The sequence below is a fragment of the Loa loa genome, assembly GCF_000183805.2.
Source record: "Loa loa unplaced genomic scaffold supercont3.9, whole genome shotgun sequence".
NCBI lineage: Eukaryota > Metazoa > Nematoda > Chromadorea > Rhabditida > Onchocercidae > Loa > Loa loa.
Window position 1 is genome coordinate 286,187 of NW_018108189.1, and position 68,771 is coordinate 354,957.

The window sequence follows — 68,771 nt, forward strand, 5'->3', positions numbered from 1 at the left end:
ATTGTTTGCATCAAATAGAGTGAAAGAAAGGAAGTAAAATTTTTGAAATGATTTCCTAAAGTTTTGTTTTCATTACTATTTCATATGATAGATCTTTTTCCTTCTCAAAATTTCTGTCTTTCTTTTTTAATTTTCATTCCTTCACTTATTATTATTATTATTATTATTATTATTATTATTAATTATTATTATTATATCATTATTATTATTATTAATTATTATCATTATTAATTATTATTATTATAGCTTTCTCACTGAGGTAAACCATGCAAAGGGAAAGTTTGATAAAAGCACTTACCCAAATTCAGGTCCTTTCATTGCAGTAATATCGAATACCTGGCGTGGATTCAGAAGCCAGCAAAATGTGTGTAACAACTTGGAACCTTTGTTACCACCTGATTTCGGATTTACAAATACAAGCAATGGCTGACTTGGAAGCCATGTGCCATCATCCAAAGGTACTGGTCGTATCCTAAACAGCCTGCGCTGAAATAATGAAACTTTAGACAACAGCGATTCATTTCAGTGATTCATAAGAACATAACAGACCGTGCTTTTCTGCCTGAATTTCGAAAATTTTTCTCCGAAAAATTCTGAAAAATCCTGGATTCAAAACAAATAAAAGCAAAAAACAACAAAAATATTTGTAAGACATGTTTATGAAGCTAGGCAAAAATTTATTATTACGTGGTAGTATCAGAAACTGATTTTCCTCCTATAAAACCACTAATACATTAAGTTTGAATCCGAAACATAAATAGCTATAATCAGGACGAGTCATACCTTCCTTCTTTTCGCGACTTTCTTTCTTTTCCTTGTTTGAATTTGATTTGAACACTGAATCCACGTCGGTGGCATAATCACTTCTTTCAAATCACCGCGATCGCATGATTTCTCAAAACACTGTGATGAGAAACATTCCACTTTGTTATGATATGATCGTTTGCACCACGAACAAGTGATTGCGATTACCTCCTGTAATTATATTTATTCTTTGATTACCTTCTTATTAATTGCCGAGTTACTTTTTCCTTTCCCGAGGGGTTTCCTATGGCCCATTCTTCCGAGAATTATCCTACTTTGTTGTTTTTCCTTTATATTATCTTTTTCTATTTCCTTCCATATTCTTAACAGTCTATATCACGGTAAAAGAAATTACCTGCTTTTGAAATTAATTTTGTCTTTCCCTATAAAAACTCAAAAGCAAATCTTGTAATAGCAAATATGCATTCATCATTAAAACAAATTATGGAATGAAACATGAAGACTAAACAATTTTGTAACTTAACATAGAGAAATTGCCTAACACATAAGAAATTTCATTGGAAGATTTTCTACTGCGGTTGCCAATCAAGTAACCATAACCCTCGTTTAGTGTCCTGAATTTAATTTAATTTAATTTCTCGGAAAAACTTGTTAGTTTTAAAGAATTTGTTAGTAGAAAAAGTTAGCATTAATATTAAATCGAACTACTAAGCAAATAGCGAAAAAATAAATTTCTTCTATCCATCCTCGAGATAATATTAATCTTTGTACGGAGATGCTACTAAGATTAGTCCGCCATATCATGCATATTAATTGTTTACTTACCGAGCACTATAATTTTTTTCATCAGGCTCACAACTTAAGAATCCATACCATTCATTAAATCTATTCAGGCCTTCTTTTATATGAAAAATAGCTAAAACAAATGGTGTGCGCAGCCTAAATTCACCTTATCATGGAAAATTTTTTGCTGAAACGATTTGCCGCAACGTAGGCAGCGTCCTTCCTGCTTCCATTTATGCAGCCAGTGATGTCCACTTAGCGATTCCTCCATGACACCGCTACTTGAAGCAATTTGTTTCTTCACTGCACTTTCTTCGTAATATGTTATCTTGCATTTCACATATAACTAAAGTGGAAAGAATACTGTCTTGGTAGATCTTTCACATTGCAGTTTCATGCATAAATTTGACTGTGTAGATTTTTGACGGCTTTTTCATAAATAGCCAGCTTTGCAGGCTGCTTGTGATGAAAGACTTAGTGGATTCCGAACGATAAGAGAATTTTGCGAAATTCTGTAAAGAAATTATTTTGCAAATTATAGATGAACTCCTAAGTAATGAATACCGGAAACCGACCTGTCGTAAAATTGGTAAGCATGCTGTATGCACCACGATATGACATGCAGCACAACTTCGTTTTTCACCAATTTTCCGGCAATCTCGTTCACCTGCAAACATTTTATGGTTATTTTTGATATATTACTTCGGTTCAGTATAACCATCGGTTTGAAACAGATCTTAACAGCACAATTATTTTAGGACAAATTTTTTATTAAAATAGGTTCTGACCAACTGAAAGCAGACTCAGATGGGATTTTCATCCATAACAATGTCATTTTATATAGCATATGCAATGATCCAACACTGACATCACAAGTTTCCTTCAGAAATTCATCATTTTGGTGAAAAAGAAGAAATCGACCTTTTAGTCGTCTCAGACTTCTAGAGAAATGAAATTTCACTGACCAACATAACATTCAGTATCACGTGAACTGCTTGCCATAGTGCTTGGTCCTGATGAAGGTATCCAAATATGCTCGTCGGCATGGATCTGGAATCTTCATGGCTTTCATGCGAAACTTTTTTCTCAATCAATGTTAAAAATCAAAAAATAATATCTTCTGATGCATTGTACAACGTATTATTTCCGGATATCTTCTATTATTTTCACTCTAATATCACTCATAATACTTCCTTTCAATCAGCTTCGATCATAACTAAAAGATGTATTCAGTCCTTTCAAATAATCTGAATCGAAAAATGCTACATCTGCCTGAAATATCAGCAGTGATCAGCTAGCTAATCTCGCACCATACCTGTACCAGAACTGCTAACCTTGAGATCGAACCAATAATTCTTCGTACGATGCTTGCATAATGTTGATGGGATACCATACAATTGGGATGAGTGTACATCCACTAATCGTTTAGCCACCGTTGATTTAGCTAATGCTCGCCTATATCAAATTGAGCAGATCAGCATAATTATTCTTTTCCATAAAATGAAGGAAATTTTCATTACATTTAAATTTTTAGAAGAATATAAGTACTTTCTGTGGCAGAGAAAAAATCTTTCTGAAGGATGTTAATTTATTTAAATTTTCAAGCGAACTTCAACTTTGCAGCGTCACCATTTTTAATGACATAGACTTGTTCGGTCCGGTTCATCCGACAGTCAAGAAATTATCCCGTGTTACTTCTAGAGTAAATTGTATTCATAGCCATAAGCAAGTAGCATATATATGTAGTCGCGAATAATTAATTAATCCTTGGCCGTTGGCCAGAAATCTGATGCTGCTGGAATGGATAATGATACCCTCAAAATGTTGTTCTTGGGAAACTTTTTAAAAAGATGCAATCTGTGTGGTTAGCGCAATTAACAACTTTGTCGCTTTTTGCTAAACCACTTCCTCCGTGGAGTTTCACGCCGAAAAATACGAGAAAAGTGACCACCGGAGACGATGGATGTTATCAGTCCGTTGCTTAAATGACTGTTACAGACAAGTAAAAACTGATTTTAGCATGCAAAAGATATTTGGAACCAATTCTAACGAATTCAAAAATGTTACCATAGCTATCATGGATAGAGAATTGAGCATTAGTTAAAAAGTTAATATGGAGACGACATATTTTATCAATTAAGCTGATATGTTAACTAGAAGTTTCATAAAAGGCCTGCTGGAATGATCTTACACAGTCTAGAATAAAAACGGGAATTAAATCTTCATAAAAAGTTTTTTTTATGATTTTTCGCATCCGTCAGATTTTTATGAAAAGTTAGTGATGCGATCTTTTGTTTTTTCTTGAACATCACTTGAAATTAAGGAAAACGTTTAATCAAGCCGAAACATTTTCATCCATTTTTAGCTAGTAGTTGAAATTAAACCGAGATATACCAAATAAATACAAATAGAACTTCTCATCCGCTTCTTTCCTTCATCTCACACATTTAAATTTATAATTATTTGTCAATATTCCTGACCAAGTGAACGAAAACATATTCCTCTCTTTTTCTGGGAAATTTCAAAGGGTTAGAGGTAGTGGAAGTTGCATAAATCTTGAAGCTACCACAAGTACATACATCACTCATCTGCTCAGCAAAATAAAAACGACAGTAATTTGAGTGAAAATGCTAAGATAGGAAAAACAACGAATAAATTCCAATTGCTCCAATCGATCAGGTTGGTAAATCTGAGAAGCTGGAGAGACTTAGGCATATTATTCTTAAAGTGCTTTGACAATCGATTTTAATCATTTCGTTAACAAAATATATTACGAAAAGTGACATAAAAATCATGCGTTCAAAATTTACATCAGCGACATATCCTTGTATGTAAGAGAAGTTTGCGGAAAAATTCGCGTTATCATTAAAATTATTAAAAGTGCTAGCTTTAATGCTACTGGACCATCCTCGTATGTTCGGTACAAACTTGGCTCATTCAAAAGATGAGTTAAAAAATGTACGCATCCTAAACATAATCCTTGATTAAAAACAAGCTGTCATGTGTAAGTGTATGAGTCAAAACAATAGCCAAAGAAGAGTTGTTATCTCTATTATTTAAAACTAATGCGATTTCAAATGTCACATGTTAATCGTTATTAATCGTGTCATCTTAATAAATAAAGATGATAGAAATGCTTCCAATTATCACTTTTGGTTCATATTCAAGAGAATAATGGAAATGCTTGACGAAATGTGTCAAAATATTTACGGAATGAGTTGGAGTGTCCAAGCAGTTATTATTCAAATGTTGTCTTTTTGAAATTAGCAGTTTTTAATGAGATTTCCCATCTTTTTCAAGATTAACATGGTCACTGTCATAATTTTCCTTTTATGTTTTACCATATGTATACTTTTGTTTTTATCTTACTGCTCCTTAATTTTCATCTTAATTTTCCCCCTCTGTTCAGTTCACTTATCATGAATCTAATATCTGTTTATCCTATTCTGATTATCATTGTCATTTTAACAAATGCTTCCTTTTATGACATCAATAACCCCAATTTTTGGACCGACACATTCACAGATTTTGTTTCTTTCAATTCCTTTTTCTCTATTTTCCACTTGTCAGCAAAGTAATTCGCCTGACACCTATATTTTGAAATTCACACCATCTTTGTTTCTCTTCCTTTATTCTCATTCTCTTAATGATAAAATCACGACACTCAACGACCTGCTGCCTTTTCCTTTTCGTATTCTTTCACTGAAAAAATTCTTTCAAAAAAGCTCCACACCTGTACAAAGCACAAAATTGTATGCGTTGGTTTTTGATTCAAATTTAAAATATTGATGAGACCTGTTGAATCAACCCTCGGACATAATCAGTCGTTCGGAGTAATTAGTAATTAGTAGAATGGAAATTAGCATCAAAGTCTTGAATGAATTAAAGAGAATTTTGATAGGAAAAGAGAGATGGCTACTTCTTTGACATAGAAAAATCCTGAATGAACGAGTAAAAGACTGAAATAAAATAGTTTATATTAGAACAGAATGATAACTGAATTGAAAAAAATGAAAAAGGGAACAGAATGAAATGTTCATGTGAGGGGAAAGTAGAATATTACGTTACACTAAGATCAATGAAAGTAACTGCAAACCTTGAAATGATTAAAATAAAATTGGCAGTGATGAATCACACCTCGAAAATCTTCCTTTCCCTTTTGCTCTAAACAATCAACTGCCAGCAATGAAAGTGCTAATAAAATTAAGGGTATTTTTGAAAAGAAAAAACCGAAGTATGACAGATTTTCCAGCGGTGTCTCAAAGACTTCTAGGAACTAGGTGATAGCAAAATCGATGATTTATGGAAATAAGAATGATTCTTGTATCTTTTGTTGATAAGTCTGATCTGAATCTGGTCTTGCTACTTGGTAAAAAATGACAGGTTGCTGAACTGTCAGCCTTCGCCCGACATAACCGGGAAATTTTGAATTAAGGTGGAAGCCACCCGCAAGGATTAATGATGGGGTATCAGTGAGGGCATTAATTAATTAAGTATTGACCAAGATAATTCCAAGGATGAGGAAATTATAAATATAAATTAGCGAAGACATGGCGAGAAAATACAAATAACAGAAGAGTTGTTTTACGACTTGTTTTTAACCCACAGTCCTTCCAAAAATATCTCTGACCCTGTTTACAAGATTCACATCAAGACCATGGAAAAGCAAATTTCATGGGCCCCTTTTTTCCTGAATATATTTGTGAGATGCTTATTGCTAACTAATTTCAAAAAAAGAAAATAACTCTCTTGTGAACTGCAAAAGCAGCTCAAGTATGATCACCGCAACATGCAACATAACAATACCGATATCCGGTATTAATTCGCAAAGTAAAATATCATAAGTTTATTTGCAGTTTCAGTGGGAACACAATGTTGTCATACATCAAAATTAAATTAAAAAAGTAAATTCCTCAAGTTCGGTGAGTAAAATCAAAACCGAAGACCTTAATTTTGATTATTATAGGCCTTGGTGATTGCCGAAAAATATCACCACTTTTCGGTCAGTAGAATAAGGTTAAAAAAAACGAGATATCTAAGAGTGCGAAAAATTTTCCGCTTTTATCCTTTTTCTATTTTCTCACATTTTTTGAACAGATTTGTCCAGATTCCTTTTCTAGATTTAATTCCGGAAACTCCCTATTAAAGAGATCTATCCACATTTCTTTCTTGGATAATGCTTAACCTTGACAGAAAGTCTTAAGTAATTTAGAGTAACAGTAAACAAAAAATTGGAAGAATCAAAATTCACTTATTGATGACGCGAGTGCTGTCGTGAAGCGATGGTTTGCAGTTGGTATTCAACTTCTGAGAATTATTCTGCTTGGAATCGGTACAATCTATGCTAGAAATATTAGAATTGGACCATAATCGGATCTCATTCTCCAGCCTGTTAAATTTACGCTCACGTAACGATGCGTCAATAAGACAATGGAAGCAGTTCAAACCAGTCTGCAACGAGTTGGGATATCTCACATTAGCAGGTAGTGAGAGAATGCTGATGTCCTTAGAATCACGTGCACGTTGTAAAACTTGCATCCTCTGACGTTCATCCAGGTCAAAGGACAATGATGAACCTAACGGCCTTTTCGTCATCCTTTTGTGCATTTTTTCGAAGTGTCTTGTAAAAAATGAAACTAGCAGATGGGGTCGCACGTCATGTTTAATCCTTGAATTTGTATTGGTACTGTAGTTATGTGAACTAGTATTATTGTTGTTGGGAGAGATACCTGACAGATCAATTGCTTCGGTGCGAATTAGCAGCGGTTTCTTTTCTGTTCTCAATGGCGGCAAATTATTAGTATTGTCGGTGGAGTAGTAAGTCCGAGAAAGACTCGTTTTGGAGGATGAATCTGTTAAGGATTTTGATTTCTCGATAACCTGCAAACTGTTTGTCGGGGAACGGTCTGTGGCTGAGTGACTATCAACTTCTCTTCCTTCAGCTTCAAAAGTTCCTCCTGAAGGTCTTCTGGAAATGTGACCCGAAATGACGTAAGATGTAGGGTATCGATGTTCTTCCATTTTCGATCACGCTGTTCCCGATATGTCTGACCACACTGCACAGGTTTAATAAATGTAAAGAGGATGCCAGGAATCCGTCTTCATCAAGAATGCATTCACTGCACACATATCAAAGCTATAATACCCAGTTAGACAATACCGATAAAAGGTCATTTTCCAATGAAATAGTTTTGCCATCGCAATCAGATGGAAAAAATAAGGAAAACGCTGTTGACGATGGAGTTCCCTTTTGTTCGAAATCACTGAGATGGTATGAGTGATGTTCTAACAGGAATGATAGCAACTGTTAAGAACATGACGAAAGACTACCACCGGGATGAAGCTTAGGTATCGCAACTGCACTGCACGATCTGCCTGTCGAATGTATAGCTATTCTTAGAGGAAGCGAAAACGGATCAAAGGCGGGGATAGTACTGAGCAGGACAGTCCGGGTGGTATACCGGGTAGGCGTAAAGGTGTTGGAGCGTTGCTGACGAGCAATACCAACGATGAGATGGCATAGCGTGGTGTAGCGCAGCGATAGAATAACATAGGATTGGAATAGTGCAGATTAGAACAGGATAGAAGAAGCTGTTGTATGAAAAGACACAACCAAGGATGGATGTGAGTGGTATTGAGCAGTGAAGGAGACGAAGGAGAGTTAGGTGATAGTGATGGGTGGCGTAGGCGACAGAGAAGAGCGAAATGGAATGTGAACTGGTTGACAACTCTACTCTCTTCGTCTTACCCTCTCTCTTGTCCTTCCTAATCATACCATTTCGTTTCGATGCTTACCTGCATATTCAACGCAATTTTGTATTTGCTGAATTACACTCTCTATGTATTTAATGAGATAATTTCATTTTGATTATTTATCAAATACATTTACATACTTGTTACTGATATGCTCCGTTATCTAGCGGTGATCCTCCACACCTCAATATAATTAACGGCATAATATCGTATTGGCAAGAGCAGTAAAAAGCAAAAACATAGTGGTAATATTTGCTACGTACGGCTGAGAACGTAAATGAAAGGGAAATATATGTGCTAAATTAATTTATATAAAGGATTTGTTTGAAGCACTTAATGCAGAAGTACATCTGTGGGGAATTGTGAACCATTAATTCAAGCCAACAGTAATTTCGTCTTTCATTTCATGGAAGTTTAAAAATTTATATCCTTGACATTTTGTTGTCCATTATCGTCCTTTTACCTTGACTAAGTACCATTTTTAACACTGTTACTTAAATTTATAAAGCAATCAAATGCAAATGGAAATTTAAAACTTTAAATTGATTTTTAACATTTGATGCAGTTTCTTTCCTTTCTTCCCGAAAGATATCCTAAAACATATTTGGGACATGGAAAAGACTGGTCGCAAACCGGAAGAAAACTTCAATTTCATTCTTCTTTCTCTTTATGTACTGCCCATTCATTCATTTTACGGAATGAGAAATGGAGTGTCGCATCAGTGAATTTCTCTCGGAATACACGAAATAAAAAAATTGAGGAATGAGTGATTTCTTCTAAATGATAGTGTTCATCCGGTCATTGCGATCATTGGTAGTTAGAATGAATTCAAAAATAATTTCCACCTATTTTCGTAATTACTTGTAGTGTTACAAAGCAATCCAAACTTTTAAGTAAATTTGCATTTCATTAATGGTACATGATTATGTAAAGTTGCGATGGAATCTTAGATTTGTCCGGAAATGTGTTACCACTTCCTGTTTAACTAGGATCGGTCTCTTTGAAATGCTTATTATTTTCATTTAATTTTGGTGTTTTGGGTAAGCTTTCAAGCAGGTAGATGATTGTTGCCTTGTAATGTGAAGAGCGAATAAGAAAAGGAATAGAAAATGGTGTTAAATGAAGAGTTAAAGACGGGAATAAAATGTTATTTCGCTTTTTGATGGAATAAGTGATATCTTCTGCTATGAATCGAAATAAAGACTTCATAAAGGTAAGGATCGGTTAATCATTGAGGAGTTAATCATCTCTAACTATAAGGCATTGCATAGAAGATTGTTATCAGTCGGTATGCTTTGAGAAATCCCCGAAAAAGTAAACTTCTGAACAGTTATTATTTTCTTGATTACTACTGTTTATTCCTCCCAGGCTAATTTGATGGACTGATATTATTTTAAATCATAAGATTATACATATTTAAGAGGATTGTCGTTTTATAAAATATTGTGAATAAATAACTTCTAACAGTGGTATAACTAATCACTTTATCTCTGCTAAACTTGATCTGATACAGTTGCATTCACTCTTGTATATATTTATATAACCGAAATTTTTTATATAACCGAAATTTTTCCTTTTTTGATGGAAAATATGAAACTGAAGAAAAAAGAGTGAAATTTAAAAACACCTCCAATGTTCCGACAACCCGGGAAATATTTCCTTCAGCTGTGAACTTCGAAGTTCCAGATTTGAAATGGATATTCGCGGGTGATAATTGAATAATTTTTCATCCAAACTTTCATCACTGGATTGGTTCCCACTCAGTGCTGCAATACAATTTTTGAGTTATTTTTGTCACCAATTATTTTGAGTGAAATGATTGGAAATTAGGAAACACCGAAATTTTTAATCCCTTCCTAATCCCTAAATATGATTTCGAAAGATGCATGTTTCGGCATACAATCATCGCTGATACAACTGATGAATGAATCGGTGGAATAGCTGTTGCTCCTTGAGCTAGATGATTTGGATGATGCTTCGATCATTTTTTCCGATGGTGTACCATCACTTGAAAGGCCAAGTTTCATCAAGCTTGCATGAATACTATGCCAAGTTGCTACTGCACTGATTAGTTGGTTGGAAGTCGTACTCAACCCCTGCAACAGTCAGTTTCTGAACAATCCTAATTTCAACTCTTCACAAATCGTTTTCCTATAAATGCGATTTCCAGCATTATTGGTACTTGAAGTACTTAAAGGATTAACTTCTTGTGGTACTTGAAGGATCGGGTTTGCCTGGTTGCAAACATTTCAGTTTGATGCTAATAATGATGTCAGAGATGAGAAGGACTTGCATAATATTTGATCGTTTTAGAAGATCTGGGATACGTATTTGACTTATCGTATCACAATTGTCGTTACCTGTTTACTGAGAATATCGGTTTTACCAGTTATTTTTGGTATTATTTTCCACTTTTTTTTCTCTACTCCATCAGAGTTAAAATTGAATCAAACAAAAGCATTTCATCGCAAAAAAATTTAATAAGTTTTTAATTTTTGTTCAAAAAGTCAAAATTTAAAAAGACTGATTTTAATGGAACAATATAACTTAGAGAATGTGAAAGTGACATGGAGACATCACGAGCATGTATTCCGTTGCCAATAATGCATATGAAGTGCGTATTCGCTGGAGTTAATCATGCGTTGAATGAGAAAACCGCTTTTTGCAATCAAGAAAAAGGAAAAAAATAAGTGATTTGACTGGAAAGTAAACTCACCAAATCAGAACAATTTCTTTCAGCGGTATTTTCCTGGAAATCCATTGGAGGCACTGCAAATTTCAAAATATTTCGAGATTTAAATTTTGAGTTGGCATAAGGTAAAACTTTGGACTGATTGTTTATTGCAAGATTTAGTGTAATAAATGCATACCTTTTCTATACCATTTCCTTCGAGTTGGTACGCTCAGTGACAGTGCTCCGTGTCGCAAGAAATATTCACGTTTTTTCTGTGCATTTGACGTCATTTGGTTAAGTTATCGAAAGAGAAAGACTATCGTTTATTGTTGCCGCATTTTTTGCTGCGTTGATGCCTTGACAGTTATCAGAATGTTAACTGAAATTTCAATTCCAGTGACACAGCCATAAGTGGCAGGTCATTCTGTCATACCAAAAAAAAAAGTGGAAAAGAATAAAAAAATATAGCTTAACCAAATATAGTTTGACCATTTGAAAAATGCTAATAATAGTAAATGCTAATAATAATAATGATAGAGAAAAACAAAACTTGTAAACATTAAAAAGAAAATAGAATCATAATGTGATGAAGAAAAAAACCGTTTTGTAATATTACTTTTCACGTTGAAAAAATTTTTTTCGGAACGAAATGTTTCTAGACGGGTATGCGAATGAACAGAAATTTTTAGAAATAATTAAGTTTAGTTTGTCATTTATTATAAATAAATTTATTATAAATATTTTTCAGCCATTAATTAATTTTAACACAAATTCAAATAACTTGGCTTATTTCTCTGAGAGTTAAGCTATATCTGTTGTCGATGCGTTCTCCGAAGAGATTTTTTATTGTTTAATACACCGAAAGATGTAAAACAAAAACAAAAGAATCTTGTGTATTTAGATTTGCTATAAAATGTTTCTTAAATTTCTTTCATATTTATAAATGGAAGCGACTTCGATCACGGATTGCTTTATCAACGCATTAATAAAATGCAGATTACTAGCTGTGACAGAGTTTCAAAATTATTTTGCTACATTTCTTTAGATAGATCTCACTACTATATTGTCTGAAAAAAAAACAAACCTGAAAGTGGAGATAAAAAAGCAAAGAATGCTGGAAAATTAAATTATAAAAATATCCTATGAACTAATAAAAGGCTTAGTTTTGGATCAGCCTAATATCTGCCTAATGCAAACAGAGCTTTCTTTACAAGAGGTCCTATTGAACAATAACATTAATGGATATCACGTTGGCGCCATCTATTGATAATAGGTCATATTGTTAATCATGATCAGATTTATGTAATTCAATATAATTCTTGTTAAAAGTAATATTTTACTTTTCTAGAACCTTTTTGGAATTACGTGAATTTGCTTCTTACTATTCTTAATGGTTTAAATGCGCCAAAATGGATAGCATAAGTTGATCTGAAAATTACAAAATGGCTTAATAAGAAAATCATAGCAGTCTTTTTCAGCTTTTCCCTTCAGCCTAATCCATCATTATTTCGGATACAAAGTGTTGATAACTATTGAAAAGAGTGCATCTAATTGAGATAAACAAAAAGCGTTAATAATTACTGCAAAGAACCGTAAATTGAAATTGAATAATCTCCACTGATTACATTTTCTATCTGTCGTTTCAATCGTTAACTGAAACTTTTGAGTAGCAAATATAACTATTGAGAAATTGGAAAAAGAGGTGGAAAAGGTCCTGCTAATATTTGTCAAGATAAATTGTGACTGTATTGAAATAAAATGAGAAGTTCCTTTGATGGAGAAATTGGGATGGACAAGTACTGTGAAAAACTATGAGAAGAAACGAAGTGAGTGCTTAATAACATGCCTATATTCAGAATATGAGAAATTGCCTATATTCATTCATTATCTATTGCTTGTAAGACTTCGTAACGTCCAGCGAAGGGATGCGATTTGAATTTGAGGAGTAGGCTGATCACTCCGACCGTTCCAAAGTTTTGAACCTTTCCAGCAGTCAAATTCCTTCCTAATCTGCTTAATATAGAAACTTTACTGGTGCTTTCACCGATTACTATCATCATGCTATCCGAGATATATTAGCTGCGAAGATTGTTTTTGGTGAAACAACGGAGAGTTCCTTTTTTCCTTTCAACAAGAGTAAAATTCACCAAATCGGCCAGTGATTGTTTTTTAGCTTTACTAAACAAAAGGAAGCATATTATTCACAATTGTTCTGGCTTGCTGATGCAGAATTCCAGGACCTCAGAATTCCAGAGTCCGTTATTTCAATCGCTGGCAGTGAATAGTAACATCGTAATATATTGACTTCCAATAGGACAAAATTTTAAGCGATAAAATCTCAAGCAATCTTGAAAAGACCGTCATTTTGCTAGAAATTTTTGAATGCTCAAACTTATGTAAGTTAGTCTAATCAATAAACTCCTAGAGAATTAGTTTCATTAGTGTATTCAGATAAACTTAGTAGTAAATTTGACTAGTCGATTATGAAATTTAGCAGCAACTACGTGGAATTGCTGGGTCATGTATAACAATATTTTCTCCACCACCAGCTTTGTCCATCCTTTGCGATATATTTTAAGTTGTCAGATAAAATTCTCAGCATTGAGGGCAACGTATCACGATCAATAAAATGAAATCACACCTGTTGTATTCTACAAATTTTCAGACTTTAAAGCATTCCATGGACAAGAGTAGAACAAGTTTTAGAAAAATATCGAATTATTTTCCAATACAAACTAAACTTACGATATCTGTAATACTTGATAATCATAGTTTATTGTGATATTAGTCGACTGTTATTCTATGAACTTACAAGTTTAGAAGTTGGAATAGTATGAAAATAGGTAACACAAATGAAAGGATTGAAAAATAAGGCTACATAAATAATGTTTGTGGGAATTTCTTTGAAAAATTGATTGAAAACACTTCAGCAAAAGGTCATGAGAAGTTTTTGCTTTTTTCACTTATACTTTACAACAACGAGACAAGTTTCGGACAAATTTCTGGAATCTCTCTTGTTAACTCGTTTGATTGAAACAGATAAACATCTTTCTAATCCTTTGACTGAACTGACTTTGTGAGAAGATGAAACTTCTGCGACTTATAATCAGTAGGTAATACAACACAGAATTCTGGGATGAATGAAATTTCAAGTGATTAATAAATAATTATGAATTCCATACGAAGGTTGGTAGCAATTTTTCATCACAATCACATGAACAAATAATAATAGTGCTATTATGATAAAAGACTCCTTTGGAAACAGTTTTTCTTATCAAACTCTTTTGGGTATACTAGCAGATTATTTGTTATACTTCTTTACACCGTCATCTATGTAAATGCCTTTCCCATATGGATTACTAACCTACCAGAGGAATATTGTCAACTGCTCCTTTTATGTCACATCTAAATGTTTTAAAGACAAAACTTGCTTAAGTAATGATTTCTCCAGAATGATCATTTGATCAACCACTTATTGCCTGAATTTCATTTTCTTGGATCATGCAAAAGTGAATGACTGTATGGATTGAAAAATTTTGTTAGCAAAAATTGTTCTATTTTTCGAAAAAAAAAATTCAAATCCAAAACTTTTTTGTCCGATATTTAGCAAGTATGAATTGGAAATGTTTGAGAGTGAGCCCATCTGGGACGGAGCAAAGGATCTTCGGAAAGATTATGTAATGAAAAGAAAGTAGATGAGGACATTCATACTGAAAGTTGTAAAATCGAAGTAGACAGAAAATCCAAAATGCATTACGCCATTTAGGCCCTTGCAGATTGTGTGCCATACATTTGCCTGCTTCACTTCACTAATTAGTGAAAAGTTACTTCTGTTGACAAAAACGCCATTGGAACCTTTTCTTCGAAGAGGCTTTTACAGTACAATTATTTAGTGTGGTACCAATCAACAAGTCACTACATCGGTACAAATGACGTCTCAGATAACGGTTCTGTATACAGCTCTATCCTCAGAGTTTCTTCGAACAGTGAATGTTGCAAGTTATTGGGACACTAAATTCACTTTAGTTTAATCTCTTGTATCCAGCCGAAAAACGTGTTTATAATATTTGCATCTTTCGAAAAAGACAGAAAAATGTCGGTTTTTTATATTAATTGAATCCGAATTAGATTTTGAAAATTTCTTGGACAAAAAAGGAATATAAGTTTTGTATGTTATGGACTCGATTTCCTGCACAATTTTCGATTATAAATTGTAATAATTCGTGGGGAAATTCATTAATTTGGAATGGTTAAGGTCCAATCCACCTGAAAAATAAACATTATATTTCGTTGTTAGAATGAACTTTTTTCATCTCAACCAATTTAGTAACTTTATAAGCATGATAATTGCTGAGCTTCAGTCTCTTCATTCCATCTAGCACTAACTAGCATAATATAATTGGGAATGACAGAACGCACTCGTCATGTTACTTCCTGGTAAGTTGGAGAATAAAAAAAACAACATCGAAGAATTAATTTGAAATGACAAAATTTCAACTTTGGTCATTGAAGAATTGATTAGAGATGACAAAGCTTCAATTTTTGTACTGTGGGAAGCAGAAGTAGCTACCTTCGGGAAATTTTATTTTTTCGAATCAAGAAGGCTTCTGTTTTTAAAGCCCATAAACGAGCTGAAATCCTTCATGATGATTTGCTAAGGACATAACTTTTATTGATTTCGGGATGTTATTTAGTGAAAACCAGTCGATGTTTGCAGATTTCGTACTCTAACTGTTCAAGAAAGCGATTTTTATGACTTTCGGATACAAAATTTTAAAACTTTTGCCTCCATTATGAAACAACACCAGAATTGAAATCCAAAAACACCCGTTGTTCATTATGATTCTATGAGTGAATTGTTAAGGACATGACTCATAAAACACGTCCTGAAACAAATTTCGGAAAGATACTTTTGCAAATAATGGATCCACCAGAAGTAAAAACTAATCTGTTCAAGGTCGACCAAAGCCTCCCCCTAAAACTTGTCTTGTAATTGATTGCAACGTAAACATGCTGTCCTTAAAATACAATTTCATTTCACAAAACCTTTTAGCTTCTCTAAAATATACATTTAAGCATAATTTTCCGCAATGATAACAAATTACATAATTTTGGAAGTGAGGCAACCATAATGAAACAAAAGCAAAAACCCATTCCATAAAATCTGCTACATTTCCATAGATCATTCCACAAAACCTTTTAGCTGTCTCTAAAATACCCACCATTTCTTATCCTCTTGTCTTCTCTCTTTAAAAGTAATTTGCAAGACAGGAATATATGAGTTTCTTTACGCATTACCCACCCATGACCTTCTGTTTGCACTAAAGAATATAATCCATTCAACCATCGCCACAAGCTGTTTTGAAAACGACCACAATCAATTCACATCGGATGCTACAGTTCAAAAGGAATGACTAACATTGTTATGACACCGAATATTAAATTCTGATCAGTGACTTGAATTCTGAAAAGAAATATGCAATTTCTGCCTATGTCATTTCAAGAGATGAAGATATGAGTTAATTCAGAAAGTAGCAGTAATAGTCCAGTCTATATTATAGGAACAGACAGCTCAACAAGTTCTTATCTGTTACATATGATACAATGAAGGTGTACAGTTATCCATAAAGTGATTTTAACTTTCAAAAAATGTGGAATTAAAGAAAAAGCATATACTTATTCTTCACTGAAAAGAATACATGACACTGATTGCATTTTAGACAGCCGTAACGAAAAAAAACAGTTATGAAGTATCTGAAGTTCTATACATTATTTTATATGCAATATATTATTAAGATATTAGTGCATAATTCATTTGTTTGTGCCAATAAGGAAAGGTCAAAAACCAAGCTTCATAGGGCTACATTATCAGAGCAGATACTCAGCAAGCAATATGGTTCAAAGATGTTACTTTAATCGAACAGACGATATTGAACAGCCCAATATGACTAAAAAAAGTTGTGTCTGCTAAAACAGCTATCAGGAAATATCCGTGAAAAAATGAGAATAAGCATAAACGGTTCGAACCACATATATCTACAAGAACTTATCTTTCACTCAGAATTACATACTTATGGTTCTGTGATATAAATAATAGTAAAGTTGAACTACCATTACAGTGACCGGAAAAGCAGATGCTGGTGATAAAGATAAAGGTGGAAAACTGAAAACAACATAGTAGAAGAAACAATTAGTCAGTTAATTATCAACTGATCAAGCGTTTGCCCAAGCTTCTAACTCGGCCAAGTCATCATCCTCTTGCTGCTTTTTGGCAGCAGTCTTCTTTCCGGAGACTGGAAGTTCAGCAATCGGGGCTTCAGGTAAGGCTGATACAGATGCTGGTGTCGGTCCAACATCTAGAAGCTGCTTATCAAGCTCTTCCTGTAAGCAATTTATGACTAATCAGAAATTATCGATAGCCACATAAAATGCCCATTACGAATAATGTAAATCCACTTAGATGGAAATATTGAAAACGCATAATTAATGAGAATATACAAACAAAGAAAGAAATTCAAGACAACCTGCTCCAGTTCTTCCAGTTCTTTGAGCAATTCTTCTTCATCCAGATCTTGACCAAAACCAACTGGATTACTAATTGCTTCAGCAATTTCATTAGCAACCTCTTGCTGTTCGGCAATATCCTCCATTAAGTCGTGTACCTGTTAACAAATTTTACTTTTGTACAACCATTAAGATCTTTCTTTTTCATACATCATGCTTGCTATTGTTGGAACCTTACACTTCAATATGTCTGTGAATCTGAGACAAAGAATCAAGAGTGATAATAACAATCACGCCATAATACCTAAATCCTTCTAGTACCTCACATGACATAATCTATTACTATTTCATTTATGAATCTGAAAACAAGCAAAGAAACTTTCCCACTGATGAGAAACCACTTACAGAAAGAATATAGTAACGGAAGCACTTGCCTGATCTACATCCATATCGTTATGTGCAGTTTTAAGGGCCTTTGCAGCAGAACCCATTACTTGTAACACTTCGGCATTTGTTGACGCATTTTCTAAAGCTTCGCGTTGGAACTCGATCGTTGATAAGACACCATCAATGTGCTGCAACTGCTTCTCAAACTGTTTCTTCCGTTTCAGTGCGTGCAAAGCCAATCTCTTGTTTTTCGTTCCATGTTTTCTTGCCGATGCAACTTCCTAAAATAGTTCCGCATAACGGTAGCAATGCTTCGTTATAGTTTAATGAGTATCGCATATCCATCAGTTTTCCTTTGAATAGCATGCTGACGATTTCTTAAGAAAAAAAACAAACGCTAACTTCCAAGTAAAGTCGGAAAACTTACAGCTTCTATTTTTTTCTCTAAGAACTCTTGCTTCTTCACTAGCATTTCCTCGGTTTCCCGCAATTTTTGTATAGATTCCTGTGGGGTTGCTGATGGTGTCTGCTGTTTTCTACTGCCACCAAATATCTTCCCAAATACACTCATTGCTGGAAAAATTAACTATTCCACGGCATGTAACAGGGGATCGGTCAAATGGATCACGCCAGTAACAATATAAATTATTTATTAATCCAAATATCAATGTCGTAGCATTAACTTCAAATTAACTTTTGGTATTTTTACAGAGATATTCCATACGCATTAATTTACATTTATTTAAGCATTAATTTACAATTGCGTAAACATCTTGATGTCATTTCCCATAAACTTCACATAAAACAAAACAATCATGAAAAATAACAAATACTTTTGACATCACCCGGTCCAACTACCGAATGATTAATTAAATATGTCACCTTGTTGTTTTGCAAAAGAAGCGTAGGCACCCGTGAATAAGTCATGCACTTCTAACAATAACATAATCTTCGTTATTGCTTGCTTAGCGAGCAACCAAAAATTTAATTATACATAACAATTCAAGCATTAAGCCTAAGTTCTAGTTCAAGTACAAGGCTAAACATGCGTCTAACTGTGCTACCCATAATGAAAATCTCTTTATAAAGCAGTAGCACCTCATTTTACCCAAACTTGTCAACCGCCCTGCTAAAACCTACTTCTACCAAATTCACCCACACTGTAATTCGAAGATTGACGAACACAGTCGAGGAGAAAAGCTCCTCTCTAATCGAAGAATCAACTCAGCAAGAAGACACCGCGAAATATCCATCGGTTTGTCACAAACGGGCTCAGACCAGCGTATAGAGGATGACAAGGGATTGACATGTACAGCTAAAAAGTATATGAAACATTTCCCTAGTTTAAATTAATTTTAAGGTTCCGACATTTTGCAGTTCGTCTGTTCTTAATTGAATTTGGTAAATTTTCACACTTTCACAAAGAACAGAAATTTCGTTTTTGTGTAAACAGTGCATTATTTTGCCGGTTAACTTAAGAGTATTTCAAGCATCGTTCATTCTCATATTTCAGAATTTTCTCATTTATAAGCAGTAACTTCGCAGTGGTAATGGAACTGAAGATAACTGATCTCTGATTAAATAAACAGTATGGATACTGGTCACCGACTAACCTGTACCATTTATAAAGCAACAAAGAGGCAAAGGAGGATGGGCGTTAACCTCTAATCTCTCCTGGCCGTCTAATCATTGCATGATTGTACTTGTTAAGCTTTACTGATTCAAATGGATTCATAGCAATTTATACGGAAGTCTGTTTGGTTGATTGATAAAAGCAGTTCTATGAAGAAATTAACATGTCCAAAACCTGAAATGAGAAAGAAATGAGGAAGAGATGAATCCCCGACCTCTATGCAACGCCGTCATGCCGATCAAGTTCTGGTCTGTGCCACACTTGGGCGGTAACGTTATGATACATAGACTTGAGGCGTTGATTTTCAGGGAGGATTTTATTAGAGAGTGGTGTTGACTCATATATCTGGGTTAATTTTCACTTGGGAATAATCAGGATCGTCCTGTTCTATCCCAGGAACAACCCAATTACAATCCAAACCCTGTTCTCCTTTAGATCTCTCTTTACATCAAGTATCAAGCTATCTATGTCAGTCGGGAAAATGTTAGCTGAAATAATTGAAATTTACAAATTTCAGTTAGAAGAACGATGGTTGCCTTATGAACAATACGATATAATGCAACACATTTGAGAAAGAATGATGGAAGAGAGTGAAGTAAAGATAAAACTTATGACTGAACTGGCAAATGTACTCAAACAGGCAACATTTGAGTATCCGTCCGGCGATGCACTCTCTAAGTAATATTTACTTCTTGATCCATCCACATCCCCTCCCATGCTGATGTGAAGCTGTGATTTTACCTGCGAACTATTTGAACTCTCCGTTGCATTCTTTCGTGTATTCGAAACAGTTTTGGTTTTTAGGGAGTCTACTCAAATACTTTGTAATACGGTTGAAGCACTGTTCATTCATGGCTTGAAGACAGCCTTCTTCCAGAAAAAACCAAGAAGCTCAAGGTATCCTGAACCGGTGAGTTTTTGCCAATATGCTAAACATATTTCCATCTTTTGTTTATAGGAGCTGTTTAATTGTGGTGTTTTCAGAATTTCTGGCCCTTTGTAAGCAAATATACACATAAAGCAGTATTGGACCAGATAGCTACATCGAATCAAATAAAGACAGAAATAGGGAAGTCACGGGTGAATTACGTTTTTTTTTTCCTCTTAGTGTTTAGCTAGAAGGAGTTGTTCTTGATTGCTATATATTTTGAGCTTGCATCGTATACTGTGGTGCGAATATATATGTAAATTTTATATATTTTTTACAGGCGTGGGTCAGGATACTTTTAAATGAAAATACAATGGAAAATTATTTGAGCTTACTGTCGCATAATAATGTTACTTTAAGGTTAGTTGGTGAACAGTGAATTAAGACAGAATTAATTCCTAGGACGAAAGATGAAATTTTTTGAATGTGATTCAAGGTTTCTTTACATTCTTTAAGCAACAATTTTTTTTCAGTATAATTTGAATTTTTCAGCAAATTTTACGAGAAATGGGCATTTCTGAGAGATACTGAACGTATGAATATACTGTCAGGTTACACGAAGGGACTGACGAGACTGACTGTCGAGGCACCTGTGAATAGTTTCTCTCTTAACACTTGGACTCCCACGCCACTGATACTTTCTGGTTTGATAGCGGGAGAACCCGCAAGATGTGAGTTAAATTCCTGATTTAATAATTTATCTTTTGGTCCGTATTTTAATTGATTTTGGTCCAGTTACTCATATTTAGACAAATTTTGGACTGTCTAGTGGACGTCTCCCAGTATTTTTAGTGCTTATGGCATGCATTAATATAACTTCTCATTTTAGTGAAACAGTTAGTAAAGTGTCGTTGTCGTGGTGGTTCGCTGAACATGCTTGAGGATACAGAGCTTGCCGAAAATGCATTGCAGTCCCTGTGCGGCTCAACAGAAATATCTACTTCTTCGTGCGCAGTAGATTCTGATAGTTTGTGTTCAACAAATAGTTTTCTCAGTTTTTTTCTTGAATATTTTCTTTCTCTCTCCTTCTTTTTAATTCATTCTTACTGTTATTGTTTTTTAAACAGCTGGACGAGAAGCTGATGTGGCTTCCGTTTATTCGCATCCGTCAATGCTTGATGGAGAGAACATTCACCTCCCAGCTCTAAATTCAGCAAGTAGTACTATACTTTCATATCCAGTCCCGGAAGACACTATCGTAAGTTACGTCCCAAGTTTGATTAGTTATAAGATTTGATTAATTTTCTGGTGGTTCGTTTCATCTAAATAATATCTGTAGGTTGCAATCTTTACGTTTCGTAAAAAATGGTCTTTCTTTATTCCAGATACGAGTAACTAGAGGTATCTGTCGTCGTGTTAGGCATTCATCGAAGAGTAGCACTGTTGGCGGTTCATCGAGTTCCAGAAATGAGTCCATATCAGCTGTAGTCAGAGAGTCACATGATGTGGGTTTCGTGAATTGTTGCAAGATCAGATTAAAATATCCTATCGTCAAAATGATTTATTTGTTAATTAACTGAGAAAAAAATCCTGAAAGGAATTGAAACTACTGGAGATTTTTCTTTTGAGGTTGAAGAAGTTGGGAAAAAAATGGAAAATCTCGTAGAACCTTATAACGATGTACAACGAATTTCATCCCCAATCTGTACGCTAAGTAACGAAAACAGAGCAAACCACGATCAGTGGAACGGAGCTTAGTAACACTTTATTTTGATTAGAATGCTTTCATTTGTTATCTAATCATTTTTCTACATTAAACATCTTATAGTGAGGAAAAAACGATGAACATTAAAGAGTATAAATCGTTTGGATCAGACAACGAGTTGTCAATCAAGAGTGAGATCGCATTTCACAAAGTGTCAGAAAGTTCACAAAGTAACTCCAAAAATTGGATCGGTCCACGTGTCACATCTGGTGGTTTTTTTAAATCATTGTTTTCATGATTAGTGAATTGCGGTACATACGGCAATTAGTTTAATAGATCAACCTAGGCATCCTTCACAGTATAGAGTAACAGCAAAAACGCAATAACATATATCGTAATAACGTATCTCAAAAGCATAATAACATTAGCATCTTGAAATAAGTTGAGGTAATAGTTCATTTTCGGTTTATTTAATTGAATATTATTACGAACGGATGAATGTAGGGAATTTTCATGCTAATAAGCGTTGAGCAGTTTGACAATTATCACCATGTCATTACCTGATCTGCTCTCGAATATCTCTGATGATTGATAATTCTGCACAATTTTTACATTCGACTTTTTTGCTTTTTTTTCAAGTCGGAAAGCATTATTTATGTTACTTTCATTTCAGATGCAGCTTATAATATCAAACCGGAACATTCTGTGCAAGATGTGCAGGATAAGTCATATAACCTTCTATATGGTCTTAGTCCGGTGATCTCAGTTGAAAATGAGCAGTCTTTCACTGAATTAGGAAACAAAATCAGAAGCACATCGAAAAAATCTTCAGACATGGAGCTGGTTGTTCTAGTCATCACTTATTTTAGGTCTTTCTTTGTATGTCCATCCTTGGCTTTTTTTACTTCAGAGATATAAAATTATGTTCTAGGAACGCTCAGTGTCCATGCAAGATGATCTGTATATGTCAGAGCATTACAATGAAGGGAATAGCCTTCTCGGTAAAGGCTGGATTGTTCATCATCGTTGGGAAACTGAACCTTTTGTTAGTTGTTTAACAGATCTACATTCGTTTTTCATAATGCTTTAAAGATGTAGTTTGGACAGCAATGTCACTTTTAATTTTCATGTTGAAGGATGGCCGAACTTCGACAGTTTCTTTATCGACTAATACAGATTCTTCTCGGAATTTCGACGTGGAAATACGAAATGTTCTTGATGGAACTTCGAATGAGGTGATTCAGAACTAGTTAGAACCTTAATTTTAGAGCCTTTAAATTAACTGTTATTCATCGTCTGCCTGGCAATATTGATTTAGTTTGCATTCTACTTATGTGATTTGATCTTGCGTTTGACATCTTCCTTATGGACATGTAAAGGAATTCTCTTATGTAGATGTCTTCATAAAAGACTACGATTTTTTTACTTTTGTTTACTTCTGTGATGTTTGTATATGATCCATTATTGTTGCAGGTGTTGAATCAGAAACACTCGGATAATGATAGTCTTAATAATGAAATTCCGATATTTGAGGAAGTAGGAAATTTATTGCAACACGCTAGTGATGGTGACAAGACGTCATTTACCATATCAGACCATCGAGAAGCTGTACCTGTCAAGAGACTAGAATCAGAAGTCCGTTTCTAGGTTATTGTTCTTGATTTCTGTTCAGTTCAATCAAATTATTTATTCGGTAATACCTGACTTTTTAAACTAATTTAGATTGATTCGAATGGGAGTGTTTTTCAGTTTTCTGACAAAAAATTAATTAGTATTTTGACAATGATTCCCCACGAGAAAGGCCTTGATTCTCAAGATTTTCGTTGTCTTTTATGCAGAAAATCAATTGGTCCAACATTCGCTTCATACAGGTTGCATCATTTTCTGATTTTTATATGTTCAGTGCTCATAGGCATTTTGATGACCTTTGTTATGCCTATAATGTCTTCTTTGTGGTTCATTGCATACGATTAGAATTAGCTATGTCTGAACTGTGCCATTCATCACTGTGTCTTGAAATGTAACAACCATGCACTAGATGTTAATTTCCTTTTATATGGATTGTCTTAGTTTTGGGTGTATTTGTCAAAAGTAAAATTATTTCAGTAAGTGTGGCTTCGATGAAAAATATTACTGCGATGGATGTTTTAGTAGAGGTGATGAAAGTGTTATTCCATCGCGGTTGATTCATAACTGGGATGGACATCCAAGACATGTTTGCAAGAGTAACATGGCTTTCATTGAAAGCATTAGAGATAAAGCTGTCCTTCATCTCGACCAGATCAATCCCCAACTTTATGCACACTCCCATGCTTTAAATGCCGTGAAGGTGCTTGCTTGTTACTCTTTATGTGTAGATGATATTATTTCTAATCTTTCAAGCTAACAGGTATTCTTTAATAGAAGGCAAGTTCATAGTTCTGGAATAATTAAACCGTTTTCCTCTATAAAAAAGTATTGGTCATCCCTTTTTCGAGGCTCATGTGATAACATAACTACTGACTATAATGTGGTCGCTTGGTCGCTTTTCACATCGCAGCCAGTAGTTATGCTACACCAATTGACTGGACAATTGGTAACTTTGATAATATAGAAAATGATTAATTTATTTGCATTCGTAGTGGAATTTTTTTCTAGTTCCTGAGGGAGAAATTGTCGTTGTCAGTAATGTACCTGCAGTCATGTCGGAAGTCAGTTGCTGAAGATTTGGAAAGTCGCGTTTGGCCAAAAAATTATCTTTACAAAGATATTCACCTGTATTCATTTACAGTACGTTTTTCTCGCGAAGAAAATGATTAATGGAGAAACGTTTTTCGATTTTAGAAGCTTAGTTTTGTAGGTCTTTCTGATAAGTGAAGCTCAAATTCTTAGCAGTTATTGTAGAATATGATGGGCAAAATTTATATTACATTTCGTAAGTCACTGCATCATCTCCATTCTTCAGATACTAGAGTTACTTTTTTTCATATCCACAAATTCAGAATGGGACTGTAAACATAGGGATCACCTCATTGAAAAATGGAACTCCACAACTCAATACATCAAATGTTTATTAGAAGTTCTATTCCTATATTAAAGATTGTATCGAAGTAAAGTCAGTCGCGTTTGCATTGGGTAGTTTTTCCAACAGGTTTCAAAGGAACTTTCGTTTTTCCACTGAATGTGATGAAATTTCAGGATCTATTAACGGTACTCTCAGGGTATATGGAAAACCATTTAAACAATTTATTAAATTTCACCGCAGAACATATTCGACAGTGTTTCCTTTGTTCCCAGAAAGGTTTCATATGTGAGATCTGTGCTGCTGCAGAAGTGATTTATCCATTTCAACTGGAAGTGACATTGCGAGTAAGTTCTGCAGTTGTCCTTCTGTTGTAGATATATAATTTACTAAATTCTTGAGCTTTATTGCTTTGTTGAGTTTGTCGTTTCTTATTGTGGATTTTGTACTTTATGCTGTTATGGCAGAAAAATTCTTGCAATGCCGATAAAATACTGCAATGTAATGGAGCACAAAATAACTTTACCAGCTTGTAGTGTATCATTTTTAACTGGAAGTTAGCAGATGCATGCTGGCAGAAAATTTGATGGTTTTAATAATTTGGGATCTGTTTTTCAAATGCTGTCATAAATTGTAAACAGTTTATGATATTTGTGAGTTTGTGGAGATTTTAGTGTTTGGAATGTTTTTCGGTATATCACAAGAACTGTTTGGAAAAACAACGGTGCCCAAAATGCACTCGGCGAGAGCGATATACGCAGCAGCAACCGAACATCGGCTCACAACATTTACTTTTAGATATGGACTGAAGCAGTTTCTATACATTCTTTCGTAATCAGTTTTTGAGATTTCCGTACCTCGGTTACATTTTAACTTGGACTTTTTATGTTGTTCATTACAGCATTAAATACAAAGAAGTGAAACGAACTATCTCTTGTCATTTTTTTTCCCTTGAATATCCCTACGCCGAAGTATAAAGTTTTGGTGGTATTGGTTCGTTTATCAAAATTCAATGCTGATTCCTCTCAGCAAAATCCTAATTGCTGAAGTTGTGTTACTGATATGTTGTAATACTTTGCGGAAAAAATAATTTTGGTCTTAACTAGTTGCCGAGAGATTCGTGCTTTTAGTGCTATTAATGATGTAATATTCTCATCATGGCCGAATATATGTTTGTATTTCTTTTTCCATATATTTTAGAATTGCATAACTTAAAGCGCTTTATGTGAAATGTTTAATGAGTAATGTGCATATGGTATTCGTTCGAATGATTTATATATTAACTGCATCATTCAGATTTCTCACTAACAGTTTTGAGAAAGTAAACATTGTGTCAAACCTCTGCTTTCCCTTTTATTTTAATTTGAATTCTGCATAAAATAGACACAAGTTTATTAGCAACATGCAACGACTAGTAAATGAGAGCACACTTTTTAAACTCATCATTAATAAAATAGAAGAACTATAGTTAGAGGGGAAAACATTTCGAGGAATCCAGGGAGTTTAAAGTTCAAGCACTTGTAAGGTATAGAGATCTTGCAAAAACTACCGTTCTTGAATTACTTTTGGAACTTAGAATTGGTGATTTTAATAGATCATTTTCAGCACTTCAGTATGTATTCTCTTGTTGCATAACCTTCCAGCATCGATATACGATATTGATTGCACAGGTAATACTATTTTTCTCGATATTACGATCTCGATATCTTTCGTAATAAAAATATTATGGTAATGAAGATGGATGATGGTCTCCAACATGTCGTTGACTATGTGCATCTCCACCATTGTGCTCGATTCATTTTATTAGTCATGCAGAATAAAATACATATGTGTAATTAGATCACATAATCGATCGTACTTTTTGACGTGGGAAATTATTGTACTTCGGAATTGTTCCATTGTAAGTTGCTTAAATATTAAACGAGTATAGGGAGTGGTGTTTACCTAGTAAATAAGTGGTTTTTAGACTTTTTGTAATTGGTGCTATTTCTGTTCATAACGTTGCTACCAGAAGATTAATGATGCTTTTTGCAAGAAATAACAAGAGATGTTTTGATCACAGTTCAAATGCATTTCAAACGTTTTGTTCTGTCGGGTAGTTCTAGTTACTTTAAGGTATATCATCGGAAAGGAATTTGAATTGATTTGTCAAGATTCTGTAGGACTGAGCAGTTGTCAAGGGTCAGATTGCCATGACTTCCATTCCTTGTCCCTTTAGAGCCTAAATGGGCTCTAAAATGATGTATATCCGGAAAAAGCCACAATATTGTCTGCTGTACAGTTTCCCCTTCGTTGAGTATCGGTGATTCGATCATCAGTACCATCCTTTCCACCATTGTTCCTCCCACTGTTGCTATTGCTACCTGACGTGTGAGCCATCCTTCCTGTCCCTCCTAAAATAAGCTTTTCTTGTCAGCACATCTGTTATGCAACTTCGTTTTGTCGTCCCTAAAACAATTTATGGAGAATACAGGCACAGACATACACACAAACATACCTCATATATATATTGTACGTGTGTGTTTGTATTTGCATGCATGTATGCACGCATGTATATATGTATATGCCATGTATGTATATATGTACGTACTGTATGTATGTACGTATTGTATGTATGTATGTATGTATGTATGTATGTATGTATATATCTATGTATGTATGTATGTGTGTGTAAATATGCTTTCCATTCTGATTCATAGCAGTACCAATTTTCGATATACGTACTGGGACTGATTGCTTTTTGAGTTTTCTTCTAGCTCCTAATTCTGCCATTCTGATCATGTCTGTCTAGAGATATTCACCATTAAGTAAGCACTAATCCGTTCTCAAGTAATCAGCCAACCTACGAGAGGATACTATCTTCGAATTATGATACTTTCAGAAATAATGAAGGAAAATTGATCAGAAGTGATTGAAGTGCATCCCATGCCTGGTGAAATACGGTAAGATCAAGTTTGAAGTGATTGATAGAGCTTAGGCATAAACATCCCTGCATGCAAATATTGCACGAAGCTTTGTCACCACCTCTGTTTATCTCCGAAAGTAAAATTTAATTTCTTGCACTGCTTCGGCTACAAGGAGCAACATATCTCTGTTGTATTTCACAAATACAAGCAGTGCAATCATCCTTACAATCCGATGTTTTAATAAAGAGGGTAATGGCATTGTTCCTGTACTTTTCGTAAAGCTTCTGGAATGTTGCTCTGCCCTATTTGGATATTGCCTAAGTTTTATCCCAATGAAAACAATGAGTAGTTAGTAAGCTGCTTAACTGACCACTTCCAATTGATCACTCAAATTGCTTATTGTCGTTTTTATCGCTTTCTTACGCTCCCAATTAAGTACCAACGATTTCAGGAACTTTATATCAGGAAGTTTCCCTCTTCATTATAATAACAAAAGGATAGCTTGAAATGATAAATGGGCAGCAAAAGTATTTACTGCAGGTATTGTGATGGAAAATTGATAGCAATCTCCGGAGATAGCAACTTCTGCCTTATATGATGATGTCAATGTCATCGATTACCCCAGTGGAATAGTTTAGAATTCCTTTCTTTTATGTCTGCAGGAAGAGTTTTTTTATTTGCAGCAGCAGTAGTAGCCGTGGAAGTCGACTGCCTTCTAAATTTAGTGGCACTAGTTAACTAACTCACATTAAAATCTTTCGACAGCACCTATTGACTATTTATTGAAACGTCTTCCTACCTTTCAGAAGCACTGATTAATCATTAAAAGATTTCTCTACCTCACGACAGCATTGCTTGTTACAAACTGTACCTTGAATCATTCCATCTACTTATATGAATATACGATTGAATAGCGCAAGATTACAATTCCATATCTAATTATATAAAATTTTCTTATTTGATGACATTGATGATTGCAATATTGCAGAAGCAAACTATCTTATTCATAACGGTTCTTAAATTCCGGAAGGACTTGCTTTCTCAGCTTCAGTTCGAGAAGGAGCATCAGCTTGGCTTTAAGTAGTCAAATCTTAAACATATTGCCATAGCAGTTGACAGTGAAATGAACTTTATAATTATTATAAATTACATAAATCTTTTAATTAGTAATACCAGCTAAAATTTGACGAAAAGTGATCCATTCCAATATATTATGAATCTGATGTCTAATATAAGTTGTTGGATGATGGAAGAATTGTTATTTTGTGGGGGTTGATGATTTACTAGAGAGATATCGAAGTAAAGCAATTTCATCGAATTCTGTCTCGCTACTATTCTCATCCGGAAATATTCTTAAACCCAGAGTTTGCTTCTGAATGCAATATCATTTCCTTATAACTATTTAAGGCTCTGATAAAATAAGTGATTCCGGGTTGCTAATTTTGAAAAAAAAAAGTGATTAAATTGTCATTTTATTTGCTACCATTTGTGATGATTGTTTAGCTCTACTGAGTGGGCCGAGTACGCCCAGAACCAGTTTTGAGTGAAGGAGACAATAACGATGACATCTTCCAGTCGTTGTGCTTCTGCTTTGTATGGTTGTACAGGTAGATCGGCCACATGCGGTTCAAGTCAACCCCTTTTGCCCGTAGTAAGTCATTGGAAGAGTAGGCGCGTTTCTCTTGCAAATCAACATCTATCCAAATATCTCACCAAAGAGTCTTTTTTTAACTCATCAAAAACTATTTCCTTTCAATAAATTATCTTGTTCGATAATTGACGTTTGCTTATTTATCCCTGAATGTTTATAAATACTCCGCACATCCATCGCGATAACCATTCGCGGCATCAATTTTGCCGCAGAGAATTTTTGTTTCAGAAATTTCAGTCACCCTTGGGAAAGGAGTGTAGACTGCATAATAATTAGTTAAATTCAGGTGCAACTTCACAATCAAGTGATACCTCTTGAAATAGTGTGTTCAAGATATGCAAATTTGAAATATCGCTGTCGAAATTTTTAGTGTAAAGTGAAGATCATCGTGCTGATGCCAAAGATCTTGATGATATAATGTAAGTCAACTGTTATTGCCTAACTTCAAAATGAGGCTGAGATGAAGAGTGACAATGGATAAAAATGAAGGGGATATTAAAATTGATGTTTGAATACGTTTCGAATGCCGTATCATTCTCATAATGTTGTTGTTTGTTATTGTTGCTGCTACGTTCGATGTTGCAAAGGGTCACTGTCTCGAAGGGAAAAAAAAGGCACTCCTCAAAAATATAAAGGATCCATCGTTATCTTATATGTATAGACTTAACTTTTTACTCTTCAAAACTTTTGTCAATTTCTCTCCTTTACAGATCTTTTCATCGTTTTCGTACTTTTCCGATTCCTTGTAATCACTAACTTATGATTTCGTTTTAATTCTTCATTCTCTGTTCAAAGATTTAAACTGATTTTGTCTCAAATGAGGCTAAAATTCCTCGGCATGAATCATCACTCTATCAAAGAAGTTCACTATCACTATCTTTCCTTCCTCTCTTTATCTTTTTTCCTTCCTCAATAACTTTCAGTTTGTGTCACAAACGATAAAATGGTACGAATAGTTGATTAACGGTTATAGTGGTATACGGTAAGTTTTGCGTAATATGCAGACCTTTATGGAAGAAGGAACAAAAATGAACGCACTGATTTTTATTCAAAACGTTTGCGGTATGCGGAAGTAAAATTGCTTTTCACTTTATGAAGATATTATTTCTTTAAACCATTGATATGACAGTGATCTTTTCTTAATTCTGGTTCATAATAAAATCTTTCTATTTTTCAATTACATCATTTTTCAAGTTTGTTTCTCACTCTTCCACCCGATTGTTTCACCAAACGCTAAATTTGTTTGGTGGAGTAGTTGCTTGATATATTAGTCAGAAGATATTTTTTGAAGGGAACCAATGATAAAGTAACATCATTTTGCTGTATACTACCAATACTATCACATCATATTCAGGTTATAAATCACAACAAAACATATCACCAATAAAAATGGTTCAGTATTTAATTTCCTGTATTGCCTTTTTGCAGATTTGTTAGAGCAGTGAGTAACGTACAATCTCTGAATTTTCATATAATGAAATGGAAAGTATTACTAACGATGACGAACATTTCCGTTGCTAATCATTTAGCTTTGCGGAAAAATTCACTTCTCTCTATCAACATTAACCTTTCAATTCTGTCTATCCACTAATTCCATCCGATCTATCCATTATAATAATGCACACATTATTGGTGCGAATTCTGGAACACCGACAGCTTTCACATGCTGGACAACTGTTTACTTTGTCCGATTATGACGTCATCACTGATTTGGTATGTTAAATTTCCATCTAATTATAGATTTAAATGGAAATTCATAGATAGTGGTGCTAAAATGAGAATGTGTAAAATGAATTACTTTGGATAATGCCAAAGCCTTAATTGATCTTTGTTTAGTGTTATTATTCATTTGAAATTCTATAAATATCCATGTTATGTTTTATTTGCATTGTTTTGGCATTGGTTTTTTTTTTTTTTTTGATGATTAACTGCGATGTTCTTCATGAGAGCTATAAATAGTGCTGTTAGACCTGATTAGGTTGGTACCATCTTTTCACAATTAATTTTTGCACCCGTTGTTTGTTTTTAGTTACTTCAGTTCACTTCAAGTACGGTCCCACTGCATTGATCTGCTTTTTTAATATAAGATACAAAAAGTTCACAAGATTGGTGAGTGTTAGATTATGCTAACATCGTCTTTAATTGTAGCATCGAACGTTGGCGAAAATCAAATCAATCTTTAATGCGTCTGACTACTGTCGTAATGCAAACGACCAGAGTGTCGTCGAGATCGTCTTGGCCCGTATCACTGCTGCAATCCGGTTATTTGTTTTATTCTATTCCTTTTTTTGTCCTAGTTTCTCAGTAATTTAACGTGTTTTGTATCGAACTTTATCTTGCTTTTTACATTTTTTCTGAGCTTGGTAACTTTGCAAAATCTAGGACTTTCAACACATGTTACAATACGTATTTGATACGAAACGAGGCATTCAACTTTTAGGATGGTTGTACTTAAATCGAATGAAGTAAATACATCAAGCTATTATAGTAATTCTTTTGAAAAAAAAGGAAGAAAAAAACAAAACAAAAAACTGCACATTATGGCTAAGATTGGTGGAAATTTGCATATCTGCGTGCAAGTTCTCTCATTGGCAATTGCGAATTGTAGTGAAATGAATAGCATCGAAACTTATGCTCCAGCGTTAGTCGATACACTTGGTAGCTGTTTGACTCATGAGATGACCGCTGCTGATTTAAGTGGTGTTATCTTGGACACGCCACATTGTAAGATTGCCTGCGAACTTCTCAATAGCCTTTTCTTGTAAGTTTTTGACCTTTTTTAGGATTATCCTTGACCGTTTCGGGCTATCTTGACCTGTTATACTTCGAAATATTTGGATTATTGCGGAACAATAGTCTTCATATGAACATGCTAGAATGTATTTTCACTTACTCTAAATATCTTCCTCTTTATTATTTTAACCTAGCTACACTTCACTATTCATTAGTGAACCACATTAGATCGTTATCACAACCCCAGTTGTGATTCACGATGATTTTGAAATTTCATGGAATTTATTTGAAAGCTAATACAATTACTGTTTCAGCATTATAATAAGAAATCGGTGATGACAGTAACAGTGCCAACAGCAATACGGGCGTTAAGTTGCGGAAGTGATGAGTTAACTCGAAATACTACCGGGTATTTATCTTTGGCCGCTATACATAATGGACGTCTTCTTGCACAATACTCCCTACAAATTATCACTAATGTACTTAGCGGTCAGTCTAAAAAACATCGTTTTAATAGCAAAAAGAATCAACTGAATTAATGAAATCAGTTAGGAAATATTAGGAAAGATAGGTATGATCACTGTGTGAATGAAGAAGAGAAACTCGATTGTTATCAGCGTTCTGTGTTATGCATCCACAGATTCTAAATTAGTAATAAGTAATGATAAAACAGTAGCAGACAGTAAAGAAAGTATTAAGGTAAACTACTAATTGCCGAATTTGAATATAAAAAAAGATCACAATTTTCGGCGCTCTTTTATGCCCATAAATAAAAATTTTGAGTTTGAAAAACCATTTCTATTAAAATTTGTTTTTAATGGTTTTCGTTCACAAACGCTAGAAATCTAATTTGCTCGAATCCTGTTATACCAGAGAGTAGTTTTAAGGAAATTCTTCTTTCTTTCTTAAATTCTTTAGCAATTGTTACATTCTTTTTTCGAGTTTTGTAAATTTAGCAAAAATACCAGAAGTGTTTAACTTAGCCTTTTATTAAACATCGAAGCATTTTTCTCATTTATATTTGCGTGTGAGTTTCATCTAAGATAAATATTGCACTTTATTTTCGATGATTTTCGTTCGTGAATTAGGAACATAATTAGAAACTTCTGTTTCCCTCGAGCTTATTTAATCTTCACAGTATTATTGATGCAAGACTATACTCTTATGCGCTTATCTGGTAGCATTTTTTATTTTTGATTAATTGCCATTTTGGAAAAGATGAAATTTCCTTTGGATTTTGTTTTTCCAACCAGTAAAATGTTTAGGCAACTTCTCATTGGTGAGGGTAATTCCGCAGCTTTATCCGGAGAATCGCGAACCGTTCCATGCTCATTTTCCGCAGATTCTCAAATTGCTTCAGAATGAACAAACGGATCAATCAGAACGTCTTTCCATTCTGCAGTTTACATCCATGGTTGCTAACGCTAATCCTGATGTAAGTCCCCCGAAATTTCTAACTAAATTTCTTTTAAATCCCCGAATGAAGACTTCTCAAGGGATTTGATTCTGTTTGGAGAAGGAATGAAACAATATAGAAATAGTATCGCAAATTGGCGAAGAATTATTGTGTAAGCTTTAGCCAAGTCATTATGGCATTTATTGCCATGTGTTAATCGGATTAAGCTGAACTATCCCAGCTACCAACGACTTATTTCCTCCTCGAGAATTCCAAGGAACAATCTGATCACTGATTTCACTGGCTTATTTTATGCTAGTATGCTTTTGGGGAAGCTGTAGGGTTTGGTGGTGAAAAATCACAGCCTAATATATCATAACATTACTGAAACGAGGCTGAACTGAATCTCTGGATATCGTGTTTGATAATGGTTGGCAGTGCATATTTTTGTGTCTCCATTAGATCTGAAGTTAAAATTGGAACTAAAATCCTTCGAATGGAAACTGAGTTTTCTAAATAGCCTAAGTGACGGTATTAATGTGCGAATGTATTTCCTTCACTTTTATTTGATGGCTTGAAGTAGTGGACCCTATAATCCATATTTTATTGTAAAACGTTTGGGCGAAATACTATGCCGAGTAGCCGCCACTACTGAGGGAGTGGAACCTGCGCAAATCAAATAAGTTATTAGGGTGATCCTTTATTGTCTTCACAAGCACTTGTAGTAAATTCATTTCATTGACTGCAACATTTACATTATAATAAATGGTTTGAGCAATTCATATTATGTTGCGCTTCTGCGTCGATAATATTGCAATTGGTTATTTTTTTTCTCTTCTCTTTGCTAATATTTGCAGTCGCATCTCAAAATTAATACAGTTTGAGACTAATGAAAACAAAAAAACTAATGCCAGATAATGCGCACAGTTTTCTAACAGATTTTCTAACATAAGCGACAACTGTTATTGTTTAATATGTAATTGTCTCGGTTTTTTTTCTTCTTATTACTTCCCAAATGTTTGAAAAAGGTTTGGAATTAAAATAATTTTAGCTAATTCTCAAACATCTGGATGATCTCGACATTTTTCTTTTTCACCCACCTACTCGCACTGCTGTCCTTCACATTTTCTTGTCGCTTATCTCACTGAATCGGACATTTGCTCTGGTTCCACACCTGGATGCACTGCGTCGAGCTGCTAAGTTAGTTCAGTTCGTTTTTCCATTGCGACTAGTTAGTTATTAATGTTCTTGAAAACGACCTGGTAGGAAATAGGATGTCATCCCTCTTCTTTTTCAAAGTTGTCAACTTCATTTTACAGCTAATGGCAGCATAGAATTGCAGAATAGAAGATGTAGTTTACAGAACAGCAGATTCGGACAACACTTTGGCAACAATGGCCAAAATAATTGGCGTCATTGGAAGGAATGATAGTAACGCGGCACATATTGCTGTGGATGATCTGATAACGATGAGTTGTCGACTTTCTGATTCTCTTCCCACAATACTCAAAGAAATTGAAAGTGTGATTTTTTCCCATTAATTAAGCAATACTGCATATCATCTAATTTGTTGTAGATGATAAGCAATAGTAATAGCTGCAAAGCAAAGTATGACAGAAGACAATACAAATGCTAAAGTATCGCTATGGCAGTACATATATTATCTGAAGAATCTGTTTAACTAACAGATAATTTCACATATGTTTTTTACTCGAAGTGAATAAAATCGATCAAAATGCCGCTTAATATATTCTTACGGGTTAGGTAAGTATTGAAGTGCCTAATGTAATGTATTTCCAAGATGACATGTAATTGATATCTTTATATTTTAATATGAGCACTAGAAGGAAGTGTTAGATGGAAGTTAACATAATATTAGATGCGTAGATGTACAATTGTTCGAAATATATTAATGTAGCAACATTTTGGGAGATGATCTGGTTATTTTCGGAAGAGACCTTCCTAATCTAGTTATTATGTTCGGAAGAGACTTTCCTAATCTAGTTATGTTCGGAAGAGATCTTCCTATTCTGGTTATGTTCGGAAGCTGTTTTCTTTTTTTTGTCTTGTTTTTCCTCATGAAATAATGCTTCCAGAATGGGTGGCTATGAATTTCGTTCGATTTGTTGTTATTGCCACGCTTCAAACTATTACAGTTTCTTTTTATGGGAATGAAAAGGGAGTGCTTCTCTATAGTGTGATCTCTCACTTAATTACAGGTGTGGCGGAATGTTTCCCAGCTGCAGTGCATCCGCATCTTGCTTTCATACGTTCCATACCAGAAACGCGTCCTTCTACATCGGCTGTTTGCTCAAGGATCCGAGCACTTAGCAGGCTTGTTATTGCTACTGTTTTCGGAATTTTTTTCTTTTATATTTTTTATCCTCAGAAAAGTTCTGCGGCTTATTTTATCTCTGAAAATTGTTTTGTAAATATTGCAATATCCTTTCTATCACGAAAGACTCAGTGGATGCAAAAACCACTTGCAGTAGTAATAATAGTAGTTGTAGTAGTAATAGTAATAGTAACACTGCTAAAACATCGATAATTATGGGGAAATGTAATACATATTTTAATGATGTTAAGCTATTCAGATGAAGAAAGTGTGTGTGACTAAGAAGACTAAAAAAGTTAATCATTTATTAAGCGACCAAATAGAGCACAGAAATGATGTGATTTGGAAATTACAGGTTCGAGGAGAATTGCTTCCTCTTTAAGATTTTCCTTTAGGTAAATCAAATAACGACCCCCTAAATTAAATTAAAACGACCCCCCTAATCTGAAATACTTAATAGACGATGAAGAGGCGAGACGCTATTTAATACATTTGAAAATGCTCTTTCATTTCCATTTGCCCATCTTTTCCTGTGCCTGTACATATATTTATTCTTCGGGAAATACTGTACTGACTCTTAGTTTCTGAACCAGAGGTGATCAATCAAATCCTAAAATTTAATCCAGAATATTTAATGGTGGTACGAGATCTTTTTGTGTTAGGAAGCTATGAAAGGATTAATTAGCAGCTACAGTAAGAAACCGATCAAAAACTGGTTTGAAGAATACCTTATTATGCATCACATTGTTGAATCCGAAAAGAAGAACTGATTCAGAAATGGTTATTTGTACCAGGCAGAATGTCATGAAGATGCCACCATGGTCAATGTTATCGGTAGTATGGGTGTGCAGCACTCTGATGATTCTCTTGTCTCTAAGTTATCCTTCAAGATTGACGCTCCGATCATTTCAAGGTAATTCATTTTCTTTCCCGGCGCCACCTATACGGTATTTCATCGTCATCTCTACGTTTTCCTCTTTTATTACCTTCGATTTTTGTTGCAACTTGTATTAGAATTATAATTTTTCGAAATTGAAGTTTTCCGGAGAAAATAACTTGGTGAAATGAGGGATATGAAAGTATAAACGCGTAATTTATTTATCATATATGAGTCAGAGATGACTTGTGCTTTTGATTCAAACGAAGAAGTATTGTTTACATGTGTTACACATTTTTCATGTATGACTTGGATAGTTAAATCTTGAATCTTTCACTTCGGTTTCCTTTATTCAGAAAATTCCGAAAATATTATGTGAAATTCGGTAAGTTTCTTGATGTTTGAATGTTTCAGCGGTGTTCGCACAACGGTAAATATCAGTGATTCGGCAGAGCTTTCGGCACAAGAACTCGATAAGAATACTGAGAATTTGGCAAACGCGTACATGTGTAGCAGGTTACGATCCAGCTGCTCCCTTATTAATCAAACCAGTCGATCGTACGGTAGCTTGAATCCATACATGTTGGTATTCGCTTTTATTTCTTGAAATCCAGAATTTGCATATTTACTTTTGAAATGGTACAAGATGAAGACTACAAACCGGACAAAAAACAGCTCTCATTTGTGTTGGTGGAATTGATTTGGTTTGTTTGTAGTAAAGATAAAAGGACAAAAAATTTCTATTTGTTTGATACGATTAGGATCAGTCAACACCGCAAATGTAGTTGCATTGCTATAAATATCGTCCCAGTTGTTCACTTCATTCCAATACAATTTCTTGCATCTATTATTCTGCAAAAGAATGATACTTAAGTATTTTAAACTCTTATCTTAAAGTAGATGAGCATGATTTTCAGTTCTTCATATCATTTTCACATGAATAGATTATAAATCCAACGCACTGAATTTTATAAAATAATTCAGTAACGAAAAAATTTTATAGTGAAAATATAGCAGTTGCTGAAACAACATCCCGTGATTCCCCGTTATCCATAATATCATCTCAGAGCAATCGACATTGCAATGGTGTTGCTTTTGTACCGATATGTCCGCCACCATCTTATCAATCTCCAAAAGGACAAACAGTGCAGCAGAAGGCCCCTTCGCCGTTATTACCAACTGCCGTACAGGTTGCAGTTTTGAATAGAATATTCAAACTTCATATCAGTTAATAATGAGCGGAGATCGTCAAAACGGTCTTTCAGGAGTGTAAAGTACATCACTGCGCCTGGTGAAATGTCGGCAACCACAACTGTCTCTTTCATTGCAGTGACCTTGAAAACCACTTAGGCGTACTTCATGCAAATATTATTTTGTTTGCCATCAAAATATTGCAGATGGGTAAGGATGGCCGGGTACGTCCACTTGCAATGCACCAGCGCCGAACGAATGCTGCGCAATGGATGCCATTACTGGTAGGGCGACCTGCTACCACGATAACAACACCAGCTCCGGCGACAATTTTAGCCGCTAGTGCTCCCAGGACTACAAAATCAGTTACTGAAACCACTTTTCCCGTAAATAGTGGCTCAGTTAATTCTAAATCAGCTGTCGGAAATTCTGCTCCTGTGATACCACCACATTCTGTGCTGGAGGATTTTTTATCAACCAGCCACGCTGGGACAGCGACAAACACTACCGCAACAAGTGATGCCGTATCAACGGATATAGCTATTGCATACGGACGAGAACAGACACAAACCTCGGTTGGGTTTTTTATTTTTATGATTCCAATCGAAAACCGAAATCGTTGAGTAAATTCATTTAAAGTCAGCATGCTTCAAGAGGTAAATACTGTCGGACAGTGCAGCTTGTCAGCTTAAATGGTGGATAAATAATAAGGAGCTATATAAACCATAAAATAAAAATGAACATTTTACTGGTACTTATCTCTTTTTATATATTTTGTACATGGAAAAATTCAGCTTTCAAATATATCAAGTTGACATTCAGTACTAGATATAATTTCAAAAATAGGATTAAAGAAAACACATTCATAGGATACGATAGATCGTGGAGACGTGGTGTTACAATTTGTTGATCATCGCCGAAGTAAAATACAAAATTATATTCATAATATCAGTAAAACATATCCAATACCAGTGCTTTGTATCGGAGAGGGTAATAAAGGTACATGGCATTTCATCCTTCTTTTTTTACTGCATTCTAATTCTTGCTTTCAATAGCTTATTTCTCGAAACCATAAAAGCTGTCATCTTTCCAGGAGTGAAACATCGAATGCGGATTTATTTCCGGTGTGAAGTAACCGATGACCACTGTATATATGATTCAAACCAACTTTTCAGTTTTAAAACACATTGTGCTCCTATATGGCTTCATCTCATGTTCTTGCAGGTAATCTCTACACTGCTGTGAATGGCTTCTTTATTTTTTGGATTACTTTCTTTTTTGGTATTTGCATTAATTCCATTAAAACCCTCCCTGAACCTGATTTATTAATGAATTTACATTGAGCAACTGAAGTTCAAGGTGGCTTGAATTTTTGGTATGCTGCCGTCTTTCGCAAAAAGAGTTTGCAGAAATCTAGAGATTGTCTCGAGAGTTGAAAAAATTTTGACCTTTCGGAATTAAAATATTTAAAATTCCATCGGCATGGTATTCTACTCCTGATATAACTGTAAATCTCATTGATAATGTATTATAAAGGAAAAAATCGATGTATTAGTGATAGAAATATGATATTTGATTCAGATGGAAGCAGCAAGCATCATAACAACCGGTCAGGTAGTTGCCCAATGTTCTGAAATGTATCAGACATTGTCCAATTGTTGGAGCTCTCTTCCTTCTGCGCAGACTCGGAATCGTCCTTTTCTAGAGCTTGTAACTTCTGCATTTCCGGCTCACAAGATTTGTTTTTCGAGTGTTTTTAATGTTTAAAGTACTGTTTCATAATTCAGGTTCTATTGCTTTTCTCAGTTCGTTTGGTTTTTGCACCCCTTGTTCAAACAGTCATGTAATACCTCTTGAATAATTCTGGAGATCTATTATGCTGTCCTTTTTTTCCAGGAACAACAACAAATTTTAAAAGAACTTCTCGATGCCCGTTATTTTGATTCATTTTCCTACAATACGGCACTGCAGAAATGGTCCTGCTTTAGCTGTAGCCATCCAGAACGCGTTAGGTTATTACTTTCCTTCGGTTTTACGTTATTCTAAAATGCAAATTAATTGCACTATAATTCCTAATTAAAACTAATAGTTTTGCTTCATAACTCTGAAATAAAATGATGACATCGCATACTTGACAATTTTCTTCGGAAATTCTTTAGAGTGCTGGAAAAACATCATGTTCTTACCCTATTATTTTGCTTCAAATATGGCTAATTGATGGAAGATCTGGTATAGATCTTCTTTAATCTTTTTTTTCACGCGTTTGACCTATCTGTAGGACGATTTTACGGTCGGATTCACCACATTTGCCAGTTCTTGAAGGCCAGCTGAAAGAGAAACGAGGACGATGGAAATTCTTGAAACGCTGGCATACTAAATACTTCACATTATCCGGTTCAGCACTAATTTGTCGGGAAGAAACTTCAAATGTACGTTAAGTCTTATGCCATGATACTTTAAAGATAACGTGAAAGCCTAATTTCTGACGTAATCAATTTCAGGCCATTATGATGTCACAAATTCAAAACATTTATTACTTATGCAAACTTTAGGCGGCAGACGACAAAATTATCTCTCCAGCCCTTGATTTACGGAAGATACGCTCTGTGAAATCACTGGGTAAAGGAAGGAAGAGCCGCAAATCACTACCGAAAGCATTCGAGATATTCACTGATGATGATATTTCCTACATCTTAAAGGTAATTAGTAGGCTAACGGAAAAAGAGTCAAGAATTAGTTACATCGTCTTTGCAATCAGTACGTACACGAGTAACCAAATAGCGTATACACATTTTATTACGATAATTTAAAAAAAAAAAAAAAGACAAACAGATGGTTCACTACAAATGATAGAGCTGCGATAATAACCTTAATTGCACATGTTAAATGATTTAAAATAATTGCTTATTCATCCATATTGCTGTCAAGTAAAAGCATCCATGATTTCAAAATGATTCTGATATACCAGTAAATTAGATTCCTCTCCTAACTTACAAAACAAATACTACCTGTGAACAATGTCTTCAATTTGCTCATTTTCATTAGCATTACACTGATGTTAATGATAGCAAGTCTAAGCACTTCAAAGACTAGCTTTAACAAGGACCTAATATTTGTTTTTGTGAATTTTTTTGTGGATTTTAAAAACTATTTTGGAGCTTTTTTTTTCTCAAAACTCTACGATTCTTTGCATAAGAAATCATATGATTAACGAAACGATAAGCTGAAATTGCTAATCAAGAATATGATCAAATCAAATGGAAATTATAGGCTAATGATCAAAGCAAAGCTGAAGAATGGGTGCAGTGCTTACAAATAGCTATAGCTCAAGCACACAAGGGACGATGAGTGAGAGCAAAAATTATCATATAATTCGGCTGTTTTGCTTATCACGGTGGAAAGTATTATTTGCGAGGTACGATACGGCAATCAGAAGTTTCGGATCGGGGCAAGAGTTGGTAGTTATTATGCTTAGAAGCGCCCTCAAATTGGATGATATTTCATCGAATTTGTGAAGAACAAATTTTTTGTATAGCTCTGTAATATTTGTATTTCTACCCGTTGTTTTTCTTGTCACTTGTGATTAATTTTAAATGACGGCTGCCGATATACTTGAAGAAGTTTCGTTTCATATCATCTTTTTTCCAGGGTGGGTCAACTAAAAGAAGGCATGAAAATTATCATAATATTTCATCACTCTTGCCAAGACTGGTTGAAAGTAACCAAGTTGTGGAAAAATATAGTGTTATAAGAAATTGGTATCTATTTTAAAACAAAAAAAGACACTCATAGGACGGAAATTTTCAATTCTGCATCAACTGCAAGCGTAACAGTTATATCTTCTGATATTGCCATGGCTTTTGGGCAGGTTGTAGCAGTGATATCAAATATTGCCTTTCTTCTTGGATATCGAATACGGGATATAACACTGTATAATACCGGTATTACGACTAAACCATGTATAAAACCAATTATTACGACCAGTGCCATCGTTTTCACGAAAACCTGAATAATGTAAGAAACAGTTTAATTTACACTCTATTAAAAGATCATTCTTGACAAACCGAAAGAATGTAAAATTTGCTATACTAGAAAATAAATGAATGACTGATAATAAAACGATATTGGTAATATAACATGCTCAAATACTAAAGCTTTGAAAATTCGCAAATATGTCAGAAGCGCCTAAAAGTCCCTTATGTCTCAAGGTACATTGAGACGATACAACAAGACAGGGATGCCTTATAAGGGAATATAGTTTAAACAAACATGGGCCATATGAAGATCGCTAAACTGAAGACTGAGCACGCAAAGTAATGTTGAGCATGCAGCCTGCAGTACTGGAAATCCGATTGCTCCAAAGCAGTGCTGAAGGGAAGCTTCGATTGTGTCCTCATCTAGAAATGATCGTAATTCTTCGATAAAAGTGGATAAATAACATAGCGTTATTGTTTAGAAAAGCTAACACATTTGAACAGAACAAATTGGAATTAAACAAATGAAATGAAAGGGAAGTGTATAAATTGGATGATTTCTGGCATAAAAAATTCAAGTTTGAATCGCTAATTCATTTCTGGTTGATTTTTGAATCTTCAGTTTATTGAAAAAACAAAAAAGCAAACTTCGGTAGCTCAAACATAACTGTCGTCGAGACGGTGTATGATAGTGGACAATAGAAATGATGAAATGACTAATAAAAATTCACAATCAAAATTTTCTGATGGAATAGTTACAAACCAGCTCGAAAGAAGTGATAAGTGACGTGAGCTGGAATATCGACACTGAAGCCGATGGACATTATCAAGGCTGACATAACGATTGGATCCAAATCAACATTCCATAACGATAGCAAACCAAGTACACCTGTAATAATTTTTTCACTTTATACCATTTAAATATTTTTTTCTAGTTAATCCTAATTCCTTCAAGTTTTATCCAATTTATCTATCATTCTTCCATTACAGATATCAAAAATATTCAGATTTTGTTTTTTAAAAAGGATTTTCTTTCAACTTACCAATGAAGATACTTAAAATGGAGAATGTAGCGATGATGACTGCAGTACACTGCGGTATAAAGAGGAAGCAAACAAACATCATAAAGATCACTGTAAAGACAGATGACTGAATTGTCTGATTCATTAGTGTTTCGATTATATCCAGAAATTTCGCATCATCATCGAAAACACTTACTTCATACATTGAATACTGCAACCGGAATTAGTTCATGATGAGAACCGGATTACCGTTTAGGAAAGCAATTTATTGGTTGATAGAAAATATCTCAATAATTAGTTGAGAATTAGATTAAGCGTTGAAATGCATTAGTTAAAGTGATGAGTATCAATCGATTGTATAAGTTATGGATGCAGAATATTTTTTGTATGTTGTGAAATTTTAAATAGAGCAGCTCGCACTTATCATTAAGAGCATTTTGAAGATGACCCCTCCTTGTCCCCCCTTTATCCAGTGCTATTTGTCAGATTTGATCATCATTTCATCTCCTTCTCTTTTATTTTACATGAAAAAATGAAGTGCGAACTATTAAAGAAAACTAAAAAAAACCATTGAATTATTAACTGGAAGTGATCAGAAATTTATGGTGCAAAAACGGGAAAATATAGACGAAATTCGAGAGTTAAGTTATTCCGTACGATAAATGGCAAAAATGGTAATGGGTCACGAATAGAAAAGGTTAATTTTGAGTGATTAAATTTCAGAAAAATTATATTGTAAACTGTCCTATAAACAAAAAGAAATACCCGGTCGGCAACTTTTCGCAACTGATTCAATAGTTTTGCACGACTAGACCATTTTCCGAGATCAGAATGCGATGATATCATGAAGAAATAACTTTTCAAATACCCTGTACCACTAAAATAGAATAAACAAATTCGTAAATTTGAAAGCAAAATCTTATCAGTTAGCTAATTTATATAGCTAGTCCTTCATAAGTATTGATAATTAGCGCTAAATGTTGCCATATATAATAATGCCTTGAAGAAGCTAACTGTTTATCGAGATCGAATTGCATGAATCCCTTCCAATAATGAAACTCTGGCCATGCAAGGAAATTCTGGATCTCATACTGTTTGATGCTAATTGCTGTTAAATTCCTGTCCAGAAATTCATATGCATCATTATTACTGAAATTTCAATTACAATCGTAGTGGCGGTAATAGTGACCCTTCTATACGTCTTTTTTTTTGCATAACATATTGAAAACATCATCAGTGTGAGATAAATGCCAGAGATCAAGCAACACTGCAAGGAAAGAATAGCTTACCGACTGTTGTCAACTAAATCGTCAAATGAAACTCGTTCTGTATCAGCAATGAAATCTACATAATCTCTTAGCCAAAATTTTGTTGCTGTCTGTCCCACCGAACTCGGCAGTGCTTCGAAATCATCTACCTAAAATTACATTCCATTTCATTTTATTTTCATTTGCACAGATTGCTGAAAGTTCGGGCGTTGCGTGCATCATCAATTTTCGAGAAAAGGTCATGTCACAGTAAGAATCGTAAGCTGTCATTTTAAAGAAATAAGTGATAGGAGGAATTTCTCTACTTGCTTACACTTTTTCTTACCAAAATATCTGTCCGATTAATTGGACTCTTAATCAATTCATACGCCGAAAAGTAACCATTTCAAAATGGAGAAACATAGAAGGAATCAATAATAAAATATTGTGTACATACAATTTTGTGCAATATGCGAATGCTATTAGAATTGTTCAGATTTCCTGGCTTACCCACGAAGATAAGTGTTGGAGCATAATACGGCATAATGTATTCATCCCGTAGTTGTAAGACCTTGAAAATGTTTTTTTTTTTGAAGTATTTTGTCGTTCCAATAATTTCTATTTAAGATTATATAGAGTGAAAAAAAAGACTATAAACAAATTAGAATAGATTCTAGTGGGTATATAAACTTTTGTGACTGTCTAAAACGAGTCCTCTCATCTCTAATATAAAGTACGAACATAAAAAGATTATTTAAATATATATCATCATACCTTAACAATATCTGAATCATGCTTTATCAGTTTCTCAGGCTTCAGTTCAACACTGATAGTAAGAGCACCATATATAGACAACAACCAGTAGAAGAGTAAACCAGCAACGGTAAACAGGGAGAATGATGTGGAACACAAAATAGAGCAATATTTGTTTAGTAAACTGTAAATTGGAGAAAAAAAACATCCAAAGAACTGCAAATTGAAAAAAAGAAAAAAAGAAAAAAAACATCAGTTGCAAAAATGACAGGAATGAATCATTTGGTTCTGCACACGCCAATGAATCTGAATTCAATTAATTATGAATCAGAACTTCCGAATTACCGAAAATAGAACTTAAGCACCATCATGTGCCAAATTATTGTTGACTGTTCTTATTTATGCATGAAAAAAGCTCATCACCCAGAATTTCCTAACTGCAAGTGATAGTAAATTTAAAAAATAAACTTAATTTTTGAGCAAAGAGTTTAGATCGTCCAGATTTTTACGTTTCTTACGTTCCATTGAATGCATAGACTTTTCGATCTGTAGTTCACGACGTTCTACCACTACCATTATGGCGGCAAATAATGTTATCTAAATGTATCGTATCAGTCATATATTGTAGGATAGTCGAAAATCAAATCTCCGTACATTTCTACATTCTGTTGTTTATACAATCGCTGAGTTGAGCAGTAAAATGTTGAAAAGGAAATGAAAGTTAGTTGGAGAAGAGAGATGATGCTAGTTTATAGTTTAAGCCAAAGAAGTGGCAGTTAACTGCTACAACAGAACTAATTTACTCAAAAGAAATGGAACATAATTAATATAATGATACTGAAAATGGCTAAAATAAGGAGAAAAGGATGGTATAAGAGGGAGCTGTGAGAAATAATAGACGACAATCTCTTTTTTTCCTTTGGTCACAATTTATCGGTTGGAAGTAACAAATGCTCACATGCGAGATTATCAATGAACAAAGAGAGGAGGTAAGTTGGCTTTACATCTAAGAAAAAATGATCTTAAGAATAGTACTGAGAATTTCAACAAATCAATCAAGTGCAATATCTTTTGTTACTTTGTCTATGAAATTCAATTGTTAGATGATTTGATTGTTCTGGATGTATGTGTTAAAATTGATCAATTATAATTTGAAATGTTAATAATTTTCAGAAGTAGTGGTATTACTTTGTTATATTTAAGTGTTGGACTGAGATAGTGAAACAGCGCAGAAATATTCATTCTTATAAGAGGTAAAGTAACGATTACTCGTATTGGGTATTCATCATTTAATTTATTCATTGATTCAGTATTATTCTACTCCTGAACTAAAAATTCCCTGGTTTAATCTACATATATAATGAATATATTAAATGTCTTAGAGCTAATGAAAATGAAAATGGATCCAGATTTGCGCGAAAATGAAACCTGGTAGATGAAGTCAAGGATCATCGCTGTAGCGTTTCCGATGCAAAAAATTTGAATTTCGGGTATTGGCGAAAGCATTCCCACCCCAAATGCTAGTACATTTGTTAACGTGGTTATTGTAACCGAAGGACCTGCAAAATTTTTGTAGAAATTACTGGAGTATAGTAACTAAGAAAGTCATTCCTACTTGCAGGTCATCATTCAGTCCCATTTTGCTTCAATCATTTCAAAAGGTAGGAGCTCGATATTGTTTTTTGGAAGTTTTTGAAATTTTAAGAGACAAGTGATGTGACACTTACCAACTTCTTGCAGCATATTACACATTCTTTTGGTTAGTCTTTCCATTTCGTTATCTTTGAAAAGTTCTTTAGTTATTACTTTTCTATAATGAATAAAGTAATGTATTTATGTGTTGTTGGAAATTGCTGACAATTTTCTTAACTTTCCAAATCACTTCTATTTTATTAAATCAATTTAAGTGAAGAAACGGTACTGATGATAAGTCTGTTGCCAGTAATTCATCATCATAAAGGCGTCATCCACACCAATGGCCAGGACTAAGAGCGGTGTCACGCACAAGATAGAACCGAATCGTAAACCGCACCATAGCAGAAGACCAAGAGCTGTACTGCAGGCTAGAAGTGGCGATACACAAGCTGCTATCGCTGTTACTATCTATAACAGATGATGAAATACCGCTGATATTCATATCAGTCATTGGTTATGGCCGATAAAAAAGTTACTGCTTTCTATTTGGGAATGAATCAAAAGTTAATGATCAATTTGGATACTTGCATTTGAAAAAAAGAAAAAACTGGTTTTTATTAATTAATTCGCAGTGCTCCTCCTCTCTTAATTTTTCGTCCAAATCCTGTTAATTTACCTTGAAATAACGAAATTGAGAAAGCAGCATAGAACTAATAATTGTTGTTACAGTGGAAAATATGCACATGATGACAAATCCGATTGCAGTGAATGGTAGTAAACTCAGGCCGGCATGGACAATTTCAGCAGTTATAAATGATGATGACATTGTAACAGCACTAATTATACTTGATGTGAAGTTTCTGAAATTAACAACTTATTAATCAATTCTAATTTTAGCAATAAGTTTGAAATGAATGCTGTATCTGCAATGCTGATCATTGTTTCAACAAGTGTCCCTGCTTTCAGACATAAAATATATTGTGTACGATCGGTGTGGATTTGATATCACATCGATTTCGACATCTTATCGTTTTGTTTTTGAGTGAAACAGTTCTTCGCTTTTTTGAAAATATAAGAAAAGTTTTTAATTCCAGTTATTCATCTAATATTTATATTTATGTATTTAATGGTAAATGAAGGGAAGAGAGAAGTAAACCTGTCGTAAACGAAGAGAAAGAGAGGGTAAACTTGTTGTGAGAGATTTTCACTACTAAGACAATGCTTATGCTGAATCTCTGTATATCTGGGAATAAATTAATTTTTATTAGGTCCTCTTGCTGATAACACCATTTTCATAGGACTAATTGTAACCGACTTCCAAATCAGCTTCAACAAAGGCAGAATTTCAACTTACTTTTGTATGAAATTAGTGACTGCCATTTCGTATCGTTCAGCGTTATTATTATCAATATTACCTTGAAGTATAGCTCGGAATTGCAATAACACCAAGCGAGTATCCAGCAAAATATTCCGTTTCCCGATCTGCATCCGGTAGAAATTGACATGGGAGATGCAACTTCGCAAGTTATACTTACAGCATGTGGACTATTTGCCGATCTACAGCTCTAAATTTAAGATTCCAACAGACAAAGCATTTCAGTTGATTCGCTAGGTTATGGGTAATGCTAATGCTAGCTGCATCACTTTTGCTTTTAAACTGTTCTTAACTTGCTTGGTTAATCTCATCCCCTTTTCCCTCCCTCAATCACTGCTTTTTTCACACGACATGAAATGTCTAAGTCGGATTCTGTGGGTAATGGTTGTAATAAATGGATCAAAGGTATTTGAAATATAATGATGTCATAATAGGATGATTGTATCTTTACTGAATTTCAAAAATATAAAAAACTCACTTGTACTCCAAAGAAATTGTCATCGATACGAAATCTTTGACCGAGAATGGTGCTTACTGGATAAGCAAGATCGATTTGCGCCGAAGTTCCATTGTACTGTTCATTTATCAAAAGACCATTCTACAGTTAAAGCTGCGTAAATTTAGATTGGAATTAGAGTAATATAAAATAAAACGAAGATTAAAACATACGTAGATATTCCGTATTGGTTCATTCACTTCACAAAAACTGGTGCAGAACTGTGAAAAAACTAATGTTCTATTTATTTGTTCATCTCTTATTTCCACGTCATTGGCAATTGAATCAAGTAACTGAAATTAGCATAGGAATATATGTTTATCAAGGAGATGATATACCTGTAAGCTTATGTCATCTAATACGATAATATTGAAATATACAGAAGTTCTTAATTTACTCTTTGGTTCAATTTTAAAAGCTTGGGAAAAAAAATTTCTCTTCCAATTACTAACTTCATAAATACAAAGCAATAGCTTAATTTTACTTTGTCCAAACTTCTTGCACAGGACTTCACCGTTTTCGGTTCTAATCTATTCTCACTTTTAATATTAAGCTTTTCCATTCACTGAGCAATTTTTCAAAGTTCAAAAGGGTGAAAGTAATGAACTTCCAGGCGTAAGTCCTACTAAAACGTAATGCATGCTAAAAAAAAAAGAAAATGTTATGTCTTAATAACCTGGTGAAAAGGAACTTGTTAATTGGTTTCAATCTTTTTTATTTGAAAGTATAATTTTAATTTCTAACCTTTCACTCTTCACTTTAATTTGTAATATACCATAAAACAATCGTAGTAGCTTACCTGAACAGTTTCGTTGAGCTGAGAGACGCCTAGCATAGAACTGCCGTCCTTAGCAGTTATAAACACGAAAACTACAACCGGGTAGCCTTCATGGCCAAAAAAATCATTGTAAATCTGTAAAAAAAATAGCAATCACAGTTCGGTATTAAATTCAGGTCAAAAGATGCCAAATATGTCCCCAAAATTGTTTAGGCTTACCTGATTACTATTGAAATTAAGAGGTGATGATGCGAGGAGGGAGTATGACTCGCCCAAACAGAAAGCAATAGATGGACAGCAACTGTTTTTTAGGCTTTACCACTTAATAGGTAAACTAAGATTGTCCTGTTTTAAAATTCCTTAAAAATAGTAAACAATTACGAAAAAAATTGTCATACTTTCAATTCTTTGAGAGATCGTGCATTTTTTGGCGTAAAATCAGTCACATCATTAGTCATTTTAGTTAACAAAATAGAAGAGGAGCACATCACGGTAACAAATAAAGAGATGAAAATGAAGAAATACGGCTTAGCTGTAACATTTCTGCCAGTTAACCTGGAAACAATCAATTTAAACTACCGTACGCGACTAATAAATATTAGTGGAAGACTTGAAATCCGGAAAGAAATTTATTTCTCAAACCAAAATACTTTATGGAAATTACCTTTTGTGATGAATATGAATTAATTATAACATGATGTACTAGTATATCGTTGACACTATTGACTTTGGTAAAATTGCATAAAAATGACAGTCATATTGATAGAGTTATTATGACATAATTATTACGACTTAACAACTGGTGATTAGAATTTGAAAAAAAATCTACCTGAAAAATCGTTTGAGATACTGCACAAAAATAGTATCTTCTGAGAGTGTTTTCATATTAGCATTTCTTTTTGACAGCATCTTTTCCTGCGGTAGTACTTTTTCGCTCTAGAAAAATTTATATTTTTTTCTATTACATCAATATTTTCAGATAATTGAAAGTGAGTGAAGTCTCTGATTTAAATTTCTTAAAAATTCAACTTCAAACTATGATAAACGTCTATTTTTCTAGAATCGCAAAAATGCCAATCTAAACACGTTCTTCATTTATAAACAAGCAGTGCAGCCTTAAGCTGCTTACTGATATTTACATTAGGTCTATCCCTCTGTTAATGACCACATATCACTGCCAACTGTTCCACATCCACAACTACAAAAGTCTAAGATATCACAGTCCTGAAAAAAATGAAATGTGAAATTTATGAGTGTAAATAATGCAATTTAGGACAAAATAGATCGATGGGAAACATCTTTTATTATTTTTTTTTATCCCACTCACTACTCAAATTTAGATTGGTGCACAACATGATATGTAGACACTTAATTAGATGAAAACTGCTTCTGCTGGCGCTAAAATCTAAAACTTCTCTGATCCCTTCAGCAATTTAGACATCAACGGTACACGAGAGATATGTCGTCCTTCTAATCCCTTGGATAGCACTGATAAAATCATATAAATGGTTAAAAACCTTTTTCATATTCAATGAGAGAAAAAGAAGTTGGTAACAATGGGAGAAAAGAAAAAGAAATAATCTTCTCAAGGGCATTGAAGAGATTAGTGAAATGAGTAGTAAAATGCGCAGCATGTAAACACACAGTTTGACTTTAGTTACTTTGATTAACTGATAAAAATCAACGTGCCTTGGTGAAGTTTCTAGAATCAGCTGGAAAATCTATATTAATAGATAATAGTCTAAAATTCAATACTTTCCCTCCACTTAATCGGTTGAAATCATTGGTAGATGAATTCCATGGCTTGTTAGTCTCTCTGTTTAATTCCAAAAAGTAGTTCTCATAGAGCTGCTTGGAAACGAAAAAGATAAGGACCCAAAATAGCAGTATTATTTCCTTGTGACTGTTATCTAAGTCTGCTGCTTTCCTTATCAACGAGTTTAGTTCACTTAATTAACGAGTTTAGTCGGAAGACAACTTAAAAGAACCTAAGAAAAGGAACATAGCCAGGTAATTAACAAGCAGCAGGATAAGAAAAAATGCTTGAAACATTTATCATTGGTATGTTTCACTGAAAGAAGACAGAAAAGAAGGAATAAACGAAACCAGATGTGTATATTGCAGTGGATGGCAGTGAAGGGAAGAAGAAATCATCAAAGTGGTACATAATTGATGAATATATGTATCAATTAACTTTTCGCTTGATATAGCAGATAATGCACCCCCTATAGAGAATTGTATTTTTTTTTCATCGGAACCTTTATTGATGGATCCAATTCTCATCTCAGTGAGTGGAGAAACTAAATTTTTTATAAACACCCCTCATCATTCCTTGAACTCATCGTTGCAACTTTTTATTGTGCTGTTGAAAAAATGGACAGATAAAATAGCAGAAGGTATGTAAATTAAGCCATCGATAAAAATTATTGGAGTGCGTGTATAGGATATAAGATCAGAATTAATTAATCAACAGGTATATAGGGGAGATGACTTTAAATGTAAGTATGCATCCGTAATTGTGACATTTTTAATGCATTCTAAACAAGGACTTTGATGAAGTCAGAAAGAAGAGCAGGAAAATGGAAGAATTGGAAAATGGGATCTTCCATTTACATCGTTATTTGCCAGGTACCGGTCATTCAATTTTTGATCGACGACCAAAAAATTGCCCTAGAAGTCAGTGTTACGATATCAAGGAAACATTTAGAAATTGAAATGTGATGTGTAGCAAGTTCTTCACTGCGGGACGACATTATTTCCTTTCCAGATGATGTCATCTTAATGACGAGTGTAAAATGTAACCTCAAATTTGCATGTGCTATAGGCGTCATTTTTGTTTAACGACTAAAACTCAGCATTTTTTATTACTTTGACTTTTTCGAATCTTACCATCAAACATGATTTTTCGACGAATCTACGGGATTGTCTCTCACTGACACCATTTATGATTTCCGGCCTTCTATCTGGATGATGTCATGAATTATTAGTTTACTCTAACAAACATGATCAAAAAACGGCTCACTTCGCAATTATTTGAACTCATTATCATCCAGAGGAGATCATATCAGCAATTAATCCTCTCCAAAAACGATACAATTTATTTCTGTACCATCCCAGAATTTCACCTGTTTAACGTTATCAAATGTATCAGATCACCAGTATCTTTCAATCCGAAAAGTTAATGTGGGCGTGAATGAAAACCTTCGCTTTTTTTTCGCTTAAATATCGTTTCATTCTTTCCTTTGAATTCAGCAATCTTAGCCAAAATCGAGCTGGACACTTTGATCAATCTAAGCATGCTTTATCAATAACAATTAACATAAGGAATAGAATGGCTTAACAACCATTATGAGACACAATTTCAATGGATCCAGTTCAGTGAACTCGTTTCGATCAAGAACTATCGTTATGGCGCGAACTGGTTATCAGCTTAGACGCTTCAACGCTGCGAGGCGACGATCGAGTTGCAAAAACAAAAGCGATGGTACATCACTCTATCTAATTCTAACCGTTATTGTTCACATTTTCAGCCGAAAAAGTAACACGAATACGCATCTATTGCGATTGCTCAGTTGCTTTCTAACTGTCAATTTTTAAATAAACATGTCAAGATGAAATAATTAAAAAAAAATTTATTATTTCATTCCATGCATAGGGCACTGATACTTCGATAAGTTATAGTTTATATGTCCTATAGGGTGGAGAAATTTTGTTTCATTTCCTTCATCTGCTATAGTGGGTCTGGCATTTTATCGGAAGGCCTGTTCGATCATTCATTGTAGAGTAATCAATCTGAACAGTGAATTATGCAAGATATGAATAAACGAATAATTATATTTCTTTATAATTGTAATGATCCCCAATAAGTTAATTTGACATTGTGTATAACATGGAATAGGTTTAAAAAACATTCTCAATATATATTATTAAGTGCTTGTTACTTGTTTTTTTTTTGGCAGTGAAATCCTTTTTTGTTAATTGGCACAGAAGAACATTTTTATTTTCGGGAGAAATATTCTTAGCATACGACTGAATCAAAGTAGACAGTTAATGGGATGAATGATGACTCCTGACTGAATCGAATTAGAATTTCTCCATTTATACAATGGGAGTTTGTTTTGCATATTTAACCATCGACTTTTGTATAGCTGAAGTTTGTTTACAACAATCAGACGGTGAATGAATCAGAGGTTCTTTACAATGTGTAGACATTTGTGCGTGAAGTTTTTTACAACATGATTTAATTTCCAACACTTTTACAACATCGATATATTTCTATATGAAAAATACTTCGGTTTTTCCGACAGGTAATGGAATTATGATAACATATCTTTACAGCTGTTGTTGAATATGGGTCCTGGTCTCTTCATTCAGTGTTGTTACTATACAGCTTTGCGATTAATACGTCGTTTTAACCAACTGTCAGCTACAACTTATAGCTGTACCTGGCGACTAAAACTTATCGCAGTGCATACCTCAAAAATACTGTCCCCATCGCTGTCAACTATTTTACTTGCACATCACTATTGGACAAGAAGGGAGGGGAGGAGGCAAGAAAAAGAATGATTGTGATGTGTCATTATCAGTATGACACCGGAGGATTCAGTGAACGGATTTTTCAATTTAACACATGATTCTGACGACGTAATGATGGTCAAGCCAACAGCATGCAGCAAGTATTCCAGTCTTGCTATTGCTATCAGTAATGATATCAACATATATCTCAACTCTTTTTAGTGTGCGAGGTGTTATAATCACATAATTTTGTGATTTAAAGAAATTACTGGTGAATAATTCCAAAAAAAAAGAAAAAACGAACAACTTTGTTAAACAGGAATATCCACTGAAGAACTATCAGCAAAATTTCTCCTTCACTTTTGTGAGGATAGCTTTCATTCCTTCCTGTTCGTGTGTTTATTTTTCTATTCATTTCGAGTTTTGAATTATTTATTTTTTTGAAGATTTTTTTGCTTCCATCACTTGTATCCTACCAATATCGATTTTGGATTTTATGAAACAAAGAGGAAGAAATAGTTGAATGAACGAAGAATACAACCAACTGCGCATTAATCTCTGTAATTTTAAAATTGATTTTGGACTGTCAGTTGGCGTCGAATTTTTAATTGACAAGGATAGTGTAAAATCTGCTTTAGATTTCATCTTTAGTACAGTTATAACTTATTAATAAATGTTTATAATTTGAATAGCTCCTTCAACTGGTCTGAAAAAAATCAAGGTTGATTTTCTTGTGAAGAAATTTCATCATGTGAAAACTGAACTCATTTATTCACTGAAACTGAATTTGGAGAAACATCAGTCTACCGCTGTCTTTTTATTTAGAAAAGTTTTAAACTTCTCTAAACAAAAATACACAACTCCGCCAAAATTTGGACATTGGTGGTCAAGTTGTGTACTTTTTTTTTTGGGGAAGAGGGGAGGAGGAGAGGACATTGGTGATAATCTAAAAGCATGGTGTGGCATATTTTCAGGAACTTTAGAAGCGGAAGACATCACCAAAGCTTAGTTGAATAGAATAAGCGGAATGTTCAATCGGCTGGCTCGTGAATCAATGAGGAACTGAATAGCGGACATGTCCAGCATATGGTCATCAACTAGCGGCTAGTCTACAACAATAAATTATTGAATAGACCTAAATAATTCAATTTCATTTCTTTCACTTTAAAAACCATGAAAGAATAATAAGATGAAATAATAATTTGCATGTGAAACATCTTATGGAGAAGATATGCTTAGATAAAAAGTGAAATAAGCTGAATGAGTAATTTTTTTTTCATAGCAATTTTGAATTTGTGAATATAAAACGCCAAGAAATTGACGGAAGCAATGGTAACATCAGCTGATTTCATCATTTATGTTTATCTATGGAATTTTCTAGCATAAAATTACGCAAAAAGTTTGAAATCATTTTACTATGTGAACGATGTCTTATCGATAAAAAAATATTTTGTATCTATTCCTAACTGTTCGCTTTTTATATCATTATTAACAGCATGCGACAAATGTGCTTTGCACCATACTGATGTAAAATTGCAATTGTAAATATAAAACAGTAGTATAAAATGGAATGTTTCCACGTTTCGAAATAGCATGCAGCCCTCTCTAACCGGAACATAATGAAAATCCATAATCGAGAAAAATCCATAATCGAGAAGGAACATAATCTAAAGACAGTTGTAATTTGATGCTAATCTGAACAGCTAAAATGAATGCGATCGAGGATAATCGCGAACACTAAACATATATTGATCACCTTGATTGACTAAGTCAAACGCCATCATGGTGTAGTTTGCCGACTCAGTCTTATTCTTCATCATTTATCGACTCGAACTAATCTCGAGAAACTTTCTTACCCATTATTTTCCAGCAAAATACTTCAAGTGATTACATATATCATTTCGAAAGAATGGCACCGGTAGAGAATTCGAACTACAGTTGCATTTTGAAATTTTTGGTTTTTTGAATAATCATCATAGTTGCTTGCGACAGATGAGAAAAATCTCTCAAACATCATAAACATATGACAGTTCACATCCCTAAAACCGCTAATTAAAGGCACATCGAATGAAAGTTGCATGTAAATACTTTTCTATTTCAGTGAATTCCCTTGTAGTCTGGAGAACGCTTCTCAAACCATTTTTTTTTATTTCTAGGCCAAAAAATTTCAGGAGAATTTGATGTAAAATTTGGCTAACAAAGTTAACGTGCGCAGATGCACTATATTTCAAAGAAAAGATTAACATTTCTTGGAACAAAAATTTATGCTGGTTAGGAAATAAATAAATAAAACAAAGTATAACAACTGTAAGTGTCAACAACAAAATCATGGGCCATAAAGAAATTAGAGGTCTTTTCTTAATTAATGCCAGCTATAAATTAAGCCAATAAGATGATGTAATCATACGGCAGAATATAAAAGGCATCAAGTCACCAGATCTTTTCGCAGAAAAAAACAGTTGTTGAGATTTCGTTTAAAATTTTTTCTACAAGAAGATGTGCAATAAATGAAATGAGAACCGTTTCACATTTTACTCCCTCAAGGAAATAGAAAAAGTAAAGAATGAAGAGAGAACGAAAATTTCAATCATCTTCAATGCCAAAACAACCCCAAGAATCTTGGCGATGAAAATTCTCAAATGCCTTTTCCTTTTTAATCGCCCATTTGTACGTCACTGGCATCAACATGTTGAGAAGATTTGAATAACTGAAATTAAACAACTTCTCAGTAGATTTCAAAAAAGCTCCTTCTTCTAAATAAAATGCAATTTAATGTATTATAATAGAAAATAGAATCAGAAAGGATAGAACCAAGTGGGGAATAGAATAAGGAACGAGCGCAGCTTATACTCACGATAAGCAATTCATTTCATATTCAATTAATTCTTCAATATATAATCTGATACTGTAAATGGAGTGGAAGAAATTCAAATGATTACTATGCCGTATCTGGACAGAAATTTTCAGTATGATCCATTAGTCCGCAAATGCTGCATGATCCAATATTTTCGAAAAATGGATGGAACACTGCACGTTCCTTTTTGGCGTGTTTTTTTCCTGGAAGTAATAACGCGTGATATTAATTAGCCTAATTAGTTGAACTTTCCTAAAGATTCATGAAAACACAAAAGCAATTCATTGAAGGAGAAGGAGAAAAAAACAATGCGGAACGGCTTTCAACACTGATAACATATTAGTTAAATGGACATACCAAATTTAAACTTGTGCTTGGAGCGCTTTCGGTTAGATCAGCAGTTCCTGTTTTCATTTTGCGTTGCCATGGTTTGAACTTTTGCTTCCGGACTTTGAACATTCTTTTCCGTGCTGACCCTAAGTGTAAACTGGATGAAATAGAAGATAGAATATTCAAGGAAATAGAATAGGCAAAAAATTTAGAACGAAATTTTCAATCATCTTCAACGCCAAAAACAACCCCAGGAATCGTGACGATGAAAATTGAATATTCTATTAAAGACGCCCACATGTTTTCAAAAAAAATATAACTTTGACTACGCAAGTTGGAAAAAAAAGTTAATTACAGATTTATCCTTTAATAATGAAAATTTAAACGGGACTCAAAGATATTACACAATTTCTGGTTCACTTACTTTTGAGTACTATTTTTTCGGTCTGCAAATTTAAACTTGATAAATCGCATGGAAGTGAATAACTGCGCCATATATCAACAGTTCCAAGACTAGCTGAAAGGGTAAACACGGAACATATGTAAACAACTATTTGATAAAAAACAAAGTGTGACAAAATAAACTTCAGTTGAATTTCAAACATACGACAGTGTACATTTCAGTACTGAAAATTTTATCTATCGCTGTAAAGACACTGCATTTAACTGAGAAGTTACTGTTAAAAAGTAAAATCACAGATCATGTTAAGTATCAATTCCGAGCATGGCTTATGAAGTGCTATTTATTATATGCATAGTAATTCCTCCTTTGTGAAATTATGTAAATTAAAAAAGATGAAGTTCAAAATTCTATAAAACAAAAAATAACACTTTACCTGCACTGGCACCAAATTCCAGCTCATTATCAAAAGCATTCATTGGTAGGGGAATAAAAGGAATATATGGTACTTGCATTCGAAACATTTCTAAATTCAAAAGTGTTTATTTATCGTATCCAAATTTCTATCATAGAACAAAGAAGTTTTCAGGGGAGAATTCTAATCTACATGAAACGCTCACCATTCTCACCATTATGAAGTATCGGAATATTCACTGATTGACTGGAAGTATTTCTTTTTCGTTTTGGTGGAGAATGAAAATTAAGACGTCTAGATGGAGCAGCTTCCCATACACTTCCAACTTCGGCTTGCAAATCGAACGGTATTTTTTTCTTTTTGTTTAGCTCTGATAAGTCTGAGGGCTGTAATATCGAATATTATATTATAGAACTCGCTTTAGATAGATTGACTTGAAAGAGTAATTTTCGAGCATAATTCTAAAAAAAGTGGAAAGTTTAATAATATGTGGCAATACAATTCACTACATCATACAACAAATGAAACACAACATACCACATCTTCATATTTATTCTTCAGTGCGGAAAATGGCATCAATTTGAAACCATCAATACTCCACACATACAATGGCCGTGCGTAACCAAACATACCCGGTCCGGATGTTGGCCTATTCGGCATCCTGCTAGCTCCCCCGTAAAGGTAATAGTCAGCAGTTTCACTTAAAAACTTATTCATTTGGCATCGCTCCCACGGTGTCTGTTCATCAGGATGAACCTAAATTATGATATTAATGAATAAAGAAAATAAATAAAAGAAAAACAGTTGTCAATTAGCGTATTATTTATTTAATGGTGGAAATTTAATAAAAAAAAAGAACTGGACAGAATGGATAATAGTGTTACCGGTTTATAGTATAGTAATCGAGTAGGCCTGTACACCTTTACTTCAGATGGGCGAGATGGAGGGATATGATTCAAATATTGTTCTATTTCTTCCGTACTTTTTCCACAGGGAACCCATTTTTGTATAACCTCAAATTCAATAATTTCAAAAGATAAAGTATTTTTTCAAATTGATTTCATGCTCTTTGTACTGTGCTCTTTATAATCAAAATACTGGAAATGATGAAAACATTCAGTTTGCATTTAGAGGACTGTTTTTTTGGACTAAATAAGAGCACACTTTTGGTATAAGATATACTTGGAAAAAAATTAAATGAAGAAAGTGACTTCAAGAATTGGGTCATTGGGCCGTATCACACACTTTAGATAGACCTCAAAAAATAATCGGTCCATTCCTCGTTCCAACTTATCATCCTGAAATTATCCCAGATGTAAATCTTCTAATACACACATTCTAGTCAACATGGAAGAATAGTAGCTCAAGATCACTAACTAGATAAAGCGTGCAAAGTGACCACCATCGAAAGCCGTAAATCGATAAAAAGAATATTCCCGAATGTTCCCGAAATATTCCCGAATGGATTGCAAAAGATGAAATTTTTTAGGCAATTTCAACAAAAAAGTGAATTGTTCAATAAGGAAAATTTTTCACATTTTTACGATGTATCAAACATTACACGTCTCCATAAGCATTTGTAGGAAGTCACTGAGAGAGAGAGAGAGAGAGAGAGAGATTCAGTAGATTTGGTAGATGTATCGTAGAACTAAAACATTCACTGAGATTAACAAACGAAGAGACTGACATTATGTGATTAAAATGACACTAAAATACAGGAGTTATTTGAGGGAATTTCGATGTACCAGAAATGAAAACTGACAAACCTTTAGACCAGGTTCGTCCTTCCATCTCAATAAACATAGCATTGCCTTCGTATCATCGGTCCCGAGCACTTTAGAATTTGCTGCGTAAGCCTCTGCCCACTGTAAAACGCGATGTTTTGCGTCAAGTATTGCTTCCTCGTTCACTTGTGCTGATTTCTGGACTCGATTTATGAGACGAAATATCCATTTGACCATTTCTCGTAAGCTTCTATCATCTACAAGAAAAATTTTTTTTATCGCCACTCCAGATGGCAACATCTAACAATTTCAGGGACTTCTAGTTATTGACTTTCGAAATTGAGTTTATTAAATCGTATCGGCAAAAACTCACATCTATTGCCGTATAACCCAGGAGTGTGTTTGTATAAGTTCGTGACTCGATTGTTCCTACCGGAACGCATGAAAATTTTGAATAGAACCAGAAATTCAATGAAAGAAAATTCTGGAATATCGTTGAAATGTAGAACAAAAGCGCATTCCAAATCCAAATTGTTGACATGACCTGCAAAAAAAGTATGAAAAATTTGTATAGGTAAAAACAGTTGTTTTCGAAAGCGTTCGAAAGATATCTTATGGAAGATATTCTATTATCATTTCATTTTACAATTATCACTTGATATACTCAGCAGTGGTACTTCAATCCAGAGATGTTTCCAAAAGCTTACCATCAACCAGAAATGCTAAACTAAAGAATGGTTTCGATTTGACACCGGCGTAAGTAATGGGTAACAGTTCTGCAACCCATACAATCCGTGCCTGCTGATCTGTTCCAACCACCGGTCTCTCTGGTATCTGCGATAAGAAAAATTCTTTTCCGGAAATCTCAAAAATGGTTTTAGATCTCGGAAATTAATCATAAATTTTCTTAGACAAGCTTTATAGTGACATTTAAGCACATTACAGAATGCACTCCGAAGCAGTCAGCAAGATGATAGTAATTACTCATTATAAAAAGTTCAGGACCCAACAGTAATTAGTTTAACAATTCATTAGAATCCCACGAGGATCTCATAAATTACTACAGAGTAACCTTACGTTAACTTCTCTCGTGGCAAGTAATTTGCGGAGAAGTATCTTCGATAAATAGTAGTCCGCTTGCCAAGAAAATTCCTTTTTAGCAACTAATTCATCCAAATATCTGAGCGCATTTGTAGTAAAAGAATTCTCTGCGGTCAAATGAGCCAAACGACCTTCCAACTTCGAAAGGACCGAATCTATAAAAACAGAAAAGAAAACAGTCGCCATAAAACTTTGGCTGTATTAAATTTAAAATCAAAAATTTCACAGTCGAAGAACCTATGTAGAAGTAACGGGAGCCACGGACTGTACTGCGATGTGGAAAGGTATATTGCGAATAGAATGCTCCAATTAACTGTATCACTTGCACTTCTGCAAATGGAAATTTCAGACCGAAAAGATATTTCAAATGACATGATATAATGATTGTTTGTGACTCATTGCTGTTGCTTCTTCTCTACCGTTCTGAATTTAATAAAAAGTATAACGTGAGCTGACTTTCTCCCATCTGAGCCGCTATATCATCTTCATTACAATAATATTTGGATTCAGTAGTGTAATCGAATGACCAAGCTATGTTCACACGACGAGAATCCAGCAGTTTTTCGATTGTAATGGCAGCGCAGATCTTAAATATTTTAATACTGATAAGAAAACGAAAGCAATGATTATATCAATTTACACAATATTTGTAATTTACCTTACGTATTGGTCTCTTCAAGTTTGGGATTAGTATCCTGTTGATAACAGTTGCCGGGTTCAGGATACTGCCACACGACTCCTGATCCATACAAAGGACTGCAAGATACATTGCATTAATTGCGTGATAACAAACAAAAGTGACATTAGAACCATGTGTAATTTGCAAAGTCCAACGAAAATCAATGTTGTCTATCATCACTATTGTTTATTTCAAATGTCAGTAATTCAAAAATAAGCATTCTTCCTACAATAAGTTACAATCTTTACAACTTTGTCGCAAAATATGCAAGAGATGATTATCAATCTTACATTGTATAATGATAACTGATTTCGAAAACTTTCCCCAGTCAAACGATGACTCAAAAAAAAAGTAACTTCAAGATAATTTCAGATAATTCTCATTTTCAGGTATGCAAATCTAAAAAGCAAACAGCAGGTGGCATTAATGATTTTTTCATTTATCTTATAATATTACTATTATTAGTATGATATTCGGTCAATGAATAGCGAAAATTATTGAAAACATATGAAATCCTACGTGAAATGAAAGAACCATAGCGGCGGCTTATAAACTCTTTGTGTGGGACGACCATCAGGAATTCCTTTATAAAATAATATAAATTTAGTGAAGTCTTGTTTTTCGGTTCTCTCCGTCCCACTAAATATTCGGTTACTGTTGGAAGCAATCGGAAAGCCTGAAAGCAATCACAAGACTAAAGATAATATCAAATCGTTCGTATCATGAATTAAAAGAATTAAAGATCTGATAAATTTGTTCAGCATGTTAATTGCTGAAATATGTTAGTTCTAAATTTAATTGAAAATTTTAGCTATGCGAGCGTTTATTTTCCGCACTTCAGAAATCATGACTTCTAATTTCATCAGTTCATTTACGGAATTTTTGTCTATCACCTTGAAATATATAAAACTGAGTGGAAAATGTGGCTTAGCATTTGATGATATTGTTCTCAGAAAGATAAGCAAGTATCCATTGATACAACTTTCACCTTTACTAACAGAGTTGACGATTCTCTGTCCGCATTTATGATTCTTACGATTTCGCTCCAGAACCAATCACTCTCACAATAAAAAATCAACTGACAACAGAGTCTTCGTGCAAGCTAAAAGTAACAAATTTCGGTTTCCATTTCACTTAGCTGTAATATCTCTTTGATAAGAGCAGTTTCAATGTATTAAAGAAATGGTTGCAAAAAATGCAACCTCATGTACTGGTTAGATACACAGGTAGGATACATTAGTAAAACTTATGAGATACTTTGGAAGTTCAAGGAATGATCTCGAAGATTAAACATTTAAGGCTATATCCACAATGGGGTATAATAAGATAATAAGAGTATATGACCTTTTCAGCATCCTTCCACACGCAACATTCATTCCTGATCATTTCTTGAGCTTGAAGCATATTATAGCAGCAGTGATCCTTTCGATCCTCTTCAGAACATAGTTTCAAATCGGTTAACTTATCGAGATCCTCCACACTAAGTGCTTTGATATGTTGGATGAGTAACTGCAATCGTACTGACATTTGCATGGGAGCAAAATTTCGAGATTAAATGCTTCTTCGAAGGATATTTTTGTTGAAAAGTACCTTGAAGAAAGATAATTGTATTCGAATGTTAACATATTTCACAACCAACGGTTTCATTTCCATCGTCCTGAAAGTATCGCCCTTAATGCATTCCATTTCTATTCTCTTCTCGTTTATTAAACTTATATTGATGTCTTACTTACAAATCTGTTATATAAAAAACGCACCGCTGAGCTGTTAGCAAAGATGATGTGAAGAAGCGGTAATCGGTCAGCAGGTCGAAATGAATAATAATTGCTTCGTCCTATAAGGGAAAGTATGAAATTTCAGGTAAGTTCAAATATCTGTTGGAAATTTCAAAAAAATAAATATATACTTCAGCACAGCAAGATTTAATTCCATGACACTCAAATCTGAAAAGACTTTAACTATCAGTTCCACTCATTAATCTTAGCAGTAATTAACGAACATACCGCTTCATATAACTTCTCAACATCGTTTGGCGTAACTAGAAATAAATTCAGATCGAAAAAATTATGCGTCTCAACTGTTTTAACAACTCCCTTCTAAAAAAAGTATATGTGAGGAACAACTTTTCCGCATCATGTCATAGGTTTAAAAAATGCACAGTTGAAGGTAATGGTTAAGCTATCATAAATGCCGAAGGATCAGGACGTATAATTAAGTGCAGACCAGAAGTTGTCCTACGATTGTACAGATAACAGTTCCTAAATAACCAAATGATCAAAAGAGGAGTAGACATGATTTCTGCACAGAGCACTGAAAAGTTATTCAATGACTAACCTCAAGAAGGTTATGTATTTCGTTTCTCTTGATGAAGTTAACGATATCAAAAAGAAAACTGCAAGAGATAAATTCCCTCCGACCTCTTTCTTTTTGCAAGTTTAACGATTTTCCTGCCTCATTATAAACTGATTTTAAGAAATTCACTTCACGTGTAACATCATCTTTCTGAAATTGAGAACAGTCCATTCAAAAATTAAAACGAAAAAATTTTACAAAAAGTCATGAAACGAATAAATACATAACGATCTACCTCGTATATCGTCGTATCAAAAGATGGATTATCAATTATGCATCGCAGTAGCAGGAACCCATTTATGCGACAGTATAAAAGAACGGCACGGACAATATTCTCATATAATGCCTTAAAATTACAAAAAACTGAAATTACAGTAAGAAAAATTCTTTCCGTAGATGCCAAATCACAAGTAAAGAGCAGCTCTTTGAGAGTTTTAAAAAAAATGTCGTATAATCAAAAATTAGAAGCCAGAATTAGTTTCTCATAAAGGACATTGTTCGAAATGATAGTGCCCTCTATTCTAAGCGAGAATTCATGAATTGATAAAAAGATGATAATTTTAAACTAGAGAGATATGTAGTGAGCGAGAAAGCTTGCTTGTACAAATGCAATCTCTGCTTCTGCTGAATTATCAACATTCAGTCCAATATCAAAAAGCATTCTTAAGCATGAAGTAAAAACGATTGCAAAGAAATCTAATGCCAATGAATTGTTTCATATCCCCAACATTTTCGAATATAATTCTATGCTCCTTCCTGAAAAATTGGAATATAGCTTAATCGTTCAGCAATTGTACTTTAAAGAAATATATTTCTACTAAATTATTTTAAGATAAATGTTGATAGTGATAAGTCATGTAGTAATGCGCATTAATGTGTCTATAATGTCGTGATAAAGCTCAAGAGCAAGTTTGACAAATGCTTTAAAAAATGAATGGTTTAACGGGTATTTGAGAAAGTTCCGAAACTGAATGAGTGGTAGTTTGCGATATAATTAAATCGCTTTCCGTTTAATTTCTATCAATTTTAAACAGAACTGTGGGTAAAACTTCAGAAGAACTTACCTATATTTGAAATCTATAATTTCCGTAAGAACATTAATTACTTCCAAATTGTTAATACTCAAAGCACATGTTCTTCCTCGTTGACCCATCTTTTGGGTAGCTTCAATCATATCACCTGAAGATTCATGTATATCCTTCACTGATTGTTGATTTTCTTCCTTAATCTCTGATCCCACATGTGATTCTGTTTCCTCCGACTGTTGCGGATTTACACTTGCTTCTGCCGTCTCTTCACTTCCTCTATTTTCTGCAGTGTCCTCACTCTTCCGTTCTTCTTGATCTTCGCTATTTGAAACCATGAAACGAGTCTTATCGCTTCCAGTTTCGCTTCCTGAATCCATTTTTAGAATTCGTTGCCCAATTTGTTTCGATTTAATTCGAAGTTGACCACTGATTAATGTGATTGATAATTCCACCACAACCACACTGCTTGCGGGTTTTTCTACTGAAATTATCCTCTATAGAATGAATGATAGCTTTCTAACATTTTAATACTAAATGATCAAAATGTGAATGATGGAACGATCCTTCATGTCCATCTCATCTGTTCAGTGAGTAATTAACTTTGCCAAAAAAAAAAAGAAGGACAATTTGGGTAATAATTACATGAAGCAAAAAGAAAAGTGAAAATCAACAAAAGTTGCAAGTGGAACAACACAAAACAAGCCAATAAAGATCAGAGGGTCAGTGTGACCTCGTGCAATGAGATCGATTGACCTCCGCTTCGCCCTCCGCGTTGCAACAACATGCAATCAATGGATTCGCACAATTCAGAACTCTGCCGTGATGATGGGAATTGAAAAGCAAAATTAAAAACTTCACGTTAATTTAATGAAAACTTCAGTGAAAAATAAATAAGATCGCATTTTGAGTCCGTGAAGCATGAAGGATCATCGTCAGAGTGACGGTCATGATTGATCAACAGTGTAAGTCTGGAAGAAATACTAGTAAAGCAAAGGATCATGAATTCAACCCGAACAACATCGTATATCATTTTGATATGAACTGGATGTGCAGTATTTCCACTGTACGAAGTTCCGTTTTATTACCATTTTCCATCAAGAGTTTTCTTTCCGGAAAATTTTCTTGGGAATTCAATCTTAAAATTAAACCTACCATTTCCATAATCTGATGCGTCAAGGAGCGTCCCTGTGAACTTTACTTCCGAATCTATGCAAGAAGCAGCTTCAGCTTCAGCTGTACCCAATTTTTTATTGGTAAGAGATCCACGGCCGTTTGAAGAAATTACATCCTGATCAGCTATTATCAGTAGTTTCTCTTTTTGAATACAATTTTCCTTCGCTGATCCTTCACTGATGTTATCCACAATGTCACCATCTAATGTGACCTTTTGTTCAATACTTTCCAAACATCCTTTTTGAATAACCTCCTCATCTACTAGCAGTTTAGCAAAGTCATCCACAGTTATATCCTCTATACTGACTTCTTGTTCAGCAATTTCCAGTGGTTGAACAGTATACTTCTTTATACCTGATTGCTTGATATCACCTATAGCAACACTTTCCTTCTCTTCAGTAATTTCTAGTAGTTCTGCTTTTTGCAGCTTTTTTGTCGCGGTTCCAACAGTTTTTCCTACGTATTTCGGTATGTCCTTTCCCCGGATGACATCCTTCTCATCTACTGACTCCGGAGCTTCTTTGTCTAGAAATCTGAGAACTTTCTTAAAGCTAGAAACATGAATATTATGAATACATAAGCAAAGAACATAAATCTGAGCACTTTATTCTCTCCTCTGCATCGTAATCTTCACTATTCCCTTTCTTGGGAAAGCTTATCGTCTGTTAATCGTAACTAAATTGGCTTAGGAAGCATCAATCCGGCAAATGACCAATCCATTCTTTAAATCTTCTAAAAGTTTTCTAGGAATGTGCATGTTACCGCTGCTAAACTATTTACTCATTTGTGAACGAAAGATTGTATGCAGAAAGAGAAAATTATGTGATAGTAATTCCCATCGCCGATCATGGGAGAAATAGATATATATTTAGAAGAAAGGTTTATATCATCTTCTAAATAAGATTACTTATCGTTTTCACTACTGAAAATGACTTTGCATGAAATGAAATGAGTAGTTGAGTTAAAAATATAATACCATTCAAAAGAATACCTGTTTCGAGGATATCCTTGTCACTAATTGGTTTCGATTTTTCTGACATTTTTTCCCCCTGCAAATTAATATAATATTCAATGATGTCCACAGCAAGCACTGAATCGTTAACTGTGATCGCCAATTCATATATATTTGTCATAGCTACAAACTATTCGTTTTTTCGATATGGAAGGAGCCTCTGTACAGCCTATTGAAATTTCAGATAAAATTTAACACTTCATGCTATATCAACCTTTATTAATTAATGTGATTCGCACCGTTGGTTGAACTGAAATTATACCAAATATCATTTTCAAAAATAGAAACTGAAGCAGAAGAAGTCTTGAACTTCGACATTTCCTGATAAAAGTAATCAGTAATTAAGAAACGAATAATCACTCTTAAGTAAAACCATTTTCATTTGTTTTTGGAAATTGTGTTGATCTGCTCATTACTATTATAGGAGAGAAGAGCATGTATTATTGCTGTGTTTTAAATCAAAATCTTCATCAGTTGTTTTTACATCCTGAATCTCTTGAACCTTTTCTCATATTATTCCGCAATTTAATATTTTGTAGAAAAGATCTTATCAAGAATAGTTCCGAAAAAACCAAAAATGTCTCGTATTTTCTGTGAGCACTAGGAGATACTGAAGATTCTAAAACATTCACTAGCACTAGCTATCAAATAAAAACGAAGCAAAGATTATAGTAACCTAGCCTCTGATCAAATCAGTTCGTTTATTAAAAAGAACGCTACACCTGATTTCTACAGCCTCGTTTGAGGATTTTCAAAATGCTAAAGATCATAAATTTTGTCTAGTTTTGAAAGCGAAGAATATAAGTATGGTTAGTAGTACATAGAAAATGCAAAACGAATTAGGAGGAATGCAAGCTGCCAAATTTCAGTTATTTTCTCAGCAAGTTCTCTTCCATTGCTGAATACCTTCCATTACGATAACAAATACAAAAGAAACTTTATCATACGAAATTTTCATAATTGCTATATATTTATCACTTTATCTTCAGAGACAATAAAAAGCCTAACAAAGACAAAGATGGGACATCAAACTATCCGTTCATGAAACATCTTTGATTGGATGATATATGTGCATAAAGTAGAACAAAAGCAGAAAAGAACAAGAAGGCACTGCTGTACTATCATTTTTATTCTGGCATTATCCGTGCGCACAATTCACTATGCATGGATTTTATTGCGCAAAGTAAGATGGATGTCCACGTGAAACATCCATTTGTCTTCATTATACCTAACGAATAGCCTATTAAAACAGTGGGTTAGTGTTTTACATGGTTTTAGATATTTCCGAAAATTGTTCTAATAACGATTTTAGAGCCGTAAAAAAATTTATGTGAAAATAGCATGAAGGCCAATCAAATCTAAGCCTACAGGGTATAAGCCAAATATTTGATTTCACTGAGGAATGCCGAGACAGCGTTAAGATGACTGACCAAGTTTCAAATCTCAAAAACTTCCCTTTAGGTATGTTCTGCTTCTGAATTTAATAAAAGCATTACTGTTCAGTGTCCTTTAATTCATGTGATGCAAATAATTGGGAAAAACGTTCCGATTTGATATCACTTGATTATTGATACAGTTGAAAGTCACTGGACATTATGCAATTATACAATTTCAGAGGAGCAGAAGTACGGATTTCCACCATTTCCGGTCCATATTCGATCGAAACGTGCAGCACTGATTTCGACACTTTTATTTTGCTTAAAGTCGTCTCTTTCAACGATAATTTGCACATATTCTTATCATTTT

General features: G+C 34.1%; 11 protein-coding genes across 11 annotated transcripts in view; 3 read left to right on the forward strand and 8 right to left on the reverse strand.

Annotated features, from left to right (window-relative positions):
* The window catches only part of LOAG_16592 (diacylglycerol kinase zeta), a gene marked incomplete at its 3' end in the record, with an annotated part of 11,945 nt that extends 4,058 nt beyond the window's left edge, over nt 1-7,887 (reverse strand). Inside the window, exons 1-7 of the mRNA XM_020449243.1 lie at nt 6,800-7,887; nt 2,883-3,003; nt 2,514-2,598; nt 2,124-2,215; nt 1,715-1,894; nt 784-975; nt 299-486 (exon numbers count right to left, since the gene is read on the reverse strand). Coding sequence (XP_020307258.1) covers nt 299-486; nt 784-975; nt 1,715-1,894; nt 2,124-2,215; nt 2,514-2,598; nt 2,883-3,003; nt 6,800-7,569 — 1,628 coding nt within the window. The 5' untranslated portion in view covers nt 7,570-7,887. The remainder of the gene's footprint in view (nt 1-298; nt 487-783; nt 976-1,714; nt 1,895-2,123; nt 2,216-2,513; nt 2,599-2,882; nt 3,004-6,799) is intronic.
* A 2,031-nt stretch (nt 7,888-9,918) lies between these two features.
* Nucleotides 9,919-11,265, reverse strand: LOAG_00406 (hypothetical protein; the record flags this gene model as incomplete). Its single annotated transcript, XM_003135946.1, has 4 exons — nt 9,919-10,067; nt 10,202-10,397; nt 11,018-11,070; nt 11,172-11,265. 4 exons carry the CDS (start codon nt 11,263-11,265, stop codon nt 9,919-9,921), a joined length of 492 nt encoding a protein of 163 aa, XP_003135994.1.
* A 4,991-nt stretch (nt 11,266-16,256) lies between these two features.
* Nucleotides 16,257-18,445, reverse strand: LOAG_00407 (charged multivesicular body protein 4b). The gene is made up of 4 exons (XM_003135947.2): nt 18,294-18,445; nt 17,914-18,147; nt 17,500-17,637; nt 16,257-17,356 (listed from the first exon to the last, which is right to left on the reverse strand). The coding sequence occupies exons 1-4, from the start codon at nt 18,435-18,437 to the stop codon at nt 17,189-17,191; spliced, it is 684 nt and encodes a 227-aa protein (XP_003135995.1). The 5' UTR covers nt 18,438-18,445; the 3' UTR covers nt 16,257-17,188.
* A 952-nt stretch (nt 18,446-19,397) lies between these two features.
* LOAG_16593 (hypothetical protein) lies at nt 19,398-22,125 on the forward strand (the record flags this gene model as incomplete). Its single annotated transcript, XM_020449244.1, has 10 exons — nt 19,398-19,565; nt 20,017-20,177; nt 20,304-20,409; nt 20,484-20,579; nt 20,708-20,787; nt 20,920-21,098; nt 21,257-21,394; nt 21,495-21,625; nt 21,753-21,872; nt 21,997-22,125. The coding sequence occupies exons 2-10, from the start codon at nt 20,077-20,079 to the stop codon at nt 22,123-22,125; spliced, it is 1,080 nt and encodes a 359-aa protein (XP_020307259.1). The 5' UTR covers nt 19,398-19,565; nt 20,017-20,076.
* Nucleotides 22,126-22,195: 70 nt separating this feature from the next.
* Nucleotides 22,196-25,882, forward strand: LOAG_16594 (hypothetical protein; the record flags this gene model as incomplete). Its single annotated transcript, XM_020449245.1, has 10 exons — nt 22,196-22,341; nt 22,746-22,915; nt 23,004-23,117; nt 23,209-23,307; nt 23,546-23,707; nt 23,822-23,943; nt 24,179-24,401; nt 24,710-24,841; nt 25,250-25,420; nt 25,748-25,882. The coding sequence occupies exons 1-10, from the start codon at nt 22,209-22,211 to the stop codon at nt 25,880-25,882; spliced, it is 1,461 nt and encodes a 486-aa protein (XP_020307260.1). The 5' UTR covers nt 22,196-22,208.
* Nucleotides 25,883-27,193: 1,311 nt separating this feature from the next.
* LOAG_00409 (hypothetical protein) lies at nt 27,194-27,845 on the reverse strand (the record flags this gene model as incomplete). Its single annotated transcript, XM_003135949.1, has 3 exons — nt 27,194-27,466; nt 27,571-27,662; nt 27,779-27,845. 3 exons carry the CDS (start codon nt 27,843-27,845, stop codon nt 27,194-27,196), a joined length of 432 nt encoding a protein of 143 aa, XP_003135997.1.
* A 3,211-nt stretch (nt 27,846-31,056) lies between these two features.
* LOAG_16595 (hypothetical protein) lies at nt 31,057-41,510 on the forward strand (the record flags this gene model as incomplete). Its single annotated transcript, XM_020449246.1, has 19 exons — nt 31,057-31,343; nt 31,779-31,891; nt 32,239-32,354; nt 32,712-32,852; nt 33,629-33,798; nt 34,811-34,959; nt 35,123-35,280; nt 35,979-36,093; nt 36,870-37,007; nt 37,386-37,553; nt 37,975-38,161; nt 38,369-38,737; nt 39,032-39,161; nt 39,256-39,386; nt 39,744-39,914; nt 40,059-40,174; nt 40,441-40,591; nt 40,715-40,861; nt 41,433-41,510. The coding sequence occupies exons 1-19, from the start codon at nt 31,248-31,250 to the stop codon at nt 41,508-41,510; spliced, it is 2,844 nt and encodes a 947-aa protein (XP_020307261.1). The 5' UTR covers nt 31,057-31,247.
* A 348-nt stretch (nt 41,511-41,858) lies between these two features.
* LOAG_16596 (patched family protein) lies at nt 41,859-46,910 on the reverse strand (the record flags this gene model as incomplete). The annotated part of the gene is made up of 13 exons (XM_020449247.1): nt 41,859-42,167; nt 42,432-42,559; nt 42,900-43,025; nt 43,180-43,369; nt 43,924-44,035; nt 44,173-44,307; nt 44,448-44,575; nt 44,863-44,976; nt 45,180-45,342; nt 45,365-45,374; nt 45,668-45,755; nt 46,587-46,717; nt 46,886-46,910. The coding sequence occupies 13 exons, from the start codon at nt 46,908-46,910 to the stop codon at nt 41,949-41,951; spliced, it is 1,569 nt and encodes a 522-aa protein (XP_020307262.1). The 3' UTR covers nt 41,859-41,948.
* A 150-nt stretch (nt 46,911-47,060) lies between these two features.
* Nucleotides 47,061-50,327, reverse strand: LOAG_16597 (hypothetical protein; the record flags this gene model as incomplete). Its single annotated transcript, XM_020449248.1, has 8 exons — nt 47,061-47,261; nt 47,470-47,653; nt 48,148-48,275; nt 48,647-48,766; nt 48,838-48,957; nt 49,464-49,577; nt 49,841-49,997; nt 50,272-50,327. 8 exons carry the CDS (start codon nt 50,325-50,327, stop codon nt 47,061-47,063), a joined length of 1,080 nt encoding a protein of 359 aa, XP_020307263.1.
* Nucleotides 50,328-56,540: 6,213 nt separating this feature from the next.
* On the reverse strand, nt 56,541-61,529 carry LOAG_16598 (hypothetical protein; the record flags this gene model as incomplete). Its single annotated transcript, XM_020449249.1, has 16 exons — nt 56,541-56,664; nt 56,897-57,014; nt 57,180-57,287; nt 57,566-57,658; nt 57,978-58,067; nt 58,162-58,342; nt 58,494-58,712; nt 58,841-58,969; nt 59,168-59,254; nt 59,723-59,937; nt 60,054-60,224; nt 60,388-60,514; nt 60,758-60,936; nt 61,019-61,111; nt 61,238-61,367; nt 61,440-61,529. The coding sequence occupies 16 exons, from the start codon at nt 61,527-61,529 to the stop codon at nt 56,541-56,543; spliced, it is 2,154 nt and encodes a 717-aa protein (XP_020307264.1).
* Nucleotides 61,530-62,409: 880 nt separating this feature from the next.
* LOAG_16599 (hypothetical protein) lies at nt 62,410-67,146 on the reverse strand (the record flags this gene model as incomplete). The annotated part of the gene is made up of 10 exons (XM_020449250.1): nt 62,410-62,562; nt 62,805-62,969; nt 63,051-63,117; nt 63,218-63,294; nt 63,464-63,556; nt 63,795-63,962; nt 64,048-64,158; nt 64,918-65,321; nt 65,993-66,538; nt 67,005-67,146. The coding sequence occupies 10 exons, from the start codon at nt 67,144-67,146 to the stop codon at nt 62,410-62,412; spliced, it is 1,926 nt and encodes a 641-aa protein (XP_020307265.1).
* Between the last annotated feature and the right edge of the window lie 1,625 nt (nt 67,147-68,771).

Bases quoted from the DNA above. Each gene is read 5' to 3' on its own strand.
- LOAG_00407 (XM_003135947.2), bottom strand. From the start codon at position 18,437: ATGAGTGTATTTGGGAAGATATTTGGTGGCAGTAGAAAACAGCAGACA. The intron at 17,638-17,913 runs GCAAGTGCTTCC...ATTTGTTAACAG, and splicing joins ACGATATGGATGTAGATCAG to GTACACGACTTAATGGAGGA. The intron at 17,357-17,499 runs GTTGTCTTGAAT...AATTGCTTACAG, and splicing joins AACTGGAAGAACTGGAGCAG to GAAGAGCTTGATAAGCAGCT.